The sequence below is a fragment of the Eptesicus fuscus genome, chromosome 15 (genome assembly GCF_027574615.1).
Source record: "Eptesicus fuscus isolate TK198812 chromosome 15, DD_ASM_mEF_20220401, whole genome shotgun sequence".
Taxonomy (NCBI): domain Eukaryota; kingdom Metazoa; phylum Chordata; class Mammalia; order Chiroptera; family Vespertilionidae; genus Eptesicus; species Eptesicus fuscus.
Window position 1 is genome coordinate 71,338,002 of NC_072487.1, and position 60,228 is coordinate 71,398,229.

A 60,228-nucleotide genomic window follows, 5' to 3' on the forward strand; every position below is an offset into this window, starting at 1 on the left:
ACGTCTGCGGCAGGAAGCAGGCCGGGCGGTAATTGGCGGCGCGGTTGTGCTAAGCGGCCGGCACTGACCCAGTATCCTCCTCCCGCAGTCGCCTTTGAGTTGCTCCATACTGACCTGCCAGGCCTGCAGGGACTTCCTGCTGAACACCAAACCGGCAACAGCAACAAATTACTCGTTCCCCGAGAAATCTATTAAAAGGTGACAGCAGTTTGGGGGCCAGGTGGCCAGGGGGCCCCCAGCACAGGAAGCCTAATGTCTTCTGTCCCCAAGAGCCAAGAGCAAACTCCTGCTGAACTGAGAGGAACTGAACTAGAACTCTAAATTGGGGACAGAAGGAAAAATGACTCCGAGTGGAGGGGAAGCTGCCATCCTTGAGGCCTAGCTCTGGTTTCACGAAGCGGGAGGTGGCAGGATCTGGAGTCCCCTAGATCTCGGATCCTATCTGCCACTTCCGCTCTGTGTGACCTCGGGCAAGCCACTTGGCCTCTCTGAGCCTTCCATTCCTGTAAGGGAGATAAGAAGCCCACCCTTCAGGTTGGCAAAAGGCAAACGCACATGAAGTGCCGGGCACAGAGGCGCTCCTCTGTGAGAGTTGCTGGATCAGAAGCAGACTGTACTTATTTCCTTCTCCAGCCGAGAGAGGAAGGCCCAGAGTGACGCGCACGTGTGTGTCCACGTGCGCAGTAATGCAGTGGCCGAGCCACGAGACCAAGGGCAGTGGAGCTGCAGCTGGACGGCCTGGGGTGGAGGCAGGACAGGGCAGCCTCTGGTTTTCCCTTGGGAAGGAGCTCCTACCATCTCCGGCAAGGCTCTGCCTGAACACTGGACCATTGGATGAATGAATGAAACGAATGAAGGAAGGAAGGAAGGAATTCCCACATCATTGGTAGAGGCATGAGGCTGAATAATGGCCTCTCAAACATGTCGATGCCCTAATCCCCAGAACCTGTGAAGATGTCACCTTACATGGTAAAAGGGACTGTGCAGAAATGACTAAGTTAAGGATCTGGAAATGGGAAGATTAGCCTGGGTTATGCGGGTGGGTTCCATGTAATCACGTGGGTCCTTAAAGAAAGAGGCAGGAGACTCAGAATTGGGGCCTTCGGTGTGAGCTGAGGAGGCATGTAGGTAATAGACCTATGACATCCACACCTGGGCCTCACAGTCATATAACTTCTGTCCTCCGGACCTGATCAGGCCCAAACTCCAATGCAGGCTTTTCATCATCTGATGGAGGGCTGTTGCGCCCACCTGACCTTCTGCTTTGGAGGATCAGAAACGCCAGCTAATGATGGACAAGATCTCATAGTTACTCCATGTCCCACAGTCAGGTACGCAGTAGGAAACCAGGAGCTGATTTTCTAAGGGTGAACAGTTCTCTGCTATAGAGTCATGGACTTGCTTCTAAATCCCAGTTAAAATAAATGATTTTTGTTAAATAGATACATTTGACTCATTTGGCAAATTGCACGATCCTTCGGTGATTTAATCATTTGTTAATTGACTCTTGGTGAACTGGCCTTTGGAGAATGGGTTCTTAACAAAACTGACCGGTGCTGGCTTCAGAGCTGGCTGGAATGGCCTCAGGAACTCTTTCCCGCTCTTGACTTTGCTCTCTTGTGTGGGCTTCGCTTTCACTTGACGTTTCCCTAACGTGTGGCAGAGATGGCCCCATTCTTCCAGTGTGGCTGCCCTAGTTGGAGCAGGAGTTCCCCAGCAATTCCAGTATTAGATCCAGCAGGCCCCCTGGGTTCTTGGCCAAGGGGGTTGCTCTGATCTCCCGAAAGGAGGGCCACCTGGAGGCCACAGAATGAGGGAGCAAGAAGACAGAGGTGTAGAGGGTTCCAGGGTTGACCTCAGGGATTATGTCTCAACCCAGCACTGCCAGTTACTCATGGGAGATGAGTGTGAGTGTTGAAGTCAGACAGACCTGAGGTCAAAGGCCACCTCAGCCACTCTAGCTGTGTGGCCTTGGGCAAGTTGCTTTACCTCTCTGAGCCACCACACCAACCCCTCATATTCTGTTTCCAGGCCTGCCTTCATTCCCTGCCTCCCAGATCCATACACACCTAGAATCCCCTCTTCTCCCTCTCCCCCTCCCACCCATCCTCCAAAGGCCCACCTCGACAGCTCTAAACTCAGTCAGCCGGGGCTTAGCCTGCGACATGTCAACACACTCTCCTTGATGCCAGGATGTTCCAACATGTCCTGAGAAACAATTAAACTTCATGATTTTCCAAATTACCAACCATGCAAAATAGACAATCTCCCCCTCGCCAGAGCCCTGCCCCTGAACTACCGACCCCACAGGGGTGGGGGGGTGGGCCACCCATGGGCCAGGGGCTCAATCAACAACCACCCCGTCCCCACCTGGGAGGGGCCAGGTGGTGGAGACATGTGTCCCCCAGGCCTGGTCCTTCGCGCTGGCTCCAGGCTGCCCAGCCCACTGCTGCCTCCTGACCACGCAGGCAGGCTGCGATCGCTCCGGGAGACAGGGCTGATGCCCCTGAGAGACTACGCCAGGCCGAAAAGGAACGCTTCCTTTGAAAATTATTTTTGTTATGATTTCAATGTGTATTTAATTTAATTTATTATTTATTTGATCTTCATTAGGCTTTGCATTTTATTATCTAAAAGAGATTATTGGTATCTTCATTATTGAAGTCCTGCATGCGTATAAAAACAATACGGAAATGAGTAATCTAAACCTGGGAGCCTCCTGTAATTGGAGTGGGGCTCAGAGATGTGTCTTATGCACATTACTTGATTTAAAAAAAAAACAAAGGAGAAAAAGGGAGAAACACAAACAAACGTGATTCTTCACTTTGTCCTTTGGAGGCAGCTGCTTCTGAGGTTTGTGTGAGGGCACGGGGCTGTGTGAGGGCAGGGGCCCGCCGGCCGCCCGTCTGTCCCGAGCACCCAGCACAGGGCCTGGTAGAGAGGGGGTGGAAGGGTGGAGATGAAGTGGGGAGACCCCCACTTCCTTGTTAAAACACGGGGACCTACAAAATCCTGCAGGAACCCACAGACAACAACTCACTTTACCTGGAGGGCCGGGAAAGTGTCCGGGGACGCCGGGCTGGGCCCCGACACGTGGCTAAGAACCCTCCAGTGTTTGTAGACATCCACCGGGCAGGGAGGCGGGAGAGGCAGCGCAGGCATGGCGCCTGGGCCTGTGTGGAAAGCCTGGTACAGCCAGAGGAGAAGAGAGGGGACAGGAGAGGAGGCTGAGGACATTGGAAAGGATGTCCTGAGCTGGGCCCAGGAGTTGGGACTTTATCCCTTTGATTTCAGGGAGCACCCGCCAGGTGCTCACTGAGCCTCGGTTGAATTTCAGGGACGGGTCAATTGTTGAACAAGATTAGAAGGAGGGGGCCCCCAAGTCCAACCACTTGGAGGGGCAGAAGCCCGGGACCCCATCCCCTGCCTGGGCCCCCACGCAGCTCCTCTCCCCTCCCACTTACTCCAGCCTGGCTGTTTTCCTCGGCGCTTGATGAAGTTAAAATAAACCCTCTCTGGGGTGAATCACAGGCGTTCAAATTGGATTGGCACGCAGACGTCGAGCAGTTGGTGGCAGGAGCCAGGGGACCCAGAGAACAGGTTTTCGCTGGAGGGGACGTGAGCTTTATTTCCCTCTTGGTTGCTGACAAGGAAGCAGCTGTCCTTCCCTGATTATTTTTACCTCGAGTCACAGGCACTGATGGGGAGTCTCCCAGGCGCCCACCCGCCTGCCAGGGCCAAGGTGCAGAGCTCAGCGCCAGGCCCAGCTCTGCCACGAGTCTTGAGCTCCACCTACCGCTGCCTCCACACAGGACCGAGGAACAGTGCCTGCCACAGGTCCGGGCCCGTCCCCTCCAAGGTGGGTCCCTGCCCAGAAATGAGAGACAATATTTTTGACAAAAAAAGAAAACATTCATCATCAGTTTCTCTCCTCTAACTGACAGCTCATTTCTTCCCTTTGTTTCAGCTCAGACTTTTAGTTTACTGAAACTAAACCTAAATACCACTTAACTGTTAACTAAGTACTTCCAAATCGGTCGTGTTTTTCTATCCTTGCAAAGCCCAATCGGTAGGAGTTGTTAGCTCCATTTTACAGCTAAAGAAACTGAGGCTCAAAGGGGAAGTGGCTTAGCTAAAATCACACATTAACAGAGTAGGAGAAATGGGGTTTGAACATGGGTGTGTCCGACTCCAAACCTTGTGCACCACCTACTGTATTTTCAAGTCTTTGTCCCATGTGTCAGTCAGAAACGCTCTCAGCTCCACTAACAACAGGGCTTTGAATAAGTGGGGCTTGTTTTCCCTGGCAGGAGGTGGTCTCTAGGTCGGGAGGCAGCACAATGATGACACGCACCCGGGGTCTTTCAATCTTGTTGCCCCATCCTTCTCCCTCCACCCTCTTTTAAGTAGACTTTAAAGCGGTTTTAAGTTCACAGCAAAACTGAGACTCACACACGCAGAGTCTCCCCTACGATCAAGACCCTTCGCCAGAGCGGTACATTTGTTACACTGATGGACCTACATTGCCACATCATTATCATAGTTTATCAAAGTCCATAGTTTACCTAAGAGCTCACTCTTGTTGTACATTCTATGGGTTTGGACCAATGGATAGTGACCTGTCGCCATCATTGTGGCACCACGCTGAGTATTCCACTGCCCTGCACTCTGTCTATTCATCCCTCCTTCCCCTCGGCCTCTGGAAACCACTGATCTCTTTTTTTTTTTTTTTTTTTTTTAATATATTTTTATTGATTTTTTTACAGAGAGGAAGGGAAAGGGATAGGGAGTTAGAAACATTGATGAGAGAGAAACATTGATCAGCTGCCTCCTGCACACTCCCTACTGGGTATGTGCCTGCAACCAAGGTACATGCCCTTGACCGGAATCGAACCTGGGACCCTTGAGTCTGCAAGCCGACGCTCTATCCACTGAGCCAAACCGGTTAGGGCTCCACTGATCTCTTTACGGTCTCCATACGTTTGCCCTTTCCAGAGTGTCATATAGTTGGAATCGTATAGAATGTACTTTTCAAATTGGCATTTTTCACTTAGTAACATGCATTTACGTTTTCTCCATGTCTGTTCATGGCTTGGTAGCTCGTTTCTTTTTAGCACTGAATAATATTCCACTCCTGGATGTATCACAGTTTGCTACCCATTCAGCTACTGAAGGACATCTTTGTTGCTTCCTCATTTGGGCAGTTATGATCAAAGCTGCTATCCGCGTCTGGGTGCGGTGCCCCATCGTTCTCGGTAGGTTGCCTTTTGACATGCTGGCCGCCTCAAAGTCACACGGGGCTGCTGCAGCTCCGGGCATCTTACTTGCATCCATCTTTTCTTTTACTGTCATGTCATTTGCAGTTTCCTTATTACTTTACAATTCTCATTTTTAATAATTTAATCATATTTCTTCAAGTGGTTAAGTTACACTGTATTTGTTGGACATAGGTAGCTTCCAAGTTTTTCAATATTATACATAATACTGGAATGAACATCTTTATGCTCATTTGCTTGGGTATCTCCCAAGCATAAATTCCATGGAGAATTACTTGGGTCAAAGATGTTAACATTTTTGGTGCTCTTAATATAGTACTGTTTTTCTAAAAATTGATTTTTAGAGTGAGGAAGGGAAAGGGAGAGAGAAACATTGATGAGAAAGAGTGATCAGCTGCCTCCTGCACGCCCCCTACTGGGGATCGAGCCAGAAACCCCGGCATGTGCCCTGACCAGGAATCAAACCAGTGACCTCTTGTTGCATGGATCCATGCTCAACCACTGAGCACACCGGCCGAGCTTAATATGTTTACTCTTGATTTCCAAGACAATTGCGCTATTTTACACTGTGTAACAGTGCCTGGGTATATTGATTTCACCACAACTGTGCCAGCACAGAGGATTACCATTTTTAAAAGATTTTTACCAAATTAGTGTCATAAAATAGTACCTAAAATAACTGTTGTTTTTATTCCTTTTAGTAAAATTGAAGAGAAACATACACATAAACCTTAGAATCCCAAAGTGTCTGTCTCTGTGTATAGATCTGTTGGGTTGTCTCTTCCGTATTTCAACAAACACAAAGTGCTCAGGTAAGAGGGCAGAATAGAGACAGTCAGACTGGCATTTGTAGGGATCTGGGGGTTCCCGAAACAGATTAAGGTAGGGGGCAGGGAAAGCATCCCAGAAGGTCCGAGCTGAGACCTGAAGCATGCGTAGAAGTGAGCCGGAAAAGACTCGGAGGAGGGGTGCTCCCACCCATTCCTGGGCAGAGGAAATAGTGCGTGCAAAGGCCCAGGCTGAGAGCAGAAACGCACTGTGGCCACAGGCGGGGCGATGGAGTGTGAGGTGGGGAAGAGGAAGGATACTCACCCAGTGCTTCTCACAGCCCCCCTCGGAGTCCCGCGAGGAAGCTGTGCTTCTCCACATTCTGTGGAGACACGGAGTAGAGAGACAGGTCCAGGTCCCCTGGAAGTTGGTGTCCAAGCCCCAATTCTGTGGAGCTCATGGCCACCCCAAAGTGAAAGCATCCCCGCTGCTGGCTCCTCCTTCCAAATCCCTCGCCCTGGACTATGGCCGCTTGGCTGAGAGGCCAGGCCAGGCCAGGCCCAGGGATGAGGGCCCCGGCCGCCCTCACCACCCTCACCCCATCTCTGCAATGAGCCCAAGGCCTCCCTGGCTATCACTCACCCACGGCCTCCAGGCCTTGTCTGTGGAGACAAGGGGCCTGTCACAACCGCCCACCAGGAAAGCCGATGAATGGCCCTTGGCTCTGGGGAGAAGAGATTAGGCCAGGCCTCGGCCCAAACTGCTCGGGGTCCACGGAGCGCTCCCTTCCCCAGTACCGGACATCTCCTGGGAAATGCGACCTCACAGAAGCCAGGCAGTTGCGCTGGGGGCTCCAGGGGCAGGGGTGTCGCCAAGGATGGGAAGGTGGTAACTTGGGTTACAGGGGTAAGATGTGGGATCCCAAGGCAAGGAGGGCCAGAAGACATACAAAGGACACGGGGAGAGTGGAGTCACCACCCGACTCCCAGAGAGAAAGAGCACAGGCTTAGGGGGCAGCCTGGGCCCACCTCTTCCCTGATGTGTGAGTCCCGCCTTCTTCTGGGGCTCAGTTTGCACAGATGTAAAATGGGGCCCCAGGAGAACCTGTCGTCAGTGAAATGGTGCAAGTGTGGAAGGACCCAGCCCTGCCCCTGCCCGCCCTCCTTGCTGGATCGGGAGACTGGGCTGGGGTGCGGGCCGGTCACGGGCACGGAGAGCCAGTCCTGCACGCATTCTGCTGGCCCGGGACCTGGGGAGTGCTCAGAGCTCTGCCCCAAATGCGGGCCTCTGATCTCCCCGTTTTCAGTTTGAAAATTCTCAAACCTAGAGAAAAGCTGGAAGAGCACCCTGGACACAGATGCAGTGTCCACTTTGATCCCCCTTCTCATTCTTTAAAAAAGAAACCATCAAAAGATACTAAATTCTGTTACGTCTATTTTACCACAATAATAATAATAATAATAATAATAATAATAAATGGGCCCAGCCAGCGTGGCTGTGGTTGAGCATCGACCTATGAACCAGGAGGTCACTGTTGATTCCTGGTCAGGGTACATACTCGGGTTGTGGGCTCAGCAATCCCCAGTAGGGGGCGTGCAAGAGGCAGGTGATCAATGATTCTCTCTTATCATCGGTGTTTCTATCTCTCTCTCCCGTCCTTTCTGAACGTTGACAAGAGTAAATTACATCCATTTTTACAAAGATGCTAAAGGGACCATGTGCTGGGCACCAGGTGCAAACCAAGGGCTTTGAACATATTAAGTCAAAGTCCTTTAAATCACACAGCAGCCCCATGAGTAGTGTGCTATGTACCATCTACAGTTACAGGTAGGGAAAGAGAGCCTCGGAGAAATTACCCAACGTGCCTCAGACAGAGTCAAGATGAACTTGGACGTCTGACCACCCTCCCAAGCAGGAGGTGGACGGGGGCCTCCAGTCCCAGCTGCACACCTCCCTCTGCACTCCTGGCACCATCACGTAGCCCAGGCTCTGCACTCAGAGGCCAAAACCCTCTGTTCCCTCCCCCCAAACAAGGCCTCTCCTCCTCCTGTTACCTTTTAAATGACCTGGATGAAGACCAGAGACCCAGGTTCGAGGCCGGGCTCCGCCACTGGCCAGTTGTCTAACTTGGGGCTGGAGCTCTCCGTCCTCATTTGGAAAATGGGCATGACAGCCGCTCCTCACTGTAGGTTGCAGGTGAGAAGATGAGGCCGGTAATGGGCCAGCTCAGGCACGTGGTAGGCTAGGTACTAAGTGCTCCCTCCCCGCCCAAGGATGCTTTGCCTTCCACAAATTTATTTCGGATCCGAGTCTCACAAGATGGCCCCTCTAATCAGATGGCCTTACCTGTGAATTGTGGGGAGATGCATGACAACAGGTCCTGCCCAGGAACTGAGGACGCCCCTCTGCCCCGCGTTCCACCCCAACGCCCCAAGTCTCTGGCAGGCCAGGCGCAGGTCCCACGCACAGGAGGGCGGGAGTGTGTGTGTGTGTGGTGGGGGGGTGGTTCCGGGCTCTGATGGGCTGGGACCAAGGGGCGGGGGCTCCTAGCACCGCCCCCAGGCCCCGCCCAGCACCAGACCGCACAGTTTCGGACCTGCTGAGGCCATCGCCAGATTTTGGTCCCCCAACACCTTTGTAGAGAGTGAACAGACCCCAGGCACCAGGCCCGGCGAAGCGGGTGAGGACTGGGCTGTGAACAGGGGAGGGATCCCGCGGGTGAAGGGGAGGCCCTTGTCCCGGGCCCCTCCATCCGGAAGGACTCACCTCTGGCCTCTTGCGGAGGCGGCCAAATTTCACATCTCTTTCTTGGTGGGCAAGGAAGGGGGCGCCAAGGAGTTTGCGGGGGCAAACACCAATGGGAGCCGGTGTGAATGGGGGATGAGGCGGTCAGCATCTATGAAGCCGCACTGTGTGCCCAGTACATGCTGGACACCGGCCCTCAGCCCTGGGCCAGACTCCCACAATTCCCCCGCCCACTGGACACAGGTGCTGTTTAAAAGGGGGGAACGTGACAATACATTTGTGCTATTCAGTGTCCAAAGTGTGTGAACCTCCTGCCCTCCCATGCTGGGGTGTGTTTGATGTTCATGCTTCCGGACTTTATCTGGGAGAGGGGCGTAGGTATGAATTATCACTGGCGATGGCTCCAGACTTCCAGGGGCCTGAGGCCAGCCGGGGAGCCCCGTGGAGCCTTCCTCATCTCCAGTGTCTTGTGAGACCCAGTTGTGCCTGGCCGGGGCTCTTCCCAGGCCTGAAGCCCCCAGACGGCCAAGAGCAACCCCCAAGTCACCCAGGATTAGGGTTTCCTAGCTTCCTAAGCTCCTGGCCGTGGCAGGCCTGCTGTGTGGGCTGGTGGATGAAGTGATAGCACGCTGATCTTGTAGGTGGTGCCACTGAGGGAATGGGAGGCCAGGCCAGGCAGCAGGGACAGCATGGTCACCGGTCTGGAGCGGGGGTGCTGCCTGGGGAAATGGGGGCAGCTTGGGGAGCAGAGGAAAGGTGACTGGCAGGGGCAATGATGGGATGGGTGAGAGCCTTGAGTTCCAAGCTGCAAACCCCGCCCCCCCGTGCAGGCCCTGCACTTTGTCACCCCACCCCACGCCCCCGGTCACCAGGGCGACAGCGTTTCCCAGCTGTGGTCCTGGAAGTGGCTCCTGGAGACCGTCCCTTTGTGTGAGTAAATGTCATCCCCTGTGGTGGGCCATCCCAGCCTGGGCGTCCCGCCGAGTGGGTGTGGGAGCCAAACCAGGGGCACGATGCCCCCCACAGCCGAGGGGGTAGCCAGGCAGGACACTGAGCGGCTTTCCTTTGCTTTTTTCCTTCCTCAGTCCACGCCTGCAAGCCCTGCAGCTCCTCACCTGCCCTGCTGGATCCAGAATGGCCCCCTCTGCCTGCTACTGCCTCCTCTACCTCCTGGTACCTGAGCTTCTGGGAGGGGGTGCAGGGGAGGAGGCCAAGGGACTCCTCACAACTTCTAGGGTTCCAAGTGGCCGCCTCACTTCGTGAGGTCACTGCAAAGGTTACGAAAGACAAGCCCCTGGCGTAGACATAGAATATGAGCCTTCACCCGGTGGTGCTACAGCGTTTTACGTTCACTCCTCTGCTTCTCTATTCTTCACACGGGGGGACCAGGCTCAGGGCAGGGAAGCGACCTGCCCAAGGTCACACTCTGGGTGGGACTTGACCCCGAGTCTGACGGCAGAGCCTGCAGCTTCCCCTGCACCCCACTGGAGCACACAGTAGGCATTCAGTAACTGCCTGCGTGAGGGTGGAGACCTGACCCAGTACCCCTCCCCGCCCCCGTCTTCTCTCCCAGATAGGGAGTCTGTCTGGGACCCCCTCCAGCTCCCTAGTTGAATCAAGGAGCCCTCGGGTCCCAGGTCAGTATGAGGGAGTCTCCTCCCTTCTCCAGTTCAGCCAGCGGGCGGTCCAATGGGAGCACTGGCCTGCAGTGCAAAAGGGAGCTAGGACATGCCATTTCGTTCAGCCCCACCACACCGGGCCCTGGGCTGAAAGTTTCACTCACGTCCATCTCATTCATGCCGTTACACCGATAACAAAACCCAGAACCGGCTTGGCCAGGATGAGAGACCGAATGGCTGAGTTCCCCCGGATCCAGCCCAGACTGACTCCGAGCCCAGTGTCCTTGGCCCGGCCCGCCCCACCCGGTCAGATGCTCCCACAGGGCTCTCCCACAGCCTCCCCTCTCGCCTGCAGCTCCGGTGGCCCCGGGGAGGTGGTGGAGACTGCAGATGGGAGATGCGAGTTCCCGGGGCCGTGGCTGAGCTGGTGGCAGGCCCAGGAGTCCTGTGACCAGCGGTTTGGCCACTTGGCACTGGGACTCCAGATGTGGTCCTCGCTTCACGCCTGCCCGACCTCATCTGGGTGGCCCAAGGAAAGGCCCCTCTACAAAGAGCCCCACGGAGACGTGAGTGTGGGCCTGGGGGTGGGGGGTGGTCAAGGCTTTGGTGACCCCAGAGATGGGAACGCACAGTGGAAGCCCTTACAGGCTGAGCCCAGAGGAAGTCCCATCACATTGACTCCTGGGCATGGGCACTGGAGCCCTCACTGCTTCCTTCCCGCGGGAGGGAGGCACCAACCCCCAGAAAGGACCCTGCAGCCTAAAGGGTCGTCAGGGGTAGGGTAGGATGGCGCGCGACGCTGGGGAAACTGAGGTCCCAGCCCGTGCGTCCCCGCAGGCGCAGGAACCACGGCGGCGCTGGTGTTCGGGGAGAGGACGGCGGACAGGGCGGCGCGGCTGCGGGCACCCGTGCCGGCGCTGGGGGCGCTGACGGCGTGCCTGCACGTGCAGTGGGGGGGCCGCCGCGCCCGGCACCCGCACCCACCCCGCCGCGCTCTTCTCTCCGGCGGTCCCCGCGCTGCCCCACGCGCTGCAGCTGCGCGCCTTCGCCGAGCCGGGCGGCACCGTGCATGCCGCGCTCGTGGTGCGCGGGCACCACGCGCCCTTCCTCGTCGCCTTCCACGCGGATGGCCGCTGGCACCATGTGTGTGCCACCTGGGAGCAGCGCGGCGGGCGCCGGGCGCTATTCGCGGACGGGCGGCGGCGCGCGGGTGCGCGGGGACTGGGCGCGGGCCAGCCGGTGCCACCGGGGGGCATCCTTGTGCTGGGTCAAGATCAGGACTCTCTGGGCGGTGGCTTCTCGGCGCGTGACGCCTTCAGCGGCAACCTCACCGATTTCCACCTCTGGGCCCGGGCACTGAGCCCCGCGCAGCTGCAGCGGGCACGGGCCTGCGCGCCCCCCCCGCCCCCCCCTCCCCCAGGCCTGCTCTTCCGCTGGGACTCGGGCGCCCTGGACCTCACGCCCTCACTGCTGCCGCCGGTGCGGGTGCGCCTTCTCTGTCCGGGTACGGCCCACCGCGCCCCCTGGCTGCCAGACCTCATCCTGCCTTTGGCTGAACGCCCGCCCCCTGTGTGCATTCCCTTTTGTCCCGTACATCCCCAGAGCACCCCATGCCGACCTGGCCACGGACAACTCTGGCCACTTCTTCTCCAGGGGCGGGTCCCGCGAGGATTCGTCCAGGGCCAATAGCCTGAGCGCGCTCGCCCCCTAGCCGCCTAGGTGCCTGGAGCCGGCTGCAGCCCCTCCTCCCGGTTCCCAGACCACGAGTCCTGGCTCCCGCTCAGGTGCCCAGGCACCTTCAAGGCCAGTGGGTCACTGGGACCGCGGAGGAGCCAGGATGCGGCCCTGACACCTCTCCCACCCCGGCCAGCGCCCTCAGAGGAGTGCCCCACGTGGGAGCCAGCACCCCGCATCCACCCAGGCCCTGCCTCTGCTGCTACCGCACAGGTGCTCCCGCCCGGGCCCTGGGCTCTGCGGAAGGGGAAGCTGGGTGTGGAGCAGTGTAAGCCGAGGGGGGATGAGCAGTTGGCACAGCCTGGGAATTTAGGGAGTCAAGACCACAGGTCAGTGGGCCATCCAGACCTCGGGGTGAGTCCCAGATATGGGACCTTGAGCAAGTGATCTTGCCATTCTGTGCCTCAGTTTCCCCATCTAGAAACCCATCTGTAAGACTCCAGACACATAGCCGTCCAGGTGTTCTTCCTCCCCGGGCAGCACATGGTGGTGGAGATCTCCGGGAGGAGGGCTGCCCAGAACCCAGCCTGGCATCCCCTCCCTCCAGAGCCCTATCAGCGGCTGCAGGACGCCCTGTCATGGCCGGGCCAGGATGTTATCAGCTGAGTCAACGCCTTGGCCAGCGCCATCGTGGTGAGCCCCCTTCCAGGGTGCTGCAGAGCCTGGGGCACTATGGGTACCTCCCTGCACCTCAGTTTCCTCCCCTGTAAAGGGGACACCCCCCCTAATGTGTCTGCAGGGTTTGAGGTTGTTTATGCTCCCTGTTTTGGGACCCTTGAGAACTGGGTGACAAATGAGACCCCTACCCACCAAGAAGACCCTGGCAGAGCCCAAGTGTGGTCCCAGGGGACCCCCTCCTGACAGCCAGACCTGCAGTAAGTGGATCCTCTGCCCACAGCTCCTCCCCGACCCCCTCTCTGAAGCCCTCGGAGACCTGTCCCTGGCCAAGGCCTCCAGCTTCCTAGGAATCCTGGCGAGAGTCCTGGCAAAGGAGGCAACTCCCCCGGGCCCGGCCGCGCTGCTGGCTGTCGTGCACTTCCTGAGGAGGGTGACAGCCCTTGCGGCTGGGGAGCCAGAGCCCTGGACAGGACCCTGGGAGGAGCTGGGCCGGGGCGTCCTGTCTGTGGCCAGCCTGGTCCTGGAGGAGCAGCTGGCTGGTGCGTGGCTGTCCGTGAGCGAGGTGAGGCTAACAGAGCGGGTGGGGCAGGGCCTGGACTCTGGTTCCAACTTTGCCACCACTCCCCAGCGACTCAGGGCTCCAGTGTCACCCCAAAGCACCAGGCCCGCCCCGCCTCTCCCCGGTGCTCTCAGCATGCCTGCTCCTATGGGAGAGCTGTGGGCTGAAAATCTGGAGGGGGCTGGGCCCTGGAGAGGGCAGAATGGGCGGCAAGGTCCTGAGGTCACTTCTCCTTCCCCTAGGGGAGCCTGTGGCCATTGTGGCCATCACCCTGGCCGTGTCCCCCCATGACTACGTGGCCACGGGCCACTGCTGGCTCAATGTGCACACAGACACCATCTGGGCCTTTGTGGGACCCGCGCTCTTCGTGCTGACTGTGAGCGGAAGGCCTGGGGGTCCTGGTGGGGAGGACAGACGTGTGAGGGTGGGGGAGGGGCGGGGGTCCTTTCCCCCACTGACACCAGGTCTCCAGGCCAATACCTGCATCCTGGTCCACGTGGTGATGGTCACCGTGTCCCGTGCCCGCCGCCATGCCCGCATGCTGAGCCCGCAGCCCTGCCTGCAGCAGCAGGTCAGGATCCAGATATGGTGAGGCCCTAGCCTGGGGGCAGCAGGAAGAAGTGGGGGAGTCAGGTATGAGGCTCGCTGGGCGGGACCACGTATGAGTCCATGTTGGTTGTGGGTTTGGCCATGTGTGTTCATGGGTACAAGGCTATATATGAGCATATATGTGCATGTGTCCATGCTTGTGTGTGCATGCATTCACATACTGTGGATGTGTGTAAGCATGTGCCCATGGTAAGCATGTGGGACGATACACTGATCCTGTATATGACGGGGGGTGGACACTAGCCCTGTCCTAGGGGCTCACCACCTGCAGAAGGCAGTGATGACTGGGTAGGGACAAGTAAGGGAGTCCCCAGAAGTTCAGGTTCAGGGGATGATGCAGTCTCCAAGGCCCCGCCCTCTGGGAGGGGGGGCACCCCTGGTCTTTCTCCAGAAGCTCTGACTCCTCTCTGGCCTTCTCTTCCCCACCCACCAAGGGTGTGGCACCCAAGCCGGTGGGTCCCGGAAAAACCAGGGCGCTCCAGGGGTCCTTGAGGAGGGGGAGAGAAAGCCCTTCCGGTCTCCATGTCCCCCTGGACCCACTGCCCAGGCCTCAGCCCTCCCTCTGGGCAGCTGTCACCCCTTCCTTCAAGTCAGGTTTGGGATGGAACCCCATCTCCCCAGAGCCATGACCCTACTTCATGCTACCTCTGGGTCTTCGGGGAGGGACAGCCAAGTCCAGCTTTGCCTAAGTTCTGAGCCGGGGTCCCGGCCTGCAACTCCAGCCCCTCCCAGGCGCTTCCCACATGCCGCTCTCCCCCCACCCCCCATCACTCCCCACCCTCCCCCACCCCCGAACCCTGATCAGCCCTGCCTGCTCTCCACAGGGCCTCAGTGAAGCCCGTGCCGGGCCTGCCCTGGCCAGTCGGCATGCTGGCGCACCTCAGCCCGGCCTGGGCCGCCGTGGGCCTCAGCTCCTTCCAGGTACCTCCAGGGCCTGGACCCTCTGGGACCAGGGCTCTAACGTGCACTGGTTTGTCGGGACTGGGGAGGGAGTTACCTCCCCATATGGGAGGCACTAACAGCAACCCTGGACATTATCAAGAGGAGGAGGGGAGGATGGGGGTGGGAACAAAACCTCAAATCGAAGAGCAGAATATCAGCGAGGATTTTGTGGCCCATTTGACAGTTGGGAAAACTGAGGCCCAGAAAGGGAATCCTTAAGATCCCGCTGCCCTGACATTCTCAGTGAGGCGGAAGTTCCAGCCCGGGCTGGTGCTAGAGCCACTGGGGCCTCTGCAGGCAGCTGGGGGGAGGGGGGAGTGTAGGACACCAGGGATCTTGCCCCTTGGGGTCTGTGCCTGCTCTGAGGTCAGCAGGAAATGCTCCACTGGTGAGGACAGCAGTTCAGCAAAGGGGTTGGCTGAGAGGACAATACTTGACCCACATAAATGAAGCAGAAATGGGGGGCCTGCAGGAACCCTCCTGGCGTGCCTGTCGGAGCCTGTGTCCTGAGCCACCGAGAAGGGGTGGCCTCGGTTGCTGTCCTCAGGGGCCTTGCTAAGGGGACAGAGCTGGAATTTGAACCCCTGGAGCTCTGGGAGGGAGCATGGGGCTTGCCTTTGTCCAGCCACGAGCCACCTCAGTTCTCAGCCCTGAGAGAGACCCGGGCTGGGGGAGCTGGGAACCGTAGGCACAGAGGTTGGGGGGGACCATGTAGGCCAAGGGGAATGGTGGGTTCAAATTCCAGCTCTGCCCCTTAGCCTTGTGCCCTTGCCTGGTTTCTCCACCTGGCACAGAGCGGGGAGGCGGGGAGGTGGGGGGAGTGGCGGGCAGGGGCAGGCAGCAGCATCCCGTTGCCATGGTGTTGACTCAAGCTCCATCCCTGCCTGTGGCCCTCGGCTGGACAGAGCTGCAGGCTGCCCGTGCCACCATCCCTGCCCTCTCTGCCTCCCTCCCTTCCTCCTCAGCCTTTCCTCTCTGGTGTCTCACTTCTTTGTCTCTGTCCCTGAATTTTTTTTTTCTGAGAGTCTTTCTCTGTCTCTCAGCCTCTCTCTGTCACTGTCCCCATCACGTTTGGCCTCAATCCCACCTGGCTCTTCCTGGGCCTCTCTGTCTCCCTCCTGTGGGTCTTTGAGCCCCCTCTTTCTGTCACTTACCCGGCCTCTCCTTCTCTCTGAGTGTGACCTCTCCTGCCCCCTCCCAGTCAGCCCAGGTCTGCGGCTCTGTCCCCCACGCCAGGCCCCAGGGTCCCTCTCCATCATAGGGGGAGAATGAGTCCACCCCACCACATGGAGCTGCTGTGCGGGTCAAGTAAGACTCTAAGGGGTGATGCTCGGTGAGTGGTGAGGCCTCCTGGTCCTCACATGTGTGGGGAGGGGAGCCAGCTATGCCCCTGCCACGGCCCCGAGCCCTGCACACACAGCATCTCCCAATCCCATCAGGAGCAAGTCCTGGCCTCATCCCCACTTTCCAGATGAAGAGACAGAGGCTCGGAGAGGTGAGGGCCACTGAACTAGAGAATGCAATCCCAGGGCCTTAGCTGGTTTGGCTCAGTGGATAGAGCTCGGCCTGAGGACTGAAGGATCCTGGGTTCGATTCTGGTCAAGGGCACATGCCCAGGTTGCAGACTTGATCCCCTGTAGGGGGCGTGCAGGAGGCAGCCAATCAATGATTCTCTCTTATCATTGATGTTTCTGTCTCTCCCTCTCCCTCTCTGAAATCAATCCCAGGATCTGACTTAGCCTTGGAGCTTCAGGAAGGTGTACCCCCTCCCACGCCCCACCTTGCAGCGGGGTGAGGCTGTGAGGAGGGGCAGGCCTGGGGGTGGGGCATGGAGGGATGCAGGGCAGAAGCTGCCTAGAGGCGAGAGGCCGAAGGGGCGGGGTGGAGTGGGCAAGGCCCTCCCGGTTCTCTGCCATAGAATGCCAGCTGCCCGTCCCCAGTGCCAGAGCTGGGCTGGGCAGGGTTTGTGCCCATCAGCCTGTTTCTCTGAGGACCTCTGGGTGTGTCTCTGCTGTGGCCCCAAACTAAGTGGTTGGGGAAGGTGGCCGCAGGCAATGACACCCACATACCTGTTGGGTCTGTCCCCAGGGCCCTTACATCTTTTATTTTATTTTATTTTTTATATATTTTATTGATTTTTTACAGAGAGAAAGGGAGAGGGATAAAGAGTTAGAAACATCGATGAGAGAGAAACATCCATCAGCTGCCTCCTGCACACCCCCTACTGGGGATGTGCTGGAAACCAAGGTACATGCCCTTGACGGGAATCAAACCCGGGACCCTTCAATCCACAGGCCGACGCTCTATCCACTGAGCCAAACCGGTCAGGGCAGGGGGCCTTACATCTTCCTGGTCTACGCCGCCTACAATGGGGAGGTGAGTGGGGGGACATCGGTGGGGCTGGGGTAAAAGGAGCTTACCTTGATTGGCTCCTGGCCTCTAGGGGTCAGGGGAGGTCCCAGGCCTGACCCCGACGCCCACCCCCAGGTCCGGAGCGCCCTGCGGAGGGTGGCTGAGAAGAAGGCAGCCAGGCGCTTGTGGTGTGAGCAGGCTCAGGGATCGCGGGGTGGGAGGTCCCCCCAGAGCAGGGTCCCAGCTGCTACAACCTCTCCTTTCAGGCCCAATCCAGCCCCCAGGGCCGGGCATCCCACCCCAGGCCCTCAGGTCCCTGGGAGGCGGCCCCGAACAACCCCGTAGCCTTGGCTCCACCCCGAAGACACTTGGCTCTCAGAGGTATGGTCTCACCACCCTCTAGTGTGAGTGCCTCCCAGTGCCTCAGTTTCCCCAGTGCTCAGGTAGAGCTGGGAGGGCAACAGCACATCTGAAAAACAAAGGGCCTGAGGTCCAGGAAATCCTGTTACCGTGGCGCCTGGGGGGTGGCTTAGAAATGGCTGGTTTCCTCCCACCACCACCACCACCACCAGGGAACTGGGGCCCTGGTTCCCCGCCCAGGGGTGGCGCTTGCCCAGGGTGGCCTTCCCTGGGTGCCCGTGCAGAAGGCAGGTGGGTGGGTGAGGATCAGGGCCCTGAGACAGGGTATGGGTTGAGTGGCTTGAAGGCCAGGGTAGGAGTTCCAATCCCGGCTTCTGGTTCACCTGCTGTGTGCCCTTGGGCAAGTTACCTTCCCTCTCTGGGCCTTCCATTTCCTCATCATTAACCTGGAGGGTAAGCCCTTGAATGGATTCCTAGGTTCTTTGATATTGAGGTCGCCACCCAGAATGGGGGAGCAGAGAGAGAGAGAGAGAGAGAGAGATTCCTGCCTCAGCCCTCCCCAAAGTTCACCTCCTTGAATGTTTTCCCCCCACTAGGGACCCACAGTCCCAGGATCCCCACAACTTTCTCCTCCATTGCAGAACCCGAGAGACCGGTGCGGCTGGGACAGGGACAACCGGGTTCTGCTAGGGGCTAGCAAGTGTGTCCAGCAGGGCTGGGGAAACCACAGGGACGAGGTGGGGCCGGGGTGGTGGGCTCCCCTGGGGACCCGGGGCCCCCATCCTCAGTCACCAGCTGCGAGGGGCTGACTGCACCCTGGCAGGACCTGAATGCCAAGGCCACTCGGAGAGGGGGAGTTATCACCAAGGTAGCTAAGGGCCCCGGGGAAGCGGGGCAGGAGGAGTGGGCCCCGCCCCCTGACCACTCCCTCTGTCCTCAGGCTGTGGAGTGACAGCATCCAAGGCTTCAGGTAGAGCTCCCACCTCAGGGGTTCCCCTCTGCCCCTTGGCGCCTGGACACCCCTTCCCCACACTGCACCAGAATACTGGAAAGGGATCTGAAAAGCAACCACTCCTGACCTCACAATCCACGGGCCTCCCTCTCACTCTGCTCCTTGGGGGGGCCCGGAAGCCCCCCACTGGCACCCTGGGCTCCGTCTGTGACAATGCAGGGCTCCTTGGGAGAGGTCACTTAGCCCGTCAGCTCGGGTCCCCTTCCCAGAGCTGGTGCTTCGGGAGTGGCAGTGAGCAAGAAGCCCGCCTTCCCAGAGTCCGCCTTCCTCTGTGCGCCCACTCTCTCCGGCCCCGAAGCCTGGCCTCACCCCCCACCACGCCCCCATCCCGATACCTCGGGCTCTGAGAGGCCTTCCAAACCCAGTCAGGGGCCAGTGGTCTCCTCCAAGGCCTCGGTTTCCCCACAGGACAGCTGATGGGGGCGTGCTGGGGCACCTGTGGGTAGCTCAGCCCCGCGGGAAAGGAGCTGCGGGGACCCCTGGGCCGGAGTTCCCCCAGTTACACCAGAGCCCACCCTGCTAGGGGCCGGCTCAGCACTGCCCGCCTCCAGCTCCATGATCCTGTTCAGCTGGAGCAAGAGGCCTGTTGATGGAGCCCTCCCTGGGCTCTGCACCAAACCCCAGGCATTTGCTGCCTTGAATCTGGTGACCTGGGAAAATGGAGGTGCCGTCGACCTCCCATTGTACAGAGGAGGAAACTGAGGCACAAAAAGGAGCCAGGACTAGCCAGGGTCAGTGGCAGAGGTGGGGTCAGGTCCCCAGCCCAGCAGCTGGGAAACTGAGGCGCGGGGGGAATCACACAGGTGTAAGCGTGGGCCCATTGGAACCCAGGTCTGTGACCCCCAGGGTCCCAGCGGGCCTTCATCCCTGCAGTGTCCTCAGCCCCTTGGAGTGGCAGCTTCCCCTTCTACAAAGTGGGCTGGAGGCGCCCCCTGCAGGCCTGTTGGGAGGCCGCAGGCGCCCCGCCGCATGTGCGTTCCCAGGGGCGTGAACTGCTCTCCCACCCCGCGCCGCACCCCCCAGGCCTCCCTCCCCGCGCCCAGCGGCCCCCGGGACCCCCACCCCCGCAGGCACAGCGCGTCTGTGGGAGCAAGAAAGCGGCAGCAGCGCCTCTGCGCTCAAGTGACAGCGCCTTTGTCTCCCCTGAATGAGTGGGTTGCTAAGGCCGCTCATAGCAACCGAGCCGCTTCCCCCTCCGCCCCACCCGGCCCCACCCCCGGACTCCCTAGCCCCGAACCCCACCCCGTGACCTACCCTGGTGGCCTGAGCCAGGGGTGCGGAGGAGTGCGGGCTGCCCGCGCCGTGCCCCACGCGCCGGCCCCGCCCTCCCGAAGCCCACGGGGCACGCAGGTGTTCCTTGGATGGAGACTCTCAGGCTCAGAGGGGAATGAGGAAGACTCACCAGGGCACCCAGGCCAGGACTCCCACCCAAGGTCCTACCCCAGCCTCAGTTCCCAGCCCCTCCCCTTCTTGGGGGGTGCCCTTCCCTCCCAGGTTTCTAGCGTGCTTGGGGACTTTTCTCCAAGCCCGAATGGAGGCCCCGGAGGGACAGACAGCAGCGTGGACCACTGCCGGCTCCGGCAGCCATAGCCCCTCCCATCCCCCCGTGCTCCCACTGAACCCACCCGGTCCCACAGCTCTGTCCTCCTTGCTTTCTGTCTGTGGCTGTCCCTCCCCTCTGCCCTCCCCTCCTGCCCTGAAGTTCTGATGGCCCTGTGGTGTCTCGTAATAAAACTGTTCATGTGACCTGTCCCTCTCTGGGATTACCTGGCCTGGGGACGGGGACAGGATGCCAGGCTCCCTGGGAGGCGAGGGGGGCAGGGGAGCTGCCACTTTGGCTTTGGACTCTAGATGGCCCGGCTTCATCATCAGGGCAGGTGCAGCCAACACTGAGCACCTGCTGTGTACCCAGCTGCTGCTGAACCCTCCGCCTTAGAGCCGCAGGTCCTCACCTCAGCCTGGGGGCCACCATCACCCCATTGTGCAGAGACCCGGTCCCCCACCCCGTTAACACTGGAACCTGTGAACGGGAGCCACGCAGGCAGACTGCTCAGAGGAGGCGCCGGGGCGGGCAGGCCTGGCTCCAGGTCTGATGAGAGTCTTGCTTCGGGAGGTGCCTGACTCCAGGTCTGGCTGTGCCACCAGGTCCTGCCGCTGTCCATTCTGTGCAACAGGCAGGATTCTTCTCCGGGTCGGGGTCTCCTCTTGGGCCCAGGAACACTGACGGTGTGACCAGGGTAGGCCCCAAGGCAAGGACCAGGCCAAGGGGGCGCCCAGGGGCTGGGACTCAGGTGCAGAGGCTAACTGTCCTGTTGACCTCGGCCTGGCTCAAATGCTGCTGGGGCCAGAGGACGGGCACAGTGAGGGGCACAGGTGAGGAGCGTCAGGGCGGCCACCCTGGGGGGAGCCCCGAGACCCAGCAAGGCATAAGCTGCACCCAGCCCTCTGCAGCCTCAGAAGTTGCTTCTACCCTGGGCCCTGCCTGGGTTTCTTCTGGGACAAAACCTGTGGGGGGTGAGTTGGGGGGGGGGTGGACCCACCACACAAGGACAGATATCTGGGTATTTCTTTCTGGGGATGGGGGACTGTTGAACCTCTGGAAGCCCCGTCCATCATCTGCAGAACAGGGGACATCAGGCTGCGCTGAACTGGGCGAGGCGCTTGGGGGTCCTACTGCCGGCATTTGCAATGCCCTCTGACCCCTTCCCTTCACTTGCAGAGGGCTCATGTCTCCCCCCACCCCCAACTGATATGGACTGGTGGGGGGAGGGGCCCGGGGGCAGGGACCAAGAAGTCGTTTCCGATCTCCCCTCCACCTGCTCCATACCCTTCCTCCCACTCAGTCTCTTTCCTCTCCAACCAAAATAACTTCTCTTGGGTCCCCAAACACACTGGCTGACACCCCTCCATCCCTTTGCTCACACTGCTTCCTCTGCCTGGACCGCCCCCAGCAGTTGTCTAACGGGTAACCTCCCGGGACTCCTTCAAAGCCCAGTTTGGATGACACCCCTCCAATGGAGACTTCCTGTCGCCCCGGGAGCAGAACCAGTCACTTCTCATTTCTCTGGCTCAGTCACGTGATGCACCGCATTGGGTTCTGATTTGAATATGTCTCCTACAAAAGTGGACGTTCCGCCGGGGCAGGAGCCAGGGCATCTGCTCCACTTCAGAAGGTGCCGCCAGGGAAAGGGATGCTTCATCTTTGCATAAAAGCCACTGCCACGCTACGTGCCTCCGGCTACCTTGCCCTAGAGGGGGCGCCTTTTCTGAATTTGCACAGAGGCAGGACCAGGAGTGGCCCTGGGGATAAACCAGGTTGGTCAAGGAGCGTCAAGGTTTGCATGATGGCTCTGCTCCTTCTCAGTGTGTGACCTTGGGCAGGCCACTTCACCCCTCTGTACCCACAACGGGCTCTGGAGAACAGATGAGACAAGACTGGCGAAGCTGGCAAACCCCCGGGAAGGCACCTGGAGGAGAGGAAGCCTCGGATGTTGGCCGTGCTCACTGCTGCCACCAAGTGGCTGGGGAGGGGGAGGCAAGGGAATCACGAGAGAACCAGGCCCGGGCCTGTGGCTGGCCACCAGGTGGACAGAGAGGACCCGGCCAGGGCTCTCCAGTCAGGTGGACCCAGGTCTGACTGTCCCTGCAGGTCACTGACCGAGGAGCACCCTCCTGGAGTGTAACTGCTTCTCACTGGGCCGCTGTAGGGACAGTAGGTGCTCATTAAATGCTTGCTTCCTTCTGCCCACGAGGGTGGCTGAGCTGCAGGGCCAGGATGGAATTAAGGCTGAGCCCCGAAGGCTCCAGCACCTCCCAGACGTGGCAGGATCCCAGGGATGAGATGGGGCCCAAAGGCCCCCGACAGTGCCTGATATTCCCCCACACCCTGTCCTGCCTGCCCAGCGTTTTGAACCAAAGGTTATCTGAGTGTCACCTCCATCCCAGTCAGAGCATCGCCCCACCGTAGACCACCCACGCCCACGCAGGAGGCTCGGCTTTGCCCCACAATGTAAACAGCCAAAGGTAGCTGGAAACTAATTGCAAAATTTATTCCGGGACTACGGGGTCTGGGGACTCTTAAGGGCACTTCTCGTTTGGGGCTGTGGGTCTCCGGCCTTGGCAGGGGCACACGCTTCAGTGGGCAGGGGTGGGGACTGAGACAGAGCGGTGGAAGGCAGGGGGCAGGGAAGCCCAGTCACTCCAACTGGGCATGCTCAGCGCAAGCTGCAATGGCGACGCGGAAGCAGGAGGACGGGTGGATGCCCAGCCCAGGACGGAGGACAGCCGAGACCTGTCCCTGGTGCCTGGCCCTGGAGAGTGTCTTTCAGGACAAAGCGCAGGAGGCCAGGGAGCTGAGGTCCAGCTTCGAGGGTTTGCAGCAAGGGACCTAACGGGACAGGACCAACGAGGAGGGGGCTTCTCCACACTGTCCCTGATCTGGAGGCCCGTGCACCCTCCCCGAGGTCACCTGTATTCCCACCCACAGAGCCTCTGAGCCCCACAGGGCATCCTGATGTTCATCGCATGGGGTGAGGGGCAGGCGGCGGCTCTTCTCTGGATTGGAGTGGGGTCCCACAAATAACGGCCCAGCACCACCGGTGGGGTCCTTAGGGCGAGGGTGTTTGGGGAGGAACCCTGGGCTGTACTTGGTGCTAGCCCCAAACCCCAGCCTCAATCCTCAAATCTGCCCCCTAGCCATACACACCTTTCAAGGAGCATCTCGATTCAAAAACAAAGCAAAAAACCTCTTGCCTACTGCCTTGCAGACTTGCAGATAAACAGCGGCCTGGGTGGGCCAGCGGGGGGAGGGGCCAGAACGCTGATGGTGCCAAACTTCTCCGGTGAGCGGGGGATAGAAAGATGATTGTAGCAAAATTCTTTCCAGATAACGTGTCCACGTCCTCCCCGGCAGGAGTCGAAGGGGGCAGAGGGCTAGGGAGGAGGGTCTTTCTGTCCTAACCATCTCCCAATGTCCTCTAGTCCCCGTTGGAGTTTGCAAACGGTTATCCCCAGTTTACCACACAGAGGGCTTCCCTCCTGGTCCCTTGGAGGGGTTCTGGAGACCCCCTCTCCCCCAGTTGATGCCACTCAACCTCTTTCTGTTTCCGGGAGAGGGGAAGGGATGACCTCTGACCCAAGGGACATCCAGGCCCACCAGGGATTCCCAAACCTCCTCCCCGGACCTGTGCTCCAGACTCCAGGACAGACACCTGGGAGCGGGGAGCAGCAGGAGGAGGGGAAGAGGGTGGCTAGCAGCCACCACCTGGGGGCACTTGAGAGTCAGGCAAGTGCCAGTGGCTAGCGGGGGGGCCACCCACCTTGGCCAGGCGCTGCCCACCCTCCCTCATTTCCCAAACACGGGGCTTCAGAGAGCTCAGGGGGCATCGGCCTACAGGGTGGGGCTCCTGGGTCAGCATCATAAAATAAGCCATCTGGAGGGCCGCGGGGGTGGCCGTGCCCCTCCCGCGGCCCCGGTCCAGGTCGGGGCCCCACCCGGCCCAGGCTCAAGTCTGCTTGGCTTGCAGCATCTCGATGAGCAGGTTGTTGCGGGGCATCTCGTTGCCCAGGTGCTTGTGGTACAGGTACTCCTTGGCCTGCATGCTCAGCGCCCGCACCTCCACCAGGCACAGCAGCAGCTGCTGGAACTTGTCCCCGCAGTGCGGGTAGTGGCACAGGGTGTAATCGAGCAGGGCGGCGTTGGCCTTCTCCTGAGCGTCCTTCACCAGGCTGTGGTTGTTCAGGAACTTCACATCTGCAAAGCGAGGGGCCCCATCAGCGCCGCCGCCGTCACGTCAGCCGCCGTCGCTGCGTCACCGGCCCCGGCAGCCCTCTGGTCACCAAAGACCTAGGCTCTGCCCCCGTCATCGTCAACAGCGCAAGCAGCTTCCCCGTCCCCACCCATCCCCGTCACCACCGTCACCACCGTGGCTGGTGAACTCTGCCACCATCATCCATCGCCGAGAGTGACATCCCCAAACCTTGCTCATCCCCATCCCCACCCTCACCATCATCGCCACCACTGTGAACACCACCGTCGCCTGTGGTTATTACAAACACATCCCCAGCCACCCAACCACAGCGCCTGTCACCATCAGGACTGCCGCTGCCATCATCACAGTGGTCACGGTGAACACCTCCGTCCTCACCGAGACCATCACCACCTGACCAGGTGTCTCCCTGGCCTTCTCACTTAACCTCTCCAGCTCCTCATCTGTGCCAGTAGAAGGGGCGGTGACAATGACACCTATCTTACAAGACGGGCGGGAGAATTCAGGGAGTTGATGCGTGGAAGGTGTTTAGGAAACAGTGTCTGACCTGGAAGAAGGCCCAGCATGTCCGTTGGGCCAGCTATTACCATCCCAACTCTCACCATAGCCCTGATCACCACCGTTCCCGTCCCCGAGGTCACCATCCTGTCCCCATCGTCCCCAGGGTGGTCACCACAGCATCGCCTCCTGGCCACAGTCATCACTGTCCCCATCACCAGGGCGGGCCAGTGGGAGTGGGAGGGTCCCACCTCAGAGCTGGAGGCGTGTGCACTGGTGGCCCCATTCCAGAGGGTGGCAGGGGCTCTTGGGTCTCCCCGCTGGCCATCAAGAGGCTCCAGGACCACCAGGAGGTCCTCCCATGGGCCCCAGGGCCATGGATGCCCACGGCAGCGGTATTCATGGTGATGGGAGGTGGCCTGCAGGTAGCAGCGATGGAGCAGATAACACAGAGAAAACGGATGACTCTTTACAAGCAGGAGGCTGAGTGGAAAAACACAGACCAGCAGATCCAGAATGAGGTCTATAAGGCAAAGCTCTCTACATAAATTAGAAGCGCTGTGCACAAAGCAGGCAGGTTATGTAAGAGGAGGGACAACAAACAAGAGGCCCGGGCTACACAGGAAGGACGACGCATGCCCGTGGCAGGGAGCCGAGGGCGCTGGCTCTGCGCGGGCCAACGGTCCTTCGTGCCACGGACAGAGGAGTGTGGTCAATGCACCCACCACACCCAAGGTCCAGTGAAAAGACCAAAAAAAATGTCTTCGGAGTGAGACGGATGGGGGCTCAAATCCCAGCCCCATCATTTAGGAGCAATGGCCTGCACCCCGCCCCTCCCGGCCCGAAAGGCCTTCTTCCTCTGCAAGGGGCCGCGCCCCCCGGCAGGGGCAAGAGCGTGGGTGCGAGGCCTGCGCAGGTCCCTGGCCCCCGGAGTGCCGGGCGAGGGTCAGTCTCCTGTCGCCGCGTCCTCATCCCTGCGGGCGGGGGTCCTACAGCTCCCAGGCAGCATCCCCCGCTGGTGCCCTGCCTGGAGGCTGAGGGTCAGCAGGAAGCCACAGAACTGGCCCCTCGCCCCCTAATCCTAGCAGGGGCTCGCCTGGGATGTGGCACCCAGAGGCTCGGAAAATGGCCGTCGGTCGGTCCACATCCCCGCTGCCCCCTCACCCCCAGCCCGACTGCTGCGGGGGCGCCGGAGCCCGACGGCGGGCCGTGTGCGCAGCCCTTGGCCCTTCTAATCCCTCTTAACACCCACTGCGCCAGGAGAGCGGGAGGCTCCTGGCAACCCTGATCCCCGGCCGCCCCCGGTGTGCCCGCTGAGGCCTGTGTTGTCCAAAGTTGGATTTAGGGAAACGCGAGCTGGGCCCCGGGCGTATGGCAGGACCTGGCCCCACCCTCCACCCCCGCTCCCAGCCCCCTCGCCTCCCTTCAGTAAGGAAGCCAGGGTCATCCTCTGCCTGGCCTCCCGGATGGCCTCCTGTCCACAAGGCACCTGTGCCACGTAGACAGCAGTCCCCCCTTGTCCACAGAAACAGCCGGCGGGGCGGGGGGGCACGCAAGCTGGACTCCAGTCCCTGCTCGCTCCCAGCCTGGGCGCCCTTGCAGCGAGCAACGGGCACGCGCAGCCCTGCTCCTTAGCTTGGCCTGCTCTGGACGCACCCAAAGGTCATGGGAGCCCCGCCCCCTCCCCACCTAGTTCCATCCCTATCGCAGCCTTTTTCCATCTTAACTCTGTCCCCTCTCCCTTCACAGCCACCAACCCCCAGGCTGGGCAGTTCTCCTGACATTGTCTTCAGACAGTTCACAGTAGGGCTGGGGTCCAGGGAAGGGCAGTAGGGACCGGCTCAAGGCCACACAGCAATAGAGGGTTCCAGAGGAAGTAGCTGAGGGGGCCAGGGGGAGGGGAGACTGGCTAGGATGCTGCAGTAGAGGCAGGCGGGGGAGGGGGCAGGAGGACCAGCCGCGGCTTTTCCCGGATTTACTGTTCTCAGCAGCGCTGCACCGGGGACAGCAGGGCGGAGGGCAGGGCTGGTGCAGGACAGGCAAGCCTTCAGGGACAGCCCCTCCCAGCAGCCTGAGGGTCCCGCGGCTCTCGGCTGGGCACCCACCAGACACCTTGCTCCCAGCCCAGTTAATCCCCACAGACACCCAGGCAGGCAGGAAAGGGCACCCCGCTGGTGTAGGGACAGTGGGGGTGCCTGGGACAGAGGAGATGCAGAGTCCGCACTCAGACCCACGTCTTTCTGGCTCCAAAGCCCTAAGAGCGAGCAGGGATGGGCTCAAGCTTGGCCTTGGTTCCCGGAAGACTGGACCTGGTAACTACGTTTCATCCAATCCAGGGGTCCCATCCAAGACCTCCCACCTGGGCTCCCGGGTTTCCCCAGGGAGGCTACTCTAGGCTCCGGACTCAACTTTGTGGTCCTCACCTTGGAGGAGACCACGGTCAAGTCCCGCCCCTTCTCCCAGCTTCCCAGCACCCCCCCTAACAGGACTGTGTGAAGACAGAGGGGTAACCATCCTTCCGAACACCATGCCCTTCGCCCATCAGATGCGGAGCAGGCCTCACACAAACCTGGAGGTGCCCCTTCATGTGTCAGGGGTTCAAATCCCCACTCCACCTCCAGCTGGGTGACCGTGGGCAAGTAAGCCCCTTCCCCTGTCGGAGCCTCGGTTTCCCGATGGTCTGCAAAGTGGGGGTCGATGAACCTCTGCCTCGCAAGGCACCCAAGAACGGGATCTCATCTGTGTGCCCCGCTCTGGCGCTGAGCTGCCGCAGCTCGGAGAGGGACACCTTCGAGAAAAGTCTGTGTGGGTCCCCGAGCCTGCTCAGCTCCCGGCAATCCTGGTGGTGGAGGCGGGAGGGGGCCAGGAGATGGCACCCCCGCCTCGGAGAGCAGCCCGCTCGCTCTGCGGAGCTGGGGGCCCCCAGGTTCTCAGAAAAGCCCCCTTTTCACGGTTTAATTGAATATTTGAATAATCCTTTCATTCCAGCGAGGCATAAAGAATGTTGTCCCAATAGCGGTGACTCAGGCAGGCGCCCCCGCGCACAATGGCCCCTCGAGTGGGGCTGCTATTCAGGCTGCCTTTTGTTGGCGCGGAGCAGTGGGTAAATTGCAAACGCTTAAGGGAATGCTGCTGCCGCCGCCTCAATGGAAGTCAGGAAATCGAATGTTAGGTCAATCCATTAAGCTTCGATTAAGTCCTCTGCGGAACAAAGCGCGCCGGGCCATCTTCATAAACACCGTGATTGCCAGGAGAGAGGCACTAATTTTAATTAAACCTTCTTACCTGCCTCCTCGCCTGCCTGAGACGGCTATTTAGACACCAAATGGCACCCTTCTGCGGAGGCAGGCGAGAAGGAGGCGCTGAGTGGGCGGGAGGGGGGGGGGCAGGCATCACCCGGGTCCAGGCTGCGCAGCCCAGGAAGGGGGATGCCCACGTGCCAGCTGGAGGTCTGGGGACCCAGCTCTGGTGGTCAGGGAGGAGCCCCCTCTCACTTCCCAGACTCTGGGCAAACCTTCCCCCCCCATCGTGCCCACATTTCTCCACTGGGCCCTCCCGCAGGGCTCGGCCCTTTCCCGGCCGCCGTGGGGAGCACCTTGCTAACGTGCAGATTTGATCCTGTCACTGCAGCTGAAGATCCTTCCCCAGGGCAGGGTCAAGGCACTGGGCCTGGCATTCAAGGCCTTGCCCATGGCTCACGCGGCCTCCTCTCTCCCTGCCCTCCGTGAGCGCCCACAGGCCCAGGTCCTGGGGCCTCCTCCCCAACCTCTCCCCCAGCCCCCTCAGCCCCAAAGGCCAGGCCCCGTGCCAGACACACAGCGTGCAGTCAAGATGGAGACCGACTCGCTCATTCATTCACTCCATCCATTAACTTGTTCATTTGCTCATTAACTTAATAATGATGGTTATGATGAAGGCAATACTGACACACATTCCGAGGGAATTCTCTCATTCAATCCTCGTAGCAAGTTAAGGGTTATTAGGATGGGGCAACAGAGGCTCAGAGAGGGGAGTGACTTGTTTAAGGGCACACAGCCTGAGAGAGCCCAGATTTAGAATCCAGGTGGTCCATACCTGGTCCCCATTGCTAATCACCACCCCATCGTGCCTGGCATGAGTGCACACATTGCACACGTGTGCGCGTACATGCACACACGCGCACACACACACACACACACACGCGCCCGCTGCTCCTCCACCCTACCCCTCCGGCCTGGTCCTACGAGCACTGTGGACTCTGGGCTCTCAGGCCTCAGCTGCCTCCTCGGGAAAACAGGATGAAGGTTGGCATGAAAGGGGCCGGGCACTCCTGGCTCTGAGCCTGGCGCCTCGCCGGGACCCGGGGAGAGGGCTGGGCTCAGCTGTGCTGTCCTCTGGGTTGATCTCCTGCTGAGACTAGAGCTCTGTTGGACCTGCAGCCCCCGCGCCTGGGCTTTGGGGGGAAGGGGCCGGGGCCATAGGGCATGGGCCTCAGGCCCGGGCAGCCTGGAAAGCCAAGATGGTCCCCCTTCTGCAGGGTGTGTCCAAGGACAGATGGAGCCCTGGACCAGGGTGGGTGGCCGGCAGCACCCCCTCCACCCAACCTCCCCAGGACCTTCCTGGTGGCCTCTTGATGGTGGTCAGGTCACTTCACAAACCACCCAGACTGCCACAGAGCCCACACTCCAATGCTGCGTGCCCCAGCACCCAAGCAGCACCCATCAGTCCAAAGCCCTCATCTCCCTCCCCGTCACTCCCCAATCACACTCAGTCTCCACAATGTGGCGCACAAAAACACAAGCCTGTAGAAGTTCACAGTCCGCACTTGTGTGAAAACAAAGACACAAACACAAAGGCACACACACACACACACACACACACACACACACACACACACACACGCCAAGCTCCTGGAGTCTCCCCATCCCCAACCACAGCGGTCCACGGCTTCCGCCTGAGCCAGTCCCCAGAGCCGGCAGCTCTCAGCAAGGTTGGGAGGAGGGTACCACTGGAGGCAGAGGAAGAGGGGCTTCCCCCTGCTGGAGCCAGCCTGGCCTGCGCCCCTGCGGCTCCTCCAAGGGCCTCAGGGCCCGCTCCTAGCCGGCTGCTCAAGATTCAAACCCCAGCCCCACCATGGCTGTCCCCACCAAATCCTGCACCCTTGCAGATAAGCCCTCCGGCTACCAGCCTGTTGAGTGAGAAGATCCAGCCCGGGCGCCCAGGCCCATGGCCATGGACTGAGTACAGTCAACGCTTCATAATCGCCCCCTCCCAGCCCACTTCTTCCCCGACGCCCCCACTCTTGGGTAGACACACCCTTGCCAGGCTGTGGCTATGATGCCATCTGCCACAAAGACTAAGTCTCAAATCCTGCCTCCTCCCCAGGTGAGGAGGCATTCATGCCCCGTTCCAACCTTCCATCTCACCGACCCCTCTGCTAAAGGTTTATCCCCCCAGCCAACTCCTACTCATCCTCTTGAGCCCCTGCTCAGATGTCCCTGTTCCCCACCCTGGGTCCCCGTCTCTCTGTCCCAGTCCCGATGACTGGCTGGAGGCCTTGCCTGGACGGGGAGCCTCCTGAGAGTAAGGAAAACCTCTATGTTCGCAGCATCGCTGGGCACAGGGCGGACAGTGGATAGAGACGGCTTGCTGGGTGAGGGAGGACGGAAGGAGGCCACCCTGCTGAGAGCCGAGAGGACGGTGGAGCCTGGAGCAGCACAGGCTGGGCGGGGAGGGAAGGCAACGGGAGGAAACCCCAGCGCCTTGGGGCGTGGGGCAAGCTGGTGCCTGGGCTCCCCCTCTCCCCCTCCCCTGCTTTATTTTCCTCCTTAGCATTTGTCGCAATCTCTCAGGCTATCCATTTTACCAAGCTCTATATTTTAGCCGTCATCTTCTGCTCATTGCCTCTCTCCCCAAGAGAAGGTCAGTCAGGTCAGCTCCTTGCAGAGAGGGGTTTGGGTCTTTTTTGTTCATTGCGTAGCCTTGGTGCTTGCACAGGGCAGTTGCTCAGCAAAAGTTTGTAGAATGAATGAATGAGTGAATGAATGAATGAATGAATGGGCAAAGGTGTTTGGGCCCCAAAGAGCTCAGAGTCAGAATGTGGAGGGCCCCCTCCCCCGCAAGAACAGGGAACTGGGAAAAACAGGGACCCCAGGAGGAGGCCAGGGAACAGAAGCCCCAGGAACCGCACGGTGTTCCCTGGAGGTGCAGGGGCACTTTTCTCCGCCTTTCAGCTGGGAATTCACCCAATTCTCAGAAGGGGCCTCATCTCATACGGGCCAGGCCTAGACATTATCTTGGCCCGCTGGACTTGCACAGAGAGAAACTGAGGCCCAGAGAGACAGCAACCCCCACTGTAAGAGCAGGTCCCCTCCCGAAGAGAGGGGTCTTTGCCCCACGGAGCCCCCAGCACGGAGCCCCCTCAGTGCCGGCCCAGCCACCTCCCCGCCCCCTGGCCCCGGCCACTCACCGAGGCTGAAGAGGATGAGGAACTTGAGGCAGACGAACTCCTGGCGGTCCAGCTGCAGCGCGTGCAGCTGCAGAACCAGCTCCTGCGCCCGCAGCACCAGGCTGTGCAGCAGGGAGCCCGCCTGGGCGGCCACCGTGCTCAGCTCCACCTGGGCGGGCAGACCTGGGGTCAGGGCGGCGGGCGCGGGGCAGGAGCTCTCATCAGGGACGTGGGAGGGCGTGGTGGGAGGCCTCCGGTGGAGGCCGGGGGTCCGAGTGCCCAGCCGTGGAGCTGCGCCAGGCGGGGGCAGCCTCTCCCCAGGCCCCAGGAGCCCTCCCAGCCCCAACACCCAGGGCCCAAGCTTCCCAGCCCTCCGCACACGCCCGCCGAGCTCAGGGCCCTGTGGCAGCAGAGCTGACACCGGGCAGGTGTGTGCAGAGGGAGGCTGAAGGGCCCTTCACGCACAAAGGCCTGCTGCCAGGCCCAGGGGTGCGCGCTGCTTTTGTGCTGTGTCTGCAGGCGAACGCCGCGTTGTGCCGGGCGTGGGGGCAGGTCTGCCTGGATACACGTGGGTGGGGCCACATGACTGCCTGGGTCCCACACGCCCACACGTGGACACTCGGCTGGGGAAGTGGCCACACCTCAGCTCACGTTCACACACACTCACAGGGTCATCCACTTACTTCATGAAGTGAACACACATATACACACACACACCCTGGTATGGTCACGTCAGGGCAACACAGCCAGACACGCCCATGTCTGTGTTCCCACTGACATGGTGACAGGCAGATCTTGATACCCACACATTTATGTGCGTGGAGATATTTGCACAATAAAATACAGGACATTGCCATGGCCTCTGAGACTTCGACCTGCATGCTGACACGGCCGACACACACACACACACACACACACACACACACACACAAACTCATACATCAGGCTCTTCATTTGCACTCACAGGTGGCCTCAAAGTCACACCCGTGGGACCAGCATGCCCCTGGCCTGACACCCAGGGTGAGCACTGAGGATGGGGACAGAAGGACCAGGGCTGGGGTGGAGGCAGGGGTGGGAGAGGGCCTGTCTCCCTCCCCCACTGTTCTTTCTTCCCTGTGCCCCTGCGAGGTGCTCCGCCCTCCGCCAGGCTAGGCCCTTCTTCCTCCCTCGGTCCTCCTCCTCGCACCTGCTGGCCGTCCTCCTGCTGGAATGGTGCCCGCCAGTGCCCAGCATCTGAGCAGCGGGCGCTGCCTCACTTCCTCACCTCCCATCTTGCCCCCTCATGTGCCTCTCACACCTGGCTGTGTCCTTCCCACTAGAATCTGTCCCCTTGCTCCCTGCTCCATGTTGGGAGTGTCTATGCCCTGGGCTCCCATCCTAGTGCCCCTAATTCCCTGCTCTAGGGGGGCCCAAATTCTGACCACGTCTCTTTGGGGCCCAGACCCCTCTGCTCATTCATTCATTCACTCACTCAGGATTTAGGGCCTGCAAAGTCTTGCCCAATCTAGCCCTTAGCAACCTCTCCAGCCTTATCTCTTACGTTGTGCCCCACCGGCAGGGTCCCCCAAACCTACAGTCCAGCAAACCAGTGGCTCCTGGTGGCTCAGGAGTTCCCAATGTCCCTCTCAGCCTTCCCCCATGCTCTCCCCTCTGCCTGTGTGGAGGTGGGGATATCCCCCAATACCTTTTACTACCTGGTTCCACCATCACTGGGTACCACCAAGACCTGGAACCACCATCACCTCCTCCTAGCGTCTCCCCAACCCTCCCAACACCCCTGAGCTGCTTCCCCCAGAGCAGGGCTCCCAGAGGCTGCCTCCTCTCAAGGCCACGGCCACGGCTGGTCAGAGGGAGGTTGGACAGGTGGGTATCCCATGAACTTGGGGAAATGGGCTGATATTCAGGGTGCCCAGGGCCAGCCCTGGAGAGGCCCGGGACCTCTTGTGGGCCCAGAATTCTAGGAGTGCACAGTGGGCTGGGGCAGGGCGCAGGGTCTGTCACCTCCTGCCCGATGACCAGCAGGATGCTGTCTTCCTTGCCATGTTGGATCTGGCGGTAGATGTGGTCAAACACCAGCAGCTCGCTCCAGCAGTTCTGCAACAGCGTCATCTGGTCGGCCACCTGCAAGGAGGCGGCGCACGGGGTCTGCATCCAGCATGGCCTGGCTGGGGACCTTCCTCTCACCCCTCCTCCTCCCAACGCTCAGTGCTGAGGCTCAACTGGGTATGTGACCTGGGCAAGCTGCTTAACTTCTCTGTGCCCAGTCTGCCCATCTGTCTACTCCATCAACGCGTGGCAAGGCTCTACCAAAGAATAGGAGGGTCCGGCTTCAGGCCCCCGCTCTGCCTCTTACAAGCTGTATGGCCTTCAGCAAGTTCTGTAACCTTTCTGGGCCTCAGTGGTCTCATCTGTAAAATGGGCAAAGTACGAGAAAGCGGCCTGGCACACGCTGGTGCGCTTCGCCACAGAAGTGCTTTGTGAAGAACTCATCCCCATGCAGGGGAAGAGCAATGTTAATTGGAACATGTGCCCATCTGCCCTGTGGTCACATCTCTAGCAGCTCCAATCACTCATGAAGAGGAAACAGAGGGATTTCCCTGGGCCTGGAGCAGAGCCCTCTTGGCAGGCCATTGGCCCAGCCCCGGGAGTGATCAGGTAGATGGCAGAGGTCTGACGTCTGAACAGCACAGACTGTAAACACTCGGGCTGCGGTTGGGCACTCAGCGCAAGGGTGGGGACTGCCCTGGGCAAGCGTCCCCGTGCTCTGGGGAGTCATGCCTTCACCATGGCAGGAGGGGACACTCACAGCTGGGGGGAGGGACTCAGAACCATGCGATGACAGAGCCAGGAGGGACGCCCTGATGTAAACCACTACTTTTCAAATGAAGAATCTGCCACCTGGAGGGGGTGAGGGACCCTCCTGGGATCACAGGCCAGGGCCATAGCTGCTACTCTCCGTGCACGACTCCCCACAGTGACAAACGCTGAGCCCCCCTGGCTGTTCAGAACCGCCACTGGGGCTGTAGGTCACCGAGGAAGACACAGCACAGACCCTGATCCCTCTCAGCTTCTGCAGCTCACCAGCCAGCCACCATCTACCAGCAGGTACCTCTGGGCACCCTCCTGGATGCCGCCCTATAGCGAACACAAACCAGGAGAGCTAACAGTCGCTGGACTGCAGCTCCACAACCCTATGAGGTTGGTATAACTGTTGTCCCCACCTATGGAGAGGGGACTGAGCCCACAGAGGTCCACAGAGAGTCACACAGCTCTGTCTGGTTCCAGATGCCACCCAGCATGGAATAAATCCCGCCCTGGCCACCCAGGGTTTCATGGCCGGCTCTTCGCCTCCCCCACGAAGCCCTCACCAATCCTTCCTCCTTGCTCGGTGCCCTCACCATCCTCTGGCTGTAGCACCTGCCACATCCGATGGCATTATTCATGCCTCTGTCCCCCCAGTACCTGTTGGGCCTGGGAAGGCAGGACTGGACCCCCAGAGGAGGCGTCAATGAGCAGTTGATGGACAAGCATGTGCTCCCCAAGACAGCCACAGAGAGAACAGAGGGGCCACCCCAACCCGGAGGCTGAGGGGCCAGGCAGCCCCTGGCCTGAGCTTTCTCTTCTGTGGGGTAGAAGCCCCTCCTCCTGTCTGCTCCCCTCCTCTCCTGGGGGCAGTCCTGGGGCAACAGGAAGTGGGCAAAGAGCAAAGCCAGCAGCAGGACATGCAGTCAGGCCTCCCCGGCCCGCCCCTTCCCCAGCGCACACGGCTGAGGACAGGAGGGGGGTCAGTCTCTGTCCTGCTCTGAGTCCCCAGCCTCCCAGCCTCCCTTCCTCATCCCATCTTCACGGCAAGAACCCAAACCTCTCTCTCTTCTCCGGACCAAGTTCTTCCTACAGCCCCATTATTGTCAGAACAGGAACCCAGCCAGGGGTCCCCCTGCTCAGCCACAGCTCGCCTGGGCGGCAGGGGCCAGGGAGACGGAGAACTGGGCGAGGGTGAAGCACGAAACCTCCTGTCTCGCCTCCTCTGTCCCCGCAGTGGCCAAGCCCAGAGAGCTGGCAGGAAGCCTGCCCAACCCGTCCCAGGGCGGGAGGCAAGGCGTGGTGGGCGCCTACGACCAGGCCCGACCCCAGCTCAGCCAGGACCCCACCCCTGCCCTGGCAACATTCGGCCCCCGTTCCAGAGGACACAGAGGCTCGCCTCGGGCAACACAGGAAGCTGGGCTCTGCCCAGATGCCCCCGGACTGGGCTCATCTTGGGAGGGGGGCGGGGGCCTGGGAACTGCCTGAGGCCCAAGTAGTTGGGACCAGCCCAGGAGTCACACTGGCCCAACCTGGGTGACCCCGTTGGAGCAGAGGAGAAGGGAGGACGTGCAGGGCTGGGCTCTGCCCCCCACCCATGGGGCCCTCGGGAGCAGACACCCTTGTGCCTGGATGGAAGGAACAGGAGGTGGGGAGAGGGAAGAGCGAGAGATAAGGGGGAGAATTAGGAGATAAGCGGGCTGAGCCTCGGGCAGAAAGCAGAAGGGGTCACAGTGACCCGGCTGGCCAAGCCCTGCAGCAGACTCTGTACCCAGACCTCAGGCCCCGGGGTGGGGTGGCCCTGCCCAGCGGGGTGATAGGAGCTGCAGGGGCGCAGGCGGGCAATATGGTGGCTAAGCTTTGGCACCCAGTGCCCTCTATGGTTTCCCACTGGGCCACACGTCCGTCTCTGCGCTGACTTCCTGTCCCTTTGGGTCAGAGAAAACGAGTGGGCGCAGGGCCCCAGCTGAGCGATCTTTCCTGCCAGACTCTTCACTCGCGCGTCCCCTAAGGGACAGATGGACACATAAAGACACCGAACGCCCCACGCAGATACACACACACACACACACACACACACACACACACTTCTCTTTCTATTAAAATAAAAACACCGAGGCCGCCGCCGCAGCCCCTCTCCATGGGAAAGCAGGTGGCTAAGAGGCTCACTTAACCAAAGAGGGTTGGTTTCACCTTCCACAAGTTTCTCCCGAAGCAAAAGGCTCCTCCTCTGCCCGGTCCTCCCTGCCGCCCAGGCCCCGGGGTCCCTCGTCAGCCTGGCCTGTCGCCTGCCCGCCACCACCCATCCCTCCTGCCGTCTGCCGCAAATCTTCCCGGAGCCTTGACACTTTGCAGCCTGCCTCGGAGACGGGGTATTTATGGGTGCAGAGCTGACCTCCCTCCCAGCAGGCCCCCCTCCGGAGCCCTCTGGGGTCCGCTCGGTCTGGCGGCCGAAGGCCAGCGGGCTCTGTAATTCTCCGGCGGCTGACAGGCCGCGGGCCGGCCACAGCGCTCTCCGGCCGAGTGGTCGGCGGGCCCGCCGTTTGTCAGTCCCGGGCTGACAGAGTTACTGCCTCGTAAATGAAACCATATATCTGAGCCGTGAAATCTGTCGCCAGGCAGGGGCCTCGGAGCTGGATGTCGGGGTGAAGCGGTGTCGAGATGGGTCATTAGGCACTCCTGGCCCTCGCCTCCCCTCGCCGATTCCTGTCTTGCCTCCTCCCAGCCTGTCCCTCCTGGGAACTGTCCAGACAGGCACTGAGCAGTAGGTACAGGTGGGTCTCCGCTACCGGGCAGGTATGAAGTCCTTCACAAACCCAGGGCCAGGTGGGCCCCGTCTCCTCCCAGAACTCTAGCGCCCAGGGAGCCTGCACCCCAGGAGTCTTTTCCCACGCTTCCCAAACCAGGCCGTACCCCGCCTGCACCACACAGTAAAGCACAGAGCAGCCAAGAAGCCGCAGGAGGGGAACGCTGCTCCCTGCGCTAAACGCTCTACCTGCCTCGCTCACTGAATCCTTACAACAGCCCCACGAGGTGGAATCCATTTCAACTCTCCCCATCTTACGGATAAGGAAGTGGAGGTCTGGACCAGTAAAGTGACTGCCCAAAGCCACAGGCCTGGAAAGCGGCCGAGCGGGGACTGGAACACGGGTCTCTCTGATTCTGGTTGTTGCCATTAACTTCAGTGCCACGGTCAGACCTCACAGGCCACAAAGTGTGAGATGGGAAAATGGGGGCAGAGGGACATCCAAGCTGAGAGACAGGATGGAGGAGGAGAACCCCAAAAGGGAGCCCCAACAGCTGAGCCCCCAGCACCCCCCGACAGCTCAGCCAAGACCCAGGCCTTCCGCTCAACATCGGGACGTCATTAGCTTCATAGGGAGCCAAGTGGCCTCGGGGAAGAGGGTGCGGGGCTCCAGCCAGCCTGGTCCATCACCCACTGGTCCAAGCTCTGCTTCTGGCCCTGCCAACCTCTCCAGCCCCGCCGCAGGGGCCACCTGGAGCTCCCTGACACAGGATGCCTTCCCACCGCTGACCGCTGGGCCTTAGCCTAGCTAAGACCGAAGAAGCACAGATCAAAGAAGCCTTCCCGAACTCCCTTAGGGCCGTCCGCTCTCCCGCTGGGCTCCCTCGGCCCCTTCCCATTGCTCTCAGGGCCCGGGCACCCTGTGTGGGCATCACCTGCGTGCACGTCTGTCTCCTCCCTAGTTTGGCAGCCTCCTGGGGCCAAGGTCCCCAGCGCCCAGCTCAAGGGCTGCCCGACGCTCAGAGCTAGGGAGCCCCCTTGGCTGTCGGCTGAAATGTATCCTGCCCGGAGCCAGGGGTGAATGGTCAGCCAAAAGGGAGGCAGGTCACTCAGCCCCCTCCCACTTCTCTGCCTCCCCACCTGTGGGAGGTGGCCCAGTGGCTGCTGAGGGGCCCTCCAAGGGCTGGGCTGGTACGTATCTGCAAGGCTCCCTTACAGAGGGTGGGGACCATGGTTCAGATTCCTGGGCTCAATTCAGAGACTCTGGGAAGGGGAAGCAGGAAGGTTTGGACCACAGAGAAGCCAGAAGCAGGAAAAAACACTCAGCAAAGCTGGGACAAAAGCCCTTCCCATCCTGCGTGAAAAACCCCGAGAGACTAGGAAGGCGGCCAGAGGAAGTGCCCTGCCCCTGGGTCCAGGGTTCTGGAAGGCCGGGAATGCTCCGCGCCTCCTCCCTTCTGCACAAGGGGCTCATGGGAGGTCTGGCCACCAACCCAAGGGTCCTGGGATCCTCATCCCACCAGGGCCTCCAGCCACGAGAGGCAGGCAGGTGGGATTGTTCAAGGCCCTGCCTCTCGTCCCATCCACGGCACGTCCCACCACCCCATGACACATGGCATGTCCCCAGGCCTCAGCCAAGATAGGCCCTCCACTATCGAATCACCACCAGTTCTTGACTCCCAGAGTAACCCAGACCTCCAGCCCCATGATGCCTCAAGGGCTCAGTGCCCATCCTCACCTAATCCCCCCCCCCATGCCCAGCCTGGCAGGCAGCGCCCCCGGCCCATCCGGCCACCTGCCCCTGGAGGAAGCCCAGGCCTGAGTGGCGTCAGCACTGAATGCTGCTCAAGGCTGCAGTGGCCCCAGCAGGGAGGGCGACGGGTCCTGCTGTTTACACCCAGCCCCGGAACAGCTAGGGGGGCCGGCCTGGGCCAGGCAAACACCAGGAGGCCGGGGCTAAAGAGGGCCTGTGCCCAGGCCAGGGTAGTGGGGCCTTGGCTGGGTTTGGGGTGCCTCTGAGGTTGGCAGCACACTCTGATCATAGGGGGTCAGGGTACTAGCGGGACAGCTGCCAGGCCATGGGCGCTTCAAACCACTAGGCAAGCTGCCTGGGAAGTTCTTCCTGGTCTGGCGTCAGTCCCTCCCGCGCTTTAGCTGCAGGTACCTCAGCCCCGTGCAGTGGAGGAAGCCGGCCGCTTCCGGAGGACCAGTGGCGGGCCCTGCTGTCTCCACCTGCCCTCTCACTCGCACCCCCCACACACACACACAAACACGCAGATACACACACTTACACATGGGACCGACCATCGTGCACGAGAGAGGCAGGGACAATAAGCTCCTCCACTTAGCTGGGAATCGGGCCCATAAGCATTCCAAACTCGGAGCCGCTAAGACCCCCACCTATGACATTTGAGGCTGGCAGGGACCGGGGGCTTCTCCAAAGGGAAAGCCAGGGTGGGTTGGACCCTCTTCCTGACGTCGCGCGGGGGCAGCCCGAGACAGTGTCCCAGGACCCAGCTAGTCCTTTGCGCGCCTCGGGTCTCAGAGGAAGAGAGAACAGAGCCCATAGAGACCCAGACTAGGAGAGGGAAAGACGGAGACACAAAGGGCTGGAGACACACAGAGAAGCAGAGAGAGAGCACACCAAGGAGAGGGAGAGAGGGAGGGAGAAGGAAGGAAGGAGAGGGAGGCAGAGGTAAAAGGAGCAAAGGCTGGGAAAGACAGAGACTCAAAACATAGAGGAGAGAGAGGGAGGAGCGGAGTGGGGGGGCCAGGAAGGCTGCGAAGGACCAGAAATACTCCTCCTGTCTCCAGACAGTGCCTTAGCCAGTGGGCAGGACGGCCCCATCCAAGGAGTGACCGAGACTGAGGCTTGGGCAGCCAAGAGGACAACCCCGATCCAGCTGCCGGACAGGGGGGAGGGGGGACTCACCTCCAGCTCCTTGAAGACCATGCACCTGCGCGCCCAGTCCACAATGGAGATGAAGGTCTGGTCAGCCATCCTGCACAGCAGGCCGAAGGGCGCAGGCTGGTCGGAGCGGCCTTTGGGGGGTTCCTGCAGGCAGCCCAGGATGCGCGCCCGCACCTGGTCCTCATCCGGCTCCAGCTGCAGCAGCTGCAGGATGAGCTCAGGCACGCCAGGCCCCCCGGAGAAGGGCTCCGGGTAGCCGTAGGGCGGCCCGGGCTGTGGTGGGCTGGCGTAGGGCTCTGGGTACTCGGACTTGATGGCGCGGCCAGGGAAGGTGGGATAGAGGTAGCCGGCCAAGGGCCCGTGGGCACCAGGCACGGCCATGGGCAGTGCTGGGGCCCCAAAGTCGCCCAGTGGCCCAGCAGGTGGCCCAGAGGCCAGGCCCTTGGGCTCTGGCGCATGCAGGCCAGGGGGTAGCAAGTAGTCCGGCGGGGGCTGGGGGGGTGGGGGCACCCCCGCTGGGGGGCCTGTCTCCATCTTGAAGCCATTGGCTCGAATCTGTGCCTTCTTCTGCTGCTTCAGGGCCCGGTCCCGCTTGTACATGGGCCCAAATTTGTTCCGGCCACCCCGCATGCGGTCAGCGCGGACAGCTGTGGGCAGAGGGGAGGGTCAGGCTCACCCTCTTCCAGCCACCCTCCATACCACCCCACTCACGGATCTTCCCCAAACAGATCTGGCCGTGTCACTCCCAGCTCACGCCCTCTGCCTGCAGGTGAAGTCGGTCACTTTAGTGCAGCGCTCAAAGCCCTGCTCCCCTCTCTAGGTTGTCCCTCACGAGACCCTGTGTTCTTTCCACTCCGCCTGACTCATCTCTCTGCACCTCAACCCGGCTCTTCTTCCACCCTCCCTTTGATAGTCCTTTTGCCTCAAACCCTTTCCTTCTCTTCTGCCTGATGAACACCCAGCCCTCAGGTCACCACCTCCAGGAAGCATTCCTGGATTCGCCCAGGCAGACTCCACTGTCCTAGCCCCAGATGTCCTGCCCCTTGCCCACTCTCATCCTGCTGAGTGGCATCCTGCCCATGGGGCCCAGGCTGAGCGCTGCTGGGGGCTTTGCAACGGGTCAGGTCCCCAGCACAGGGACCGGCAGGGAGACAGTGACGGGAAGTAGGGACTGGACAACTTGGCTTGCAGCTGGCGCCAGTATCCAGCTGCTCACGGACTGACTAGTTAACCCTGGCAAAGCCCTGTTGCAAAATGACTCACGTTGGCTTTCAGCTTTGAAGCTCAGTTTAGGGCTGCCCAGGCTCTGTGCTGGGGGAAGGGACCTCGCTTGCCGACAAGGTGTCCCTCTGCCTGGCCAAGAATATGTCACTAGACAGACCGAAAGGTCGCATCTTTGAAGCTGCAGTGCAGTCCGGCCCCTGCTCGGACAGGGACCTCACCCTGGGCTCTGGGAGGAGGGAGGGAGCAGGAGGGAGAGGCGGAGGGAGAGGCAATGCTCAGCAAGGGAGGAGTCTTGGGGGCCTGCCCAGCCCCCCATGCTGCCAGGGGTGGGCAGCCCTGCTCTGAAACCTCAGGCCCCACCAGGGGTTTCTGCTGCTCACAGCAACCAGCTCTCCTGGCCACTCGGGACCTGGATCTGGGGACATGGGCTTTGGGGACAGGATAGGAGTCCTTCCTCTAGGTCAGTGGTTCGCCGCGGTTCGCCGCTCTGTTGACTAATGAGTTTGCTGACCACTGTCACATACTACCCTTTACCTCTTTGCACACAATATGCCACAATTGCCTAATCCTCACAGCTTCCAACTACACGGTAACATTTAGTCTAGTCCAGTGGTCGGCAAACTCATTAGTCGACAGAGCGGCAACGCGAGCCGCGGTTTGCCGGCCCCTGCTCTAGGTAGCCAGACAGTGGTCTGCAGCTCTGAGTCACCAGGGCCCTTCGCTGTTTAAGAACTTTAGCCCACAGCTGCCTATGACTGTCCACCCTCAAAGAGCTGGAGTCCTTCCTGCTGAAATCTTTCCTCCCCTCTGAACTGAGAGCTGGGGGTGGGGGTGGGGAGATAAGGGTGGGCCTGGGACCTCTGGGGCAGTGGCTCCCCACACTCTCCAGGTCTGGCTAAAAACATGGGGGCGGGGAATCCCACCCTCTGAGAGAATGAACTGAGTGAATTCTTGGGATGTATGGGTAGGCTGTAGGAATGAGGGCTAAACAGCCATGACAGACAGATAATAACAAAGAACGATAATAATACTAATAGCAAACCCGTTGAGCCTTGACTACGTACCAGGCACGGTACTAGGAGCTATTCAGACCATTCCCTCACACTCATCCAGTGAGGAAGGCACCGCCATGGAGCCCATTTTGCAGACGGGGAGTCTGCCGTTCAGAGAGGAACCTGCCTAAGGTCTGTCAGTGACAGGCGTGGGACTTGAACTCCAGCCTGTGGGAGCGCTGACTCCAGCTGGAGGTGGGTGTGGGAGCGGGTGCCGCAGAACTTTTCGCAGAGGGCGGAGCTCTGTGGGGCTCTGCCCGGTGCCGCTCGGCCCTTTGGGGGCCTGGGGTTCACATGCAGATACTTTTTCACTCAATCCTGGCTGGTCCTGCATACATCCCTCCCCGGCCAGAGCGAGGCCCGTTCTTACCCCTTCCCAGGAGATGGGCTCCAGTGCCCCGCCAGGCCCCAGAAACCTGAAGAAGGCCGGCGGCTCCCTCCCTCACCCCTCCTCCCACCCTCCCCACCTGCTCTGCTCTGCTCTGCTCTGCTCTCCTCTCCTCTCCTCTCCTTTGCTCTCCTCTCCTCTGCTCTGCTCTGCTCTCCTCTCCTCTCCTCTGCTCTGCTCTCCTCTGCTCTCCTCTCCTCTGCTCTCCTCTCCTCTCCTCTGCTGGAGGCCCCGGGTCTGCGGCCGGCCGCGCGGGGAGCGCACCTTCCAGACGCATCCCCACCGTCAGGCACTTCTGGAAGCGGCAGAAGGGACAGCGCTTGCGCTGCGTCTTGTCGATCTTGCAGCTCTGGCTCTCGGTGCACGTGTAGTGCTTGTTGTTCTGCACCGTGCGCTTGAAGAAACCCTGGGGGAGAGGGGCGTCAGCGCGGGCCCCTCTCTGCGCCCGGGGGCGCTTTGCCCGGCGCAGTGCCCATCGCGCCCCCCGCGCCCCCTCCGGCGCCGGCCAGCCCGCCGCGCGCTCCCCCGCCACTCACCTTGCAGCTCTCGCATGTGAGCAGCCCGTAGTGGTAGCCCGACACCTTGTCCCCGCACACGGGGCACAGCTCGTCCAGGTCCTCGTCGTACGAATAGTCCATGCCCGCAGCGTCCGCCTGCGGAGGGAGGAGGGGGTCACGCGGGCGGGATGGCGCCTGGACCCGCTCCCCACGGCGCCCACCTCGTGTCCGGCCCGTGGCCCCGGGACCGCGCCCTGGGCAAGACCGCCCGAGGCCGCCCGCCCCTGGGAGCGCCCCGTGCGGCCCGCGCCGGCCTTTCCCGCAGGGCCCCGCGCCCGCCCGCGCGCCCGGCCCTTCCCCGGGGCTCCCCCAGCGCTGTCCCGGCCGGGCCCCCGCCCGGACCCTCGGATTCGATGTGCTTCGATCCGGATTCGTTCGTCTGAGAACAAAACCCCGGTTCTAAGAAAACGAGTTGGGCCGGGCCGCGAGGGAGACGCCGGGGACCCCGGGGGAGCGGGCCCGGGTTCTGGGACTCGGCGGGGGACGGGACCCGGGAGCGGGGTCCGGGAGAGACAGAGGTGGGGGCACGGCTGGGGATGCGCACGGAGAAAGGGCCCGGCGACCGACGCGAGCATCAGCGACGGAGACGCAGCCACGCGGAGTCCGAGGAAACTGGGGAGACGGGGAAGATGGAGAGAAAGGCAGGAGCCGAGATGGCGAGAGAACGAAACGGAGAGAGATCGGAGACGCCGAGAGACAGCGGCCACGGAGGAAACCTGGGGAGGCGGACGCGCGCAGAGACGCGGTGGTGGAGAGACAGGCCGAGCCGGCGAGACCAGAGGAGCCCGAGACGCGGCACCGCCAGCCGGGGGGTCGGGACACGAAGCCGCGCGGAAAACGGCCCGCCCGGAGCCCGAGCTCCCAGGCGGGGCCCCGAGGAGTGGAACCCGGACGGGGGCTCGAGCCGAAAGGGTGGGCAAACGACGGTGCCCGGCACAGAGGGCCCGAGCGCGGGGAGGGACAAAGCCCGCGGCGGTGCCGGCGACGGGGGCGCAGCCGGTGCCGCGGGGCCGAGACGTCGGGCGGAGAGACGCGGGGAGAGCGCCGCGGGGGCGGCTGGAGCCGGGCGCGGAGTCGCAGGCCGGGCGGCAGGCGCGGAGACCTCGGGCGGAGAGACCCCGCGGGCTCCGGGGACCGAGCCCGAGGCGGGGGCGGACCTCGGGCGGAGAGGGGAAGTCCCCGGCAGCGGAGCGCGCAGGGCCCGGGCCCCGAACAGAGAAGGGGCACGACGGCGGCCGCGGCCCGCGAGGCGCCCACCTGGCGGCTCCTGCGAGCGGCAGCGCCCGCGTCCCACCCGCGCGGAGCCCGCACCTCCCGGCCGCGCCGCCGCCAGCGATGAGCCGCACCCGGGCGCAGCGCCTCTCGCCCGCGATGACGGCCGCTCGGGCTCGGGCGCTCCCCCCACCCGCGCCTCCCCGCCCCCGCCGCCTCCGGGGCCGCCCCGCCGCGCACCTGGGACCCGGGCCCCTCTGCCGCCAGTGCGCGCCGCGCGAACCCGCCGCCGGGCCCGGGGCCGGCCCTTCTATATCGGCGCGTGCGGTATCCGGGGGCGGAGGCCCGGCCCCCCCCGCCCCAGGCCGGGCCCGCGCCCTCCCCCGCCACCCGGCCCGGCTCGCGCCTTTACCCTCAGCCTCTGGGTCCCCCCCATCCACACCCCGTTCTCCCGGAGCCCGGGCGCCCTGGAATCCGGGCGAGGGATGGGTGCCGGGCAGCCCCGGCCCCCGCCGGCGGTGGGAGAAGGCGGCCCCCGCTCGCCAACCCAGCTGAGCGGCGGCGAGGGCCACGCCGCGGGCGCCGGTCGTTCGGTAACGTGGACGGGGGCAAGGGCGGACGGGTGGGGCCGCAGCCGCGGCTCGGGTTCAAGGCGACACACCCGGTTGTCGCCCCGGCCCTGCCACATCTCCTCACTGGACACGGAAGCAAACCTCCCGCCTCTCCGGTCCTCAGTTTCCTCATCTGTGAAGTGGGACTAATGACCGGCCTCCCTGACGGGTGATCGTACGTGTGAACCGGAGTGGTGTTAGCACAGCACGGGCCTGAGCCGGAGGCCATCAGTAGGATCGATCCGGGAGACCCGGACACAGCGTCTCTCCTCCTTGGGCCTCAGTCTGCTCGGCGGAAAATGGGCATCATAGTCACCTCGCCCTGTGAGTCCTCCGAGGGGTGGGGAGGGAGGACCCGAAGCTGCCAAGGAGCGGGAGCTGGGAGGCCGGACCGGCCGAGAAATCCTCCCTGGTCCCTTCCGAGGGGCGGGGGAGGGGCTCCCGGCAGCCCTGGGACAGAGGTGTCCCCTGGCCCGTCTGGGGAATGTCCCGGTCACTTCCCTTTTTTTTTTTTTTTCCAGATGGACAGAAAAGAGGAAGGATGTCTCGAGTCCTGCCCCTGCCCCCTCAGGCACCTAGGGTGGGAGAGGGTTCAGAGCAGCCGCCAGGTCATAAGCCAAAATCTTCAAGCCGAGAAAGAGGACAATTACGCGCTGCAGCGAGGGACGGAAAGGCCCAGATCTGCAGGCTCCGACCCTTGGAATGTCTGGGCCCCATGGCACCTCGGTCGTGGGACCAGAGCCCGGGAGGCCCAGAGCAGACCCATTCTCATCTGGCTCACCCCACCCCAACGAAGGGAAGAATCACTTTGCTTCTCTGAGCCTCAGTTTCTCCGTATGTGAATTGGAAAAGACTGGCCCTGGAGAAGGGGTTCTGCGGTCCCCATGAGATTGCGGACAAATCTTGGTGAGGAGGAAGGAGAGAGGGCCACAGCCCGTTAGTTGCAGACCCCCCCCCCCAACCCCTGAGAAAGAACAGCATTTGCCAGAGCTGGAGGTGGGGGCTATGCCTCTGAACCGCTCCCCGTCAGGGAGGGGGACCCTGGGAAAGTGGCAAGCAGGAGGGGCACCTCCTCTGAAGGGGAGTGAGGGAGGCTGAGCGGGGCAAGGCTGGATGGGGTGGGGGGGAGGGTCCGTGGTAGACTCCTCTAGGGTAGAACCCCCTGGGGTCCGCTGGACATGGCTGAGGAAGACTAGGCAGTGTAAGCACAGCCTGGGCAGGCGGGCAGGTGGGTTGGGGCTGGGCTCCAAGCCCGTCCTCCCCTCTCTCCTCACCTGGACTCTCCTCTTCCGGGAGGTTCTTGGGTTGACCCTCCAGGCCCCACTGCACTCACCCCTCAGCCCTAGGTTCCAGCTCATGTGGGGAATCAAAGCCTTCCCGCCCCCCGCCCCTCAGCCCTAGGTTCCAGCTCATGTGGGGAATCGCAGCCTCCCCCCCCCACCACCGCCCCTCAGCCCTAGGTTCCAGCTCATGTGGGGAATCGCAGCCTCCCCCCCACCCACCTCAGCCCTAGGTTCCAGCTCATGTGGGGAATCGCAGCCTTCCCGCCCCCCGCCCCTCAGCCCTAGGTTCCAGCTCATGTGGGGAATCACAGCCTCCCCCCGCCACTCCCCCCCTCCCCCGTCAGCCTGCCCAGGGAAGCAAACATTGACCTGACCAAGCCACAGACCCTGGACTGACAGATGGACACTGGGGACAGACACACAAATCCACACAGAGACTCAGAGACACCACAGAGACAGCAGACACGCAGGCAGGGAGATCCGGGACCACGGACACGGACCAGGGACTACTAGCCTGGGGCCAGCACAGCCCGGTGAACACTGGCCACCGATGGACCGCGGGACACCACAGACCCCGTACAGCCTGTCCCCATAGGCCCAGCTCCCCCCAGCAGCAGCCCAGGGAAGACGGGGGAGTACCATGGTGGGAGGGGAGGTCTGGGGAGACCCCTGACAGCTTCTCTGCCCAGAGCAGCGGGCACCAGTCACTCTGCAGAGCAGGCAGTGGCTGGGCCAGGCCGCAGGGAGGCACTGAGGAGGGAGGCTGGCCATCAGAGGCCTGGGCCCAGGCCCTCACTTACGCAGCGGAAGGCGAGCTCTCGCGCCGGATGAGGGTGGACAGTGGGCACCGGGGGTCCAGCGGGAGGCTCTGGCGGCCCGAGCGGGGCAGTGGTGACGGTGGACACACGGGAACTCCTTCACGCCACGGCGGGCGGCGGGCGGACAGTAGGCTGGCCCTGTCCAACCGTCCTCCTCCTCCCCGCCCTGGGTGGGGGGGGCCACCGGAGGCCCAATTGGTCTCTGCCCCCACGTGACTCCGCAGGCCTCTCTCCTTCTTTGTTGGTGTTTCTCTTCATTTAGGTCTATTTTTTTTCTCCTTCTAAAAGAAAAAAAATATATCCCTATCTATCTGGGGGCCGCGGGTGGGGGTGGAGGCCAAGGCACTGTGGAGGCCTTGGCCAGCTGGCTGCTCCAGGCCGCTGTGGGAGCCCAGAGGCAGGGACCCCACGTAGGCGGGTAGGCAGCCCCGCTTGTTAGCGACTGGGTGGGAGTGGGGCCTGATTTATGGGCAGCTCCCCCACCCGGCCTGCAGCCCGGCCTCTCTCCCCTTGAATGGCTACCTCCCTGGGCCTGGCCCAGCGGGGTCCAGTCTGGCCCAGACGTGGGAGTGGAGTCAGGTAGGCCCGGCCGGAGGAGGGCATGTATAACCTGACCAGGTAGCCCTGCGACTTCGGCCTGGTCTTTTTACTCCCCCGGCGTTGAAGAAAGGAAGAGGGCGACGAAGGGCAAGCAGGTGAGCTGACGGGCCACCTCCTGCGTGCATTCCACGCTGGCTTTCTGCATGCCACCCTCCACCGTGGCTGCTCATGCTCCCGTCGGTCCCTGGGAAAGTTGAGGCTGGGTCAGGGGGTTTGGCTTCGGTGGCCCCAGGTTGGGGTTTTGTATAGAACAGTGGTCGGCAAACTGCGGCTCGCGAGCCGCGGTTTGCCGCTCTGTTGACTAATGAGTTTGCCGACCACTGCGTAAGGCATTACCCTTACCCAGAAGTTTTGACTTCAGGTTAAAGACATTAGTACATTATTAAAATGTTTTTTAAGTGTTTTTTCCCTAGCAGTGGTCGGCAAACTCATTAGTCCACAGAGCGGCAAACCGCAGCTCACGAGCCGCATGTGGCTCGCGAGCCGCAGTTTGCCGACCACTGGTCTAGAAGGTCAGGCCTCCCCACACAGCTGGACATGTCCCTGTCCAACCTCCGGGCTCAGACAGGTCCTGAACTATCCTGGTTCCATAGGACCAGACTGCTCTGTTCTGTCCCCCCCCCTCCCCCGTCCCCCCTCCCCCCATGCATGACGCACTCTTTTGTGCGTTCCTTCACCTCACTTTTACTGGGGGCACGTTAGGTGCCATCACTGGAGAAAAGGGAAGAAGAGGGAAGAAGTCTGTCCTTGGAGGATTTACCTCCCAGCCATTCATCCTGGGGGCTGGCAATCTCTGTTGAGAACCCTTCACTTGAGGAAATAGGTGAGTCACACAGAGCACCTCACTTACCTGGCTTGGGACCAGACGGTTTTTCTGGGTAATTGAAGGCAACTATATTTAAAACCGAGTGTGTCGCCCTAGCCGGTTTGGCTCAGTGGATAGAGAGAGCGTGGGCCTGCGGACTGAACGGTCCCAGGTTCGATTCCGGTCAAGGGCATGTACCTTGGTTGCGGGCACATTCCCAGTGGGGGGTGTGCAGGAGGCAGCTGATAGATGTTTCTCTCTCATCGATGTGTCTGACTCTCTGACCCTCTCCCATCCTCTCTGTAAAAAAATCAATAAAATATGTTTTAAAAAATAAAAATAAAACCGAGTGTGTCTTCCTCATTGTGCCACTCGAAAGATATTTTTATTTTGAAAATACATACAAGAATTTTACTGGCTGTCATAACTGATCCTACCGATTAGTATATTCTAATCCCACCTACGACATGACATTTAACTGATTTCCCAACATTCATGACCTCTTAATATGTATTTTTCACTCTCAGAAGTTCTTAGAAGACGCACTTCTCTTCATATGCCTGAACCTAACTAGTCTTCCCCTTTTAATGCAATGATTTTGTTTCTGGATTAATACCACTCATCCTCTGAATTTAAAAAGGAAATATCTCACCCTGGCCGGGTGGCTCAGTTGCTTGGAGCGTCGTCCTTTTCACTAAAAGTTCGAGTCCCAGCCACAGGCTTAGGTTTCGGGTTTGATTCCTGGTTAGGATGTGTATGGCAAGTAACTGATGGATGATTCTCTCCCCACTCCCCCTTTCCTCTCTCTAAAAAAAAATCAATAAACACGTCCCTGGGTGAGGATGGAAATAAATAAATACATACATAAATAAATAGAAACATTCCAGAAACACCCTATAACCAACATGTCACATACATGTAACAAGCAGCAGCCAAGGCCCTCTGCACCTCTTTTAATGGAAGACTTTGTGAGACGGGGACCACTTTCCCTGCCTTCTTAAACAGGACACACAGGCTCTTTCCACATGATGGTGCCATGGAAAGAGCCAGCCTGGCTTTGCCAATCTCCCGGTGAGGCATTGAGCCCTAAGAAGCAGAACAGACAAGGGGCTAGTGGTGAAGACTCTGAATAAATGCCAGTTCTGCCATTTTCTAGCCGTGTGACCTGGGATCAGTCACTTCCCCTCTCTGGTCTCATGTTCTCTCCATAAAATGGGGACACAAATGAGACAATACATGTAACGTGCACAGCGGCTGCCTGGATGCTGTTTGCGCTCAATAAATGTTAGCAAACCACAAGCCAACAGCAAGCTGAAGGACCGGCAGTCTATCCCCAGGGCCCTTTTCTCTGTCGAGTCTGAGATTGCAGCCTCACCCTCAACACCGCTGGTCCTTCTGGGATGGAGTGCTCACCCCAGCCTGGGGAACCCTCATGGAGAGGCCCAGCGCTGATTTTCCTGTGTGACAGCAGCCAGCACAGAGCAAGCAAGCAGCACTGAGCGTTTATTGACTGACTGCTCCCCTCTGCACCAAAGGGCCCCATGCTGCCTGAGTTCTGCTGCCTGCCTCCTCCTGTCCGATCGCCTCCTCTGTAGGCCGTCAGCTGTCATTTGCCACCACCCAGGCTGGACACGCCTCACCCCTGATCACCCTGGATGTGTTTATCGACCCCGTCTTCCTCTGAGCCCCACTTAAGGATGAGGCATGCTGAGAATGAATGGCAAGGCCCTGTGTGCTGGGGCTCCTACTAACCAGTCCACACCTTTGGTCAGTCTCGAACCCTGTCCACCATCCTGGGAAGTAGGTGGTATTTCCCCCTCGCCTCCCAGGAGCAGCATGTGGGAGGTGAGGAAACTCAGGCTCAGAGAGACAGGTATCTTCCCAAGTCACAGAGCAAGGTTGGGATGGAACCAGGATTCAAATCCAGGCCTGGGAGTCCAGAGCTGGGCTTGCTGACTCAGAGTCCTCTCCACTCAGCCAGAGCTGGGTGGCCTATTTGTCCTTTCCTCCAAGCTCCAGCCCAGGTGGTCCCAGGCCGAGACCCACCCGGAGGGGAAGGAGAAGTGGTGTAGTCCTGACCCCTCCCTCCCCAAGCAAACAAAGCGCAGGGTCTCTCTTCTAAGTGGGGACTTTCCCAAAGTGCCAGGCCTGTTTCCTGGAGGTGGAACAAGAGACAAACAGATCAGGGACCCAGAAACTGAAATGGAGAGGATTGAAAGACAGACAGACAAAGAGCCCTAGAGGAATGAGGCATAACAGACTCAGAGATGGAGAGAGAGAGAGAGAGAAAGAGAGAGAGAGAGGAGAGAGGAGAGAGAGAGAGAGAGAGAGAGAGAGAGAGAGAGAGAGAGAGAGAGAGAGAAGAGGGAGAAAAAGAGAAGGAATGAGAGAGAAATTCAGAGAGGGAGAGAAATGGGGGGACAGAGAGAGAGACAGAGACATAGCGACAAGGAGGCAGAGAATGAGAAAAGAGGGGCAGGGCCCAAAGCTGGAAGCCCAGGGAGTGTGGATGTGGAGACCCCTCACAGGGCAGCAGAGGGGGTGGGGCTGCTGGCAGCAGCAGAGGCTGTTTCCGCTGCACCCCTTATCAGCCTGCTGCCAGATGTTCAGATCCGATGCCAATGTCAGAGAAGTCCATAGTGCCGGGTCAAGGCCGTGGCCAGCGGGAGCCTCAGCTGCGGTGTGGGGAGGGGTGACGGGGGGAGGGGGGCCGGCAATAGACCTGCTTGCCCTTCCCCCTCTGCTCATGGCTCTCTGGGCTGGACCACCTGGTGGGGGTGGGAGACCAGGTACCTCTGGGGACTTCTCTAGCCTGAGAGCAGGGACTTGTGGAGGCAGAGTGGGGGCTCCTGGCAACCTGTGGACACAAACATCTTTGCACACCCACATGAGGAGGTACAGGGACACATGCACATGCAATCCACACTTGTGCACGCGGGTGCACTTGGGGCCAGCCCAGCCTGCGCACAGCTGCCACACCCCGCTCTCCTCTGCCTGGTCAGCTGGGTGAGCCCGGCCCCTCACCTGAGCCAGGACTGCAGCCAGAGCAGCAGCGGGGACCCAGCTGGCTCTTCCATGAACAGGACACTTGCAGAACCTGCATGCCCTCAAGGGCTGGGCTGAGGCACCTGGGACCTTCTAGAAGAAGAGCAGGTGGAGACCCTCAGGAGCAGATGCAGGGACTGGGTGTCTGGTGGGCTGGCTGCAGCCTTGGGCCTGGGCCTCTCCGCCATGCTCCCGGAGCATGCAGCCGCAGCTGGGCCCCCTTCCTGGGGTGGTTTATCTCACAGTGCACACGCTCGGCCCTCAAGGGGTGACCCAGCCTTGCTCCCCGCATTCCTCTCCAGCCACGCAGCCGGTGGGCCCCCCACAGCTGAGACAGGGCCTGTGCTTGGGGGTGGTCAGGAGCAATCACTCAGAGCCACGCGCTGCCCTCTTGGCCCGAGCCCTTCGCAGCCATGTCTTTGCTTCTCTCTCTTTTGTCTCTGAGCATCTCTCTAATCTTGTCTGTGCCACAGTGAATCTGTCTTCCACTGTGTCTGCCTGTCTTTCTCTGGGAAGGTCCCAGCTTGTTTCTGTTTGTCTCCTCTTCTCTCTTTTCCCTTCTCTCCTCTCCTCTCCCCTCCCCTTCCCTCCCCACCTCTCCCTCTTTCTCTTTTTTTCTTCCTTTCTTTTCTTTCTCTTCTCTTCTTCTCCGTCTCCTTCTCCCTCCTCCTCCTCCTCCTCCTCCTCCTCCTCGCGCTCTCTCCCCCTCTCTCTTCCTTGCATGGGACCAAGTCTGGGGCTATCTCTGCTCTTCCTTCTGGCCCCTAGTGGCTCCCCTCAATGGGAATGTAGGTGAGAAACCAGGCTGTGAGCCGGGGCAGAGGGCCTGGGCAAGGGAGGCCTTAGACTTACAATGGATGAACTGGGGCGGCCCAAGCAGCAGAAGTCCAGACCCTCAGACCCCGACCTACTAAGTCAGCCCGATAATGGACATTGGTCAGGGTATGGGGCTGGGGGGCTCCTCCCCAGTATAGTAGAGAGGACTGGGGGGTAGGGTAGGAGAAGGAAGCTGGGGCTGGAGGTCTCCAGGCCTGAGGGCCTCCTTCCTGTTTGTTGGGAAGTGACTGCCTCCGAAAGCTGCTCAGGGGAGAGGAGGGAGGCCATGACGACTTCCGGGAAGCTGGCGCGAGGCCACCCTCCCTGTGCCCACATGGGGCCGCTGGCCCTGGCTTAAAATAGTGCAGTTCCTCTGCTGGGGCTGCTGCTGCCAGGCCCGGTCCGAATCTCCCGGGGCTGCTCGCTGCTGCCAGGACCGATCGGAACCCTCATGGGGCCGCTGGCTGCTGCTGGTGCTACCAGCCGAGGCCTGGGGTGGAGGGCTTCACCCAACTCTCCAGTCCGCAGACTGAGGCAGGCGGAGAGTTTGAGAGAAAGTAGGGGTTCCCGAGTCAGAAACCCTGCATTCCAGTCTCCGCCCCAACACTGACCAGCTGTGAGACTGGCTGGTCCATCTTGCCTCCTTGAGCCTTGGTTTCCACTTATGCAAAATAGGGTGAGTGCCTGGCTTTCAAGCTAAATGAGATCACATAGGTAGACTCTTCAGAACCTCGCCAGGCATCACGTGGACCTAAAAAATGGGAGTTCCCTTTGCCTCTCTTGCTGGCTGTTAGTCAAACTCCTCACCTGAAGAAGGGCCTCCTTGGAGCTTCCCTCCGTCCCTACACGGCTCCTAGGACTAGGTGTTGATCAGGGAAGGTCTGTGGAGAGGGAGCTTGCAGGGAGGGCAAGGATGGGGCTGTGGTCTCCATGGTGAGACTTGTTGCCAAGGGAACAAGACTCCAAGAGCCCTGGGTCTGACAGTTGGGCACTTTTGCCACAGGATCTGAGAGGCTGATTTTAGGTGGAGCTACATCCCTGATGGGCAAGCCAGGCCAAGCTAGAGAGGTGGCTTCTGGCTCTGCTACTGGGGTGTGAGGGGCTGCGGCTCCCCTCACACTGCTTCCTTTCATGGATTGACTGCATTGAGCCCCAACTTTGAACCAGCCTCAGTGAGTCCTTAAACCCCTAAGACACAGGCACTGCCACTTCCATTTATCTGACAGGGAAAGTGAGGATCGGAGAGTCATCTATCTGGGTCAAGGCCACATACAGCTGGTGAGGGGAAGGGCTGGCATTACAAGAGACGGGAGACTCCTGCTTGATGTGCCTGCTGTCACACAAGCTGCCGGAGGGAAATGATCCCTGGGAGGGCCTTGGGGAGCCACACCCACCCTGGTCCCAGCACCATCCCCTGCCACCACTTCTGGAGGGTCCTGGCTTCAGACTTACATAACCTGGACGAAGCTGTCTCCTCTTCAGTTACACAGAGATGATCTTACCTCAGAGGGTTTGCTTATGAAGGATCTCAGCACTCAATCAGTACTGGTTTATGTTCATTCCTGAGGTTACATACAAGCTCTATAACCGGAGACTAATTACTTACCCTTTCTGGGCCTTGGTCTCCTTATCTATGAATTGGATCATTATAGCACCAACCTCAGAGGATGGCTTTGAGGAATCAGTAATCGAATGCACAGGAAATGCTGGGCACAGTGCTCGGCCTTGCTCTGAATGTAAATTCCGTTATTCTTCTTTACTTCCAGACTATTGCCTGGCACTCAAGGAACCCAAAAGCTCAGCATCAGTTAAGTAGCAATTTATAAATTTAGAGCAGTGTCCTCAATTGTACTCCATGGAATACTGTCCCAACAATTTTAACAGGAGGAAAAAATGTTGCATGCCCAAATACTTCTGGGTAGACCCAAATTTTCTTCAGGCAGGACTTCTCAGAGTCTTTAATATGCCAACGAAAGTTGGGAATTGGAGAAAGATAAGAGTAGGTGCAGTATTTCCCCGATTTTTGGCAATATTCTTTTCCCATGGGGCCATCTTGTGGGTCGTTATGTTCTGAGAAACCACAGGGCTTTGGCGTCTATAGCATTCTTCTTATATCTGGGACAGCCCTGCTTTTCACATCAATTTGGTCGGGTCTGTTCTTTCACCTCTTACAGAAATTGACCCTTTATTGTTTTTATTGGGTTAATAGCAAAAAGTTCAACCAAAGGCCATTACTGAGCTTTGTTACAAACCCCAGACATTCATATTCAGCACTATTGAATTGCTAAGGCCGAGCAGGGAGGAAGCCTGTTGTAACTTTGGTATCAGATAGACCTCGATTCAAAAGCCAATTCTGCCATGTGCTCGTGTCATCCTGGGCCAATGGCTTCATTTCCTCGAGCCTCAACTTGCTTAGAGTAAAATGGGGCTGAGCGCTTCCCTTGCAAAGTGGTCCTGAGCATTACAGGAGACAGTGCAGGTAAAGCCCCCGTGCCCGGCACACAACAGCCGGCCAGCAGCCATGCTCCTCCTCGCATCTCTGGCTTATCTGTCCCCTCTATGGGGCACGGAACAGTCTATTAATTAGTTCTGCAGCGCTTCTTTTGTTCTAAAACCACCTCTTTCAAACCTCAAGGGCTCTCTGGTCCCTTGTGCTGGAGGAGGCTGAGGCATGGGAAGGCAGCTGGGCTTCCCTCATTTCACACATGAGGATTTAATAGGCTTTGATCAGACTCTCCTCAGCCTTTATCTTCCCAAACCGAGGAGCCTGTCTTTCCCATTTGTCTCCCTATAACCCCCAGCCCAAGCGTGGGCCCTTCTCTGATCATATGAACAGCAAGATTACAGGACAGTCGGGCTTTCGAGTTGGCAGATCTGGGTTCAAGTCCAGACCCTGACGCTTCATCCCTTGACCTCTCAAAGCCTCCATTTCCTCAGCTCCAGAAAAACTTCATCTATTGTCTGGCAGGACAGGCATCGGTGGACCACCGTGATACACTAGGCAGGCCACCCACCAGCACACTGCTGTCTGAGATGCAGCTCCTCCCTGGACCTGGTCCCTAGCTCTCCTTCCCCAAACTCCTGAATGTGGCATTCAATGTCCCAAGGGCTTCTCCAGCTCTTGCTAATCCCTCCCATTTGCCACCATTCCTGCCCAGCAATCCCTTGTTATACCTGAACAGCCCATATTTTTCTCATTCGTAGCTGGGCCTCCTCTGTCTGGTGACTTGCTTCAAGGCTCACCTTCAATACCCGTCTGAGGTAGCCCCTCTGAGCAGAAGCACTCCCTCTGCTAGGCCATTACAGCCCCGTGATCACCCTCGATCACACCTGAGCCCACTATACCGCGAAGGGCTGTGCTTGCCTCTCCCACGAGACTCGGTTCCTCTAGTTATGCCACTTCCTGGCTGGGTGGCCTTAGATGAGTCCCTTCACCTCACTTACCTTAGCTTCTTTACTTATAAAAGATGACAATCCTTTCAGCTCAAGAAGATTCAGGTTTGTGAAGAGTCCCAACAGTGCCAGGCACAGAGCAGGCACCTCGGTCAGTGCTGGTTCAGGAATTCAAGCAGTTCTAAGTGACACCCCCCTACCAGACCCTTAGCAATAGGGTGGGTGTCAGGGACAAGCAGGAACTCGATCTGAAGGCATGAGCCAGCTCCTTAGGACACCCCACCGTCCCTCCCCAGAACCCCAGACAAGCTTCACAGACAGATGCCATGTGCAGGATTCACATTTATTGGTTCAAATACAGTACCTAACATTTTCTAGACATGCATTTCACACTAATTGGTCACATTTCCACAGGTAGTCAATTCACAGAAAAGGGCCCATCCCTTGCCAGCTGGCAGGGTGGGAGGTAGCAGAGGGCCTGGGTAGCCTGCAGAGCCCGACTATCCTTTGGTCATGCAGGGCTGACGGAGCCAGGCTGGCAGGCAGCCCTTGGCCGGCCCTTTGGGGACAAGGGCTCAGAGACATCCCGTTTATTTGATTCCTACACGGACTGTGGGTAGAGGTGGACCTTGGATAGGTAGCCCAGGGGTCGGCTTGTGGATGCCCGTGCCATCAGAGCCTGACACTTAGGGTGGTGTTTCCTGTGCCCTGGATCGTAGAAAGGAAACGGAGGCCTCTTCAAGGGGGTGGCTGGTCCTGGCTGGGCAGGTGTGAAGGACTCCCTACACTCGGCCCAGACATTACAACGCACCCACAGCCCCTATCGCAGGCCTGGGATGGCAACACAGACAAAAACACCAACACCCCAGGGCAGGCAGGGTTTCTCTCCCGACAGAAACATGTAAACAGAGCAGGAGCTACAGTATTCTTTTCCCACAGGACTTTTCGGAGAGGAATCGACCAGGATGTCACTTAAGAGGTAGTATTTTTTTTTTCTTTTTCATGGAAATTTGAGTCAACAACATTATCACCTGATAAACATTTCAGAGAAAGAAAATAATGCTCACCCAAGGGCGAAAATGACCTGGTGACAGATCGGCCATGCTGGCAAGGCTGGCTCCAGGACTTGGCAGACCAGCCTCCACCAGAAACACAGCTTTTTTTCTTGGGCTTGGAGCAGGCTCTGGCCTGACTCACAGCTTCCCTGAGCCTGCAGCTGAGGCCTGAGTGGGCTGCGGCCCATTTAGGGCTACAGATCCTGAGGGGGCAGGCCAGACAGAGACTGGACGGGCAGAGCAGGGCCCCTGTGGCTCGTGTTCCAGGACAGCCAGAGTCTTCAGGCCTCGAGATAGCCTAGGCACGGCCAGAGCAAGCCCAGCTCACTCTGACTCAGTGTGCTCGTGGGCTCCTGCCTCTGAGGAAGCAGTCCAGGTCTGGCTCCCAAGCCCAGAAAAGAAGCTGTTTGTGGCAGCCAAGAGAGGGGTTTCTGGGGACCCTGTAATTAAATACACATCCCTGAGCTGTGGCCCTAGAAACCCTTGTCTCAAGGCTAACCAGTTTCCAGCATCTGGTGGAATGATTGCCGTTTCTCATCCTGAGACACAGATAAAACATCATTTCACAGACACTGGACATAGATGCTTCAAGCCGAGGAAAAAGGGAGGAATGATCAACTGCAAAGGCAGAGGGGGGTGCAGGGGGGCACTCATGGGTCAATTTGGGAAAAGAGTAGTGTTTTTTTTTGTTGTTTAGTTTTTTGTTTTTGAGGGTTTTTTGTTTTTTTTACTTAAAAAAAAAATCAATAAAGAAAATAAAAGAACTGGTCTGAAAGAGCGAATTTCTTAACGCAACCGCAAAATTTTAAAAAGCAACAAAGAAAACAGACAGACCAGGGGCCCAGAGCTAAAGACTTGGAACCACTGCTCAACTTCTTGCCCTGCTGGGAGGCCAGGGTCCTTTTGCTTTGGCCAACCTTGGACATGGCGGAGATGTTGCCCATGCTGGGCTTGTCTGTCTCCATCTGTCCCACTCCCCAGGAAATCAAGAACAAACAAACTAAAGTAAGAAATAGGTAGCAGAGCAAGGCAGCTAGCTCAGAGAGCCCCAGGTTTAAGGACCTGGTGACACAGTGGCCATGGCAGGTCCTCACTTCCCTAAGAAGGGGGTGGCAGGTGAGAGCAGGCTGGTGTGGAGTGGGTGGCTGTCTGCATGCCATGAAGCCCCTCGGTTCCCTCTCCCCCTTCTCTGGCTCCGAGAACAGGACAGGGAGTTTCCTGCTGCTGCTTTCTATCCCCACAGGCTCAGCCACCCCTCTCCTGGGCTGGGCATGGGGGCTGGGGCTGTCCTGCTGAGCCAGGTGGAGTGCTTTGAGACAGGTTCTGGGAAGTTTCTCTAGACTAAAGTCAAGACCACCAAACCTTGTGAAAGACTCCGACGCCTACAAAGGAGCCAGAGAACATGAGATGTAGACGAAGTTCCAAGATTCCAAATTTCGTCTTGGGTCAAGAAAGCAGTGAAAGGGAAAGGAAGGGGAAAGCCGTGTTTCAATGCAGTGCAAGGAGGTGGGATCTCCTTGACCACACAGCTTCCAGGGTCATATTTTTATGGTGGAAAAATTCTCACTTAAAATGAGTGCTGTTGGTGGCAGGGGATCAGAGAGAGGACAGAAGAGAGGGGAATTAAGAGACCATACACACAACTTTTTCTTCTTCCACTAGCAAAAAGGCTACCTGTTAACCAAAAATTATGGGAAGAAAGGCAAAAATACAAACACAACAAACCCCCTCCAACCTTTCTCTGTGTCCTTCAAACCCCATTTACAAATACATTTAGTGGCTGACCTAACGTCTCCACGCTGCTAGCTACACTCCTACCATCTCCTCATCATACCTGAGTTTGCAATGCAACACATTAATTTTACCCTGTTTCAAAAAGCCCACGTCACAAAAGGACTGGGTGCAGAAGACATTAAAGGCGGTCCACAGGTCAGGCTCTGGCTCAGAACACACGGCCACTTGGCTCAGAGATTCTGCAGGGCACTCGGCAATGAATGGGCTCTTTGTTCTGTGGAATCTGCTGCAAACATTTGTAAAAATGGATTTGTACAATGGCAACTTGCAGAACCTTTCCCCCACTCCACAAATTAACAACTTGCTCTGTTTAATGCTGCATTATTGGAGAGACGTGTTCTTCCCTCATCAGAGAGCAATTTCCTTTGATACCCAACCAACTGGTAAAGTTCTTAATTTTAAAGAAGAGCCATTTCAAAAAATAATAATAACTTGACAGATGGGGGTCTAAGCAAAGAAAGAAGCTGCACACAGCAGCCATCTTGGAGAAGGGAGTGTCGGATATGTGTCTCCTCCCTACGTTGACAAAAGCAGCTCAGAGTCTGACCTGTAGCCAAAGAATGTGATCTAGTTGGTTAAATAAAACATGGGGAAACAAAAATATTGTGAACTGAGAAATAAACAGATACACACACACACACATCTTCCCATTGACATGTGAAAACATTCTGATCAGAGCTTTTCCTGAGGAACACATCTTTCTTTCTTTCTCAGAGCAGTCAGGAGAAGGGCTTTGAGGAGTAATGCTCTGAGTTTTAGATCCATCAAAGGACAAAGTCATCCCTCTGCTGGGTACCCGTAACATTTCACTGGAAAGAAAAATTACAATCCGACATAGACTGCTCACGATGAGGTGGCCCACCGGGCAAGTTCGCGAGGCTGAGCTGGGAAGAGAGCAAATGGCCTTTGACTACACAGGCAAAAGGAGGTGCAGGAGGCCCTGCAAGCCCACCCAGCGATGCACCCCTCTCGGTAGTTAGTCTGCTGCATCGGCTGTGCGAGGTCCCTGGGTGGAGGCAGGGACAATTGCTGTGGGAAGGCAGAGAAGAGAAAAGCACCTGAAAGAGTTCCAACAGATATGGTGTGGCTGCTGGCCAAAGCCAAGAGGGGAAGGAACACTTCCTGGGACTAGGTGGGGCAGGTAGTGAAAGAACAAGGGGCCCAGGCCATCATCTGGAGGGGACAGCCAGGCCCTTAGGAACATGAGGTAGTTTAAAGCCCCCCTTCCCCTCCAGGCCTTGGTCAGCTGGGCCACTCTGGGCCTTGGGCTTTCTGTTGAGGAATCCTGGTCTCATTCTGGAGAGACGAGAAGAACTTGGAGTGGAATGTAAGGGCAAAAATTCTGGTGGGTGAATGGCCCTCCACTGTTTAAAAAAGAGACTGCAGGTTTTGGATTCAGTCCTGGGGCGGGAAAGGATGGGATGGGGGGAGAAACAGAGGACTCCAAAGGAGGAGTGTTTAGACTTTTAGCAGTGTGGACTTTGTTCCACTACCCCTTGAAGAAAGCAAGGTGACAGGAAAATGGACCAGTAGTGGGCACCAGGATTCAGAGCATGACATTCTGCTTAGCTGTTTTTTCCAGAGGGCCAATAGGAAGTCGAATGTGTAAGGGAGAGGCAAGGAGTCGAAGAAGGTAGGCCTTGGTAGATCCAGGTAAGGAAGCTAGGTAGCTGGGAGTCCCAGCAAAGCTGGCAGGCAAGTCCAAAGGATGACGTGATTGCCAGGACTTGGCTTGGGTGAAGTCAGCAGTGGCAGTGGTGGGTCAGATGGTGGAGAGGGGCCCACAGCATGGTGTGAGAGCAGAAACCCTTTGCCCTGAGGCCTTGGGT

At 59.5% G+C, this 60,228-nt stretch overlaps 2 protein-coding genes across 2 annotated transcripts; one reads left to right on the plus strand and one right to left on the minus strand.

Annotated features, from left to right (window-relative positions):
- Positions 1-9,923: 9,923 nt before the first annotated feature.
- ADGRD2 (adhesion G protein-coupled receptor D2) lies at positions 9,924-18,556 on the plus strand. The gene is given in 16 exon segments (XM_054726863.1): positions 9,924-9,962; positions 10,363-10,426; positions 10,745-10,882; positions 10,885-10,974; positions 11,246-11,361; positions 11,363-11,912; positions 12,279-12,317; positions 12,320-12,355; positions 12,690-12,775; positions 13,041-13,362; positions 13,562-13,695; positions 13,792-13,907; positions 14,753-14,849; positions 17,199-17,246; positions 17,358-17,410; positions 18,523-18,556. Coding segments are annotated over 16 exon segments (1,962 nt in total).
- A 5,542-nt stretch (positions 18,557-24,098) lies between these two features.
- On the minus strand, positions 24,099-43,048 carry NR5A1 (nuclear receptor subfamily 5 group A member 1). Its single transcript, XM_054726808.1, has 6 exons — positions 42,947-43,048; positions 42,675-42,816; positions 39,768-40,393; positions 33,289-33,408; positions 31,309-31,456; positions 24,099-24,346 (listed from the first exon to the last, which is right to left on the minus strand). The coding sequence occupies exons 1-6, from the start codon at positions 43,046-43,048 to the stop codon at positions 24,099-24,101; spliced, it is 1,386 nt and encodes a 461-aa protein (XP_054582783.1).
- Between the last annotated feature and the right edge of the window lie 17,180 nt (positions 43,049-60,228).

Coding starts and splice junctions, on each gene's coding strand:
- NR5A1 (XM_054726808.1), bottom strand. CDS start 43,048: ATGGACTATTCGTACGACGAGGACCTGGACGAGCTGTGCCCCGTGTGC. Junction 42,817..42,946: donor TCACATGCGAGAGCTGCAAG/GTGAGTGGCGGG, acceptor CCTCTCCCCCAG/GGTTTCTTCAAGCGCACGGT. Junction 31,457..33,288: donor TGCTGGTCATCGGGCAGGAG/GTGACAGACCCT, acceptor CTGCCCGCCCAG/GTGGAGCTGAGCACGGTGGC.